Raw genomic sequence first — 71,336 nt, 5'->3', positions numbered from 1 at the left:
AGCTCTCCTTAGTCTTACTGCATCATGATCATACTTGCTCTGCATTTGATTTATATTTTTGCACTCTTAATGCTTACTGTATACTCACAAAAAATATTCTGGATTCTGGGAGATGGTTGTAGCCTCTTGCTCTTGGATTTGACTTCAAACATCAAAGTAGAAATTGCCATATCTTAATCAAAGCAAAATTAACTTTGTGGTTATTTTCTTTAAATTTATTCTTCTCAAATGAAAGGATCAACTTAAGAAAATATAAACTGGTACCAGAACAGAGGAAAAATAAAATTATAAGAGCATATCTTATTCTTATAGTAATCAAACACCTGTAGAGGAATAAATCTGAAAAGAAACACTCCAAGTACAAGGTATCAGTGTTGGCAAGAAAGTCTCCAGACATACAGGCAGTGGTTTCTACAAGCCAAGAAAAAAATGATGGTAGGACTGACCAGAGGCCCTGCTTTTTTCCTGTCTCAGCTCATCTAACATTAAGAGAATTGGAGGAGCTAATGTAATTTGTGCAAAGTAATAAACAAAGTTTTAATTTTCAGTTCAACATTAAGAAAACTGCAGAGCCAGTCCAGCCTCGAGCACTTCTGAAGTTTCCCAACATTTATGGCCCCAAACCAGAAGTAACTTCACCTGAAATTGTTAACTACACTCAGTACTCTCTGAAGACAACAGAAGAACCAGCTCCTGGAAAACATACTGCTTTGGATGAGAATAGGATAAAGATACAAGTCAATGAGGAGCTGTTTGTTCTCCCTCAAAACGGTAGGAGCTTTTGGTTTTCAAACTAACTATTGCTTTCATGGGTGTGGATCTGTAATACTTCTAAGCATAATGTGATTGTTGTCAGATAAATAAATGTGGAATTTACTGGATGCTTTTCACTTTCTTATCATGAGCACTCTTAGTTTTGCTTTCAACACATTTGTTTAGTAGAAGGTAGTCATGGAGCTCATAAGGACATTCTGATAACAAAGCTGTAGCTGTAACTTGTTGCAAATATTTTTTAATTTTTTTTTATTTTTTATTTTTTTACCTAAACATTTTTTGGTTTGAAGAATCTGTCTGCCTGGTAGCAGACATTTTGTAGAAAAGCACATTTAGTGTAGTTGTGCTGAGAGCAGTAGCCAGAGTATGTGTGAAATATCTGGCCAAAATTAGGCAGAGTATCTCCTCCAGGTCAAATGCTAGCTGTCCAACAACTGTCCTTGTCAGGGACAGTGGAGCTCAAAGCTTCTAATTTTCTCTCCTCCTTTCTTGCCATGGTTTGGTAAGATGTTCTTGGCTTATTGTAATGTGCAGTGAAAGTGAAGGCTGACATCTCAAAGGCTTTTGCCAAACACAATTCCTGTTTCCCAGCCAGCTCAAAGGGTGACACTCCAAATCCTGAAACATAAAATTTCTAGAGCCTGAGAGAAAATGCAATCTTAATTATATGTATCTGGCAACATGTCTGGGTTTCTTCCATACTGATTTTTAAATTCACAGCCATATTTTAACAGGATAATTTACTCTTATGGTTACCATTTTAATAAAACCTTCCTGAAAATTTGCCAGAGAGACAATGCCATCTGCCGCTATTTTTACTGAGTATTATTTTTAGTTATTTTTAATTGTTTGAGATTATATTTTTGCCCTTTTGGAAAGACTATTGCTACCTTCTCCCCTGCAACCTGAGGCTTGTGAGTACAGAAAAGTACCATGGGAAGCAGATGCATTGGAGGAAGAGACTGTCTGAGCCACATCCTTAGGTGTCAGGGAAAAGATTATGAGGGTGGAAAGGATGAAAGATGATGGCTGCATTTAGGCTAAAGCTTTATATAAGTGTTGGTGTAAGAGCCTCTGTGCACTGCTAATGGCACAAGCAAGTTTCCTTCCTGCTCTGCCTGGTTATATAGCTCAAGTGTTGCTAAAATTAAGCAAGAATTGTTGTGTTCTCCTTTTGATGCCACAATGAACTGTTCTGAACTGTGGCTGAGATTTTTAGGAGGAAGTGTGGTGGTCCCACTATTGTTTTCTGTGTGAATTGGAACTGACCTTTGCAGATAACAGATGACAAAAATCTCTGGCTTATCTTTTAGTCTTGCAGCTTGCTTTATTTCAGTATGAAATACATACTCAGCTACAAAATCATGCATGGAGAAACTGCCTTATGGATTCCAAAGTTCATTGCCTTCAACCTGGTCAGGTGCTATGGAAATGTGTTTTGCATGACAAAGACTTCATTGTTAAAAATAACAGAAAAACAAAACATTTAGAGAGATCTGACCTAATGCAGAGTTGTACAGCAGTTCAAGAGCAGACTCACATTCTCATTGCAGAGAACATAAGATTTAATGTAATAATGCCAGTTAACAGAATATAAAACAATATAACAAGTAATGAGTGCCGTTCAGACACCTCAGCCTAGTCCTAAGATAAAAGAGCAAGTGTGTGAACCATCATAGTGCACAAGGTGGTGGAGAGGTGAAGTGTTGTCCAAATGCTGCAGAAAGAGCTGAAAGTGCAAGAAAACAGAACAAAAAGGATGTATGATGATGGATAAAGAAGGAAAATAAATTATAGTCCTGCGTACAAAGTGCAGAAAGAGTGAGACATTTTGAAAAGTAAAGTCAAGACAAAGTGGATTTGTTGTCTTGGGAAGGGGAAGAGCTGCTTGCTAAAGGGGCTATTTCAGTTCCAGGTGTGGTCAAGGACGTGTGTGTCACGGAGCACCTGAAGCCCGAGCGGGCAGCCGGCGGGCAGCAGGCCCCCGAGCTGCACTACTCCCTGCTCTACGACCCGCAGCGGGCCCAGCTGAGTGTGACCCTCCTCCAAGGTAAGGGCACACGGCTCCCAGCCCGAGCGGGGCAACGCACATGCTGATTACACCTAGAGACAGTTCCCCTCCTGTCTTAAGGCCAACAGGTGCCCTCAGGACTACTGGAGGTTTCACTGGCGCTGGGCTTGCAGAACAGGAATACCTGTCAATGTCACTGCTCGAAGAGAGGGCATAGCTTGGAAACAGGTGTTTGCACAGCTTTGTCAGGATGGGCTCCTCTAGTCCAAGACATGGTACAAAGCAACCTCTTCTTTTTATTTTTTCCTTTGGGGGACAAGAGGAATGGGGTTACCATCTCCTTCCTCTCTATACTTTTCATTCTTCAACCTGATCCACTCCCTACTGCCCTTTCCTCAAGTCAAGTCAAAGCCTGAGCTGGAGATACCAGACTTATTTTAAGTCCCTCTTGCAGCTCCTGGCCAGGCAGCCAGGTTCTGTGTCACTCTCTGACAACTGCAACAGCTTCTCCACTCAGGGCTGGAGCATCATCAGTTCCTCTGGAAGAGTAAAATAAGCTGACTGAATAATTCATGCACAGTGTAGATCTCTGTGGAAACCTAATCAAATCACACCCTCTGAGGCGAGAATTGAAAGGGTGCTGAATGGCAGCCACTGCTGCAGGCCTCCTGCCAGCAGCAAGCCCACAGCTGCCCTTCAGGATGGACACCCACGCCGGCTGCTGCCAGGGGTTGGCTGCCACCCTGGCACTCCTGTGCACAGGACCTGGCTCTGCTTGCCAGTGCTGCTCCCCTGAGAAGCCAGGAGAGCCCTGTGACCCACAGGTCGTGGCTGCTCAGGAGCAGCTGTCCTTGTACTGTCTGCAGCAAGGACAACAGTTCTTCCCTCAAAGCCGTGCTATTCAATGACTCCTTGGAGGAGGGTGTGTTCCTCTTGCTGCCGGAGAAGGCAGCGCAGTTCTGTTGCTGCAGCTGAAGAGGAGTGTGAAATGCCATTCTCACTCTAGACTTTTCAACATAAAAGGGATATAAAATTAGGGATGAATTTCTCTTGATGCCGGTCTTTTGGGCTGTGGGGTGGTTTCTAATGGATTCATTTACCAGAGGTTGGACCAGCAGAATGCAATAACCCTTAGACATTGGCCTGGAGGGACGGATGTGTGCCAAGGGAAGCTCTACCCCATCTCTGATATCTGTCACTGACCTTCCTGCTTTTAAAGTCATTGTAAGCTTTTTTTGTGTGCAAAGGTAAAAGTAAATGAGAACTGCCAATCCCTGTTTCATGCTGCCACATTTCAGTGCTGTTCTGCATCTTTCAACAGAATGTGTTTCCTTGAACTCAGCTGTTGCTCTCCCAAACGCTGGCAGCATCCTTCTGCAGTGGCACAAGGACAGGGACATTGTGCAGCCTGAGGAAAACACCACAGCATGGGCTCACAGCTTAACCTGCCCCCACGCAGGCAGGAACAGGGGTCAATGTCTATGCAGCTGTTTTATTTTATGGCTGTCATGAAACAAGCAATTTAGCCACAGCTATTTCAGGGCTGTCTTTTGTCAGAGGTCCTTACTATCCATCTTTTCCAGCTATGCATGGCGGAATGAGTGGGGACCAAGACACTGGCTGCCATTGCTACATACTGGGCACATTGGAGAGCAAGTCTGGCATTGCTGAGGCCCAGACAGAACTGAAGAAGAAGGTACTTCACACCCTTTGGGAGGAGGTGCTGCAATTCCCACTAACAGAGGAGGAGATGCCAGGAGGAACACTGACTCTCACCCTGAGAAACTGTGACAAGTTCTCCAGGCACAGCATTGTGGGGGAACTGAAACTGAACCTTGCTGAAATGGAGGAATCCTTTGGGAAGGCCCAGTGGGAAAGGCTAAAGAGCCCAGAGAAGGTATGGACTCCGTCTGTGTCAGTGGTTCAGAAACCCTAATGATGACGAGTTTGGACAAGAGAAACCCTTTTCCTAGAGAGCTGCATGCGGGTGGGTGGCTTTATTTGTTTGGAGCAGGTTTAGAGGGGTGATGTGTGACTGCAGAGATCACTCAGCACAACTCTGTGCTGGTTTGGAGCTCGTCATATCAGAGGCCCTTCTGTGTAATGCTCACAGCTGTTAAGGTGTCACAACTCATTCAACTCCTCCCCAAGTACATGACAATCTGACATTGGCATCTGTAATTTAAATGCTATGTCTAGAAAAAAGTGTGTGAGCTTCTGAGAATTACTGATACAGGACCAGAGTGGCAAGAGCTGAAGTATCAGAGAGTGCCTGCAGAGCCCAATGGAGGGACTCTGCAAAGCTGGGTGTAGGGCACACGGTGGCACCCCAGGGAGCCTTAATCTAGGAGTGAAATACATTGTTGGGACTGGAGTGCTGGACTGAAGGACACACTTACTGGAATCAATCCAGTGCTATTTGTTCTGGGAGATAACAAAATATCATTCATTGCATTGTGTTGGTTTCCTTAAACATCAAAGCCTTCCTTTCTTTCCTTTGTCCACATTTTGCCAGTTGCACAGACAGGAAAAATGGAGGGAAGAATTCCAACAGTTCTTGAAGTGGGTACAGGGGATGCTTCATGTGCACTAATTTCTTGCACATTTCCTCAGGAGCCTTTTCCCTTCCGTGAGCTAGGTTGTTCTTCTAGCAGCAGCAATTCACTTAACATGGCAGCAGGATGCTGCCACTGCTGCTGCTCACTCATCACAACAAGTGGTACCTCTTGCAGTCTGCTGTGGTATGGCTGAGCAATGCAAAAACAACACCAGCACCATCACTAAGCACAGTGAATGAATCAAATTATTGCCTGTCACCATCAGGGGTGAGGGGTTTCCACTGAGCTGGCCACAGACACAGAGTTAGCATTTCTGATTTCCAATAGTGCTGATTTATCTGATAACCACTTGAATACTAACAGGACTGTCCACTCTAAAAAAACATCTGTCAGGGACAGAGGCAGCAGAAACAAATAGGTGGTCTGAATGAGTTTAATAAACTTCAATCATGAGACTCAGTATTTGTCTAATAGCTGTAACCCTCCCCTCTCCCCCCACACTGAAGCATATGCTTTTTTAGCAATATACAAGGAACAGTCTGTTCACAGCAATGATAAGTTGTTACTCCAGTGCACCTGACAGAGTCCTGATATACAGGGAATTCTGCCTTGGTCTAGCTTCAAAATCACACACAGAAACAGGACAGCATTCATTTCTTCTCCAGGCTGACAGCACAAGGTTAACACCAGCAGTACTGCTGAACAGTGCCCCAGTTTGAGCTGAGGATGTGCAGTGAAAGCTGAATTTGCGTCATCTGGGACCTGAGAGAGCCAACCATTGCACAGATAGCTTATGTATACAGATCCTGAATCATTCATTGAGAACCAGAGAGGGAGGGAGTGAGGAAGAGCTGATCAAAAAAGAGGAGCTATTTTTGACAGCATTCATCCAGGAACAAAGTTACTGAGCTTTGTCAAAAGTGTGACATTTCCTTGAAATGCCAGGAAGGGCAGAAATTTCGCTCTTACCTTCCCAGTAATTCTCCCACACACAAGGGAAGGAGCCCGGAGTGGAGCTTACAGCTAACCAGGTAATGCAATTAGCATTCAGGAATTCATTGAGTCCTGTGAGCAATGCAAAGCATAGATGCTATAGACTGATATCCTTATCTTGTCTTCCTTCCCTCCCACTGCTTTGCTAATGACAGTAATGATAGTGGGTAGATGGTAGTGTGGCCTTGCACAGCAGCTTCCCTTCTGTGATTCCATGGTGCCCTGCACGTAAATCATTGATGACCTCTTGATGCTTTTTATTCATTTTGCAGAGAAAGAAAGACTGAAGCTTGTTGTATGAATTTGCAGGATTTCAGCACAAAATGTAGATTATGGATTTCATAGGAAAAAAGAAACAAAGAAAACAAAGCCCAGAAGGGGAAGAAAAAGTACCTCTGGTTTGGTCTGTTTAAGCAAAACTCCAGCAGAGACCAGCCATTGCAGGTTTTGTTTTCATGTGGATACTGGCTGGCCAAAAACTTGATCAGCACACTAGGAGCTAGAAAGTCATAAGCGCAAGATGTGATCCGAGTACAATGTGTGTGTTTGTGCGTGTGTGCACGTCTACAGAGCCCCACCCCCTCCCAATCTCCACTGCATCTGGCTGTGCCTGCAGCTATAGGAACCAAATTCTAGCCAAGAGCTATAGAATGGGACCTGCTGAGATGTAGTAAGGGTAAATAAACAAAAGCAGCTTATGACATGCCTAAACTCTGAGTTTGCATTGAGGTGGTGTTTGGGTTTGTCCCTGAGTGTACAATTCTTTTGTAGTGGGCATACAGGCATTTGAAACTGCCTCTTTTTATGTGTGGGCTTTTCTAAGGTGCACTTCAATTTAAGGCAGGATTCATATAAGTGAAATGCATACAAGCCCTTCATTGCTACCTGAGTGCATGAAAAAAAGATTTACTTCGGCTGACTTGGGATTGAATTTCAGGCTTCCTTGCTAATGCCCTTCCACCTGATTTGTGCAGGACAAATTAGTCATTCGAACCAGACAGTGATGACAGCCATGTTTTCTGGAGAGTCACTCAGCTCATGGAGAGCATACAGGGGCCTGTCCTTGCCTGTTTTGAGAAACTGGTTGAAAACTTAATTTGAAATATTTATGGCTCACTTAGTAGCGACACTACAGAGCACAGAAATAGCCTGGAGAGAAGGGCTGTCTATCCTCGAGGATGTAGAACACACTAAGGAGCCCAGAATGAGTCTGTTGAATTGGTATTGGCTTTCTGGGACTCTTCTGGGTCATTAACCTCACACTAAACCAGATTTCTGTCACAAGCTCCCACTCACTGAGAGAATAACTACTCCCCTTTTGTTCCTTGCCATGAGCTGTCAGCTCTGTACACAGTGGTGTGGGATTTCTCTCCTTCCCTGCTGGCTCCCAAGAAGGAAATGGCATTACTCTCTTACAGGAGAGCAGTGGTGGTGTGACTGTGTTCCTAGGCTTTCCCCCCAAGGGCTGCTTGTCCAGGGCAAATGGAAGGAAGGGGAAGAGGAAGGGGAAGGGGAAAGGGAAAGGGAAAGGGAAAGGGAAAGGGAAAGGGAAAGGGAAAGGGAAAGGGAGTCTCCCACAGAGGAAGCAGGGAGAGCTGCTCACAGTCCTGATGGAAGGCAGGTGGGAAGGAAGAGTAATGTACTGTGCCCAGCTTGTGGAGGATTTCAGCTTGGCTGAGTTTTTTCTCATACCAAATAGGGTTCCAGGGAAGGTGTAGTCCAGCTCCAGCTAAGACCCAGCCCCAAGCACCACCACCCAGCCTTACACTCCTGCTGGGCAATGCAGGCTGGAGGCTGAGTCCAGTCAGAGCCTTCTGGGAAATGGAGCACCTGAAACCAAAAGAGAATTACAAAAAGCAGTAAAGGGGGCAGTGGACATAACTACAGGGCAGTTAAGTGGGCTTTCAAAATAGGAATTTCTGACTATTTGCATTATATGTCAGCCCCAAATCTTCTGACTAAATATTGCACTAAAAGTTGATGTCAGGAACTTTCCAGTGCCATAAGGATTCAGTAACTCACATTATGGGAGCCTTATGAGCCTCAGGCATCTTTGCCAGGTTTATTCTCATGCAGCATAACTGGAAAGATCTCCTGTGCAGGGAGACAACTTGTTTAGTCCATGACCTTCCACCCATCAGTCTTCTACTGTTGTTTTCCTAAAGTTCTGGCCAAGATTATGTAAAAAATCTTTCTGTGTTTCCATTTCCAGGAGCCATCCACAGGCCATGGGGAGGTTCTGCTCTCTATCAGTTACCTGCCAGCAGCTAATCGCCTGCTGGTGGTGATTATTAAGGCTAAAAACCTCCATTCCAAACAGCTGAAAGATCTACTTGGAAGTGGTGAGTGTTATAGCAAGGAAACAGATACTGTTGTTTCTGTTATTATGTAAATTTAGAAAGAAAGTGGGAAGGGTGAAGTCTGGCAGGAAAAAAAAAAAAGTCTGGCTTAGAAAGTCAAAGAGATCTGAATAATTTCTAAAAAGTGAAAACCAAATGCCCCCTGACCAATATTTCTACTGTGCTGTCTCAGTTGGATGTCACCCGTGTAAATTCTCTTGCATTTTTGGGTGCAGATTCAGGCACCACAATATAAAAAACCATTAAGATATTACAGAGCGTCCAAAGGAGGGCCATAAGGATGGTGAAGGGCCTGGAGTGAAAGCCTTATGAAGAGTGGCTGAGGTCACTTGCTCTGTTCAGCCTGGAGAAGAGGAAGGGGAGCCCCTCTTCATGGTCTTCAACATCCTCACAAGGGGAAGCAAAAGGGCAGGCACTGATCCCTTCTCTCTTGTGGACAGGGACAGGACCTGAGGACACAGTGTGAAGCTGAGTCAAGGGAGACTTAGGTTGGTCATAGCACCAGCCTGACCGAATTCAAAAAGCATTTGGACAACACTCTTGGGCACATGGCGTGATTTTTGGGGTGTCCTGTGCAGGGCCAGAAGTTGGACTCCATGACCCTGATGGGTCCCTTCCAACTCAGCCTATTCTAGTCTAGTCTAGTCTATTTGTTGCATACTCATTAACATGGTGTCTCTCTCCCCTCCTTATACAGACGTTTCTGTCAAGGTGACACTGAGGCATCAGTCACTGAAGCTGAAGAAGAAGCAGACCAAACGTGCAAAACACAAGATCAACCCTGTGTGGAATGAGATGATCATGTTCGAGGTGCCTCATGAGCTCCTGCGTGCCTCCAGCGTGGAGCTGGAAATGCTGAGCCAGGATGGAGCTGGCCAGAGCCATGTGCTTGGCAAGTGCAGTCTGGGCTTACATGTCACAGGCACAGAGAGGAACCACTGGGAAGAAATGCTGAGGAACCCCAGGAAACAGATAGCTATGTGGCACCAGCTCCACATGTAGGCTCATCGTGATTACTGATGACAAGATTCCCACCAGGCCTCAGAGCCTGGGGGAATAAGCTGGATTTCCTCTTCCACCTTCACCTCCATGAAATTGCTCAGCACAGCACTCTTACTACACCACCCTTCTCTGATCTTCCTGACCATTCTAGCCCAGGAAACTGTCTGGAAAATGTTTTTAAAGGACAGTCTCTCACCTAATCAAGTGGTTGTCTCAAACAAGGGGTTGGCTGCCTGGATGGTTTGAATTAATTTTATTTACGTGCCCACTGTCTCTTCTGAGAGATCACTGTTTCTGTAGAGGAGCAGAGGGGAGGAAAGAAGAGCAAAGTTATCATGGAAATGTAAGCCCTTCATTGGCATCTGTGCTGTCACCCAAGTCCCTTGATGAGTGTAGGCTCCATAATCACAAATATGCAACTATTTTATCAATCACTGCTTTTCATAATGCTCAGCAAGACTGAGAAATGAAGATCAGAGAACTGACCATCGTGGCAGGCACAAAAAATCAGTATGAAAAAGAGAGTGAAGCCAAAGTGCAGTAAACGGATACCTAGAAAAATACACAGAATGAAGGGAGAGAACAGAGGAAGAAGAAAGGCTGAGACAGTCAACACCCTCTCCCTATGTAGGCTGTGAAGCAAACACTGCCGAGCAAGAAGTCAAATACCTTCCTTTACTTTTTTTTCCTGGAGAGTTTGATACCTTGTATATAAGATTCATGAAAACTGCTGAAAATATTAATGTTTCAGGACCCTTTAGCAGAATACCTGTACCATTTATCTTTCTATGGTGTCATCCAGGAAGATCCTAAATATGGACAAAAAGTTATTGTTGATGTTACCTCCTAAAACTTGGACCAAATCTTTCTGTTTACTGCCATATTTTCTGTTTGGATTTATCCCAAGTTTCAAATATGCTATTTATATTCCAGGCAAATCTAAAATTAGGCAAAAGAAGTGGGATCATTCCATACCTTAGCAGCTGGTATGGTTTTGGTTTGACAGGTAACGATTGCACTCAAATCCTCATACCAGCATTACTCAAAGACAACCCTTATTAACTGCCATGTATTTCATCACTTCCAGACAGAAGGAATTCACCAACCAGACAGACTCTCCAGGGCTTGTTTTTTGTGTGCACTTTTAATATTTGATGTGGCTTAAATGTTATTTTTGACTGTCCTTTTTTTTTGTGTTTCTAGATGGACTGAAAGTCTGGCATTGGCAGCGATAATGTCATGACCCTATAAGCACACTGCTTGTCTTACTACTTTTTTTCGAGTAGTAGACACAACTTTAAGGGACTTCCATGGGGACAAGGCATCCAAAAATCTGGAAACAGAACCATATAATTTGTAGCCCTGAAAATCTCAGAGAGCTTCATATTTGCAGGGTCAGATTGCTCCTTGTTTAAATCAAAATATTAAGCTAAGCTTTAACTAGTATCCATCCTATTCTGATGGTGCAGTCCAACAAGTCTAGCAGCTTGTCAAGGGAAGGCTGCCATCCTGTTGGCAAAGAGAAAACAACAGAACCAGGGTCTGAAAACTGGCTGAAGCCCAGGCACAATGGGTTATGAACTGGGAAATGAAGTTCAGCTGGAAGTCAGTAACTAGTGGTGACTGGGGCTGGTCGTGACACTGACATTTAGCACCTTCATACATGACCTAGACAATGGTGCAGAGCATGGCCTCAGCAGGTTTGTAGATGAAGCAAAACTTGGAGTAGTGATTGATACACAAGGCAGTTGTGCTGACATTCAGAGGGATGCTGAGAGAAATGCTGGAGAAATGCTGGGCTAACAGGAACCTCCTGAAATTCAACAAGGAGAAGTGGCACCTGAGGAAGAACAACCTTGCAGTGCAGGGGTGAAGGCTGACAATCTGTAAAGGAGCTTTCCAGAAAAGGTCCTGGTGGACGCCAAGTTGAACATGAGCCAGCAGCATGGTCTTGCAGCAGAGAAGGACAACAGTGCCTTGTGCTACATAAAGCAATGCCAGCAGGTCAAAGGAGGGTGATCCTGCCTTTGAACTCAGCACCAGTGAGGGCCCTTCTGGAATGCTGTGTCTGTTGCAGGACTCCCCAGGGCAAGAAAGATATGGAGATTCTGGAAAGAGTGCAGCAAATGGCCATGAAGACGTTTAAGGGACTGGAGCATCGTCTGTAAGAGTCTGAGAGAGCTGGAACTGTTTAGATCAATGTGTACAGATACTTGACCTGGGAGAGGACAAAAAAAGACAGAGAGAGACTCTTTTTTCACTGGTGTCCAGTGACAGGACAAGAGTCAAGGTCACAAGTTGCAATGTAGGTAATTCCATTTGAACACATGAAAAATACCAAGAATAAACCTGCTTTTTTACTGTGAGTATAATCAAATACATGGGGGTCCCCATGCTTGGAGACAGTGAAAATTTGATGAGATACAGTGTGAACAACCTGCTCTAGTTTATCCCACTTTGAGTAGGGGTGAGTTTGGACAATATGATCTCCAGAGGCCCTTTATATCATCAGCAATGCTATGATTCTGTGAAGAAACTGACAAGGTAGATGCACACTGAGAACTGTTATCTTTACACCACTATTTCTTTTGTGGGTGGTGTAGCCAGGAGTTACAGGATCATTTGGAAGAGAGCAATAAAATCATCTTTGAGCAATCAGACAGACAGAAAAGCTAAGTATGCCCATGAATCTTACACCCAATATTTTAATCTCTGATATTGATCTGTTGGCTACAGGGCATGCAAACAAAAAGAAAATTGGTTTCTTGTTTTGCTCTTCTCATATAGGGTTTTGTTTACTAACACAAAGCTGAAGGATACTGTGAGTAATCTGGACACAGGGGTCTAGTTGATAGTCAATTCTTAGTGCTTACTGTGATCCTGATTTGCCTGTAGATGTACCTACAGGTATGGAGTAATCACTTCCATATAAGTGCAGAAATTACTGGTGTGTTGGCCTAATCCACGTATAGGTTTCAGGCAGCACTGTGATTTTTTGAGGGCTAATGATAAGAAGGATAACTTCACATAATGATGCCATTTGGCTGGCAATGGAAAGCCTGAAGGGCCAAATATTTGCCTTGCTGCCAACTCCTCTAGTTCTGCATCCTGCTTGTTTCAATGAGCCTTTTATAACATCTTGATGACTGATTGTAAACAGCATTATCTGCCCGTGCCCTGGTGATTCTGGCACACCCTGTAATAGATATCAATCAGTCCCATGGCATTTAAAAGCATAGATCCTCAGAATCTGACTTAGCTGTGGCAAAACAATGTCCTCTTTTACAGTGGACAAATACGTGTATACACACTACTTAACCACGAATCTGTCTTAGGAGCAAAGTGGTGCCATCAGTGTTAATGAACGGCATTGTTTCCTCCTTTGCTGCAGTGGGATTTAATGGGAAAGAGAGAAAGAGTGCAAATGCATACATCTTCCCCGGATGGATCATTCTTGCTGTCTGGCATTTTAGCCTGCAAAGAATGCTCCTCGCCATCAGCACAGCCCGAACAAAGGCTGCCAGGAGTCGCCGGGAGGAGGCGGCCGCTGGCCGGGGCTGACAGCGGGCACGTAACGGGGACGAGGAATGCTGCGTACGTGTGGTACCCGAGGGCAGCGCGCCCAGCCCGGCCTTTCGAGCTCTGCTACCAGGAGCTGTGTGTCATCCATCGCATTCCAGCGTCTGCCCAGGCCCTGCCCTCATCCCTCCGAACAGCCTGTGCAGCAGTGCCTGGGTGTCCCTGAGCCTCAGCACCCCAAGGGCCGAGGTGCTAAACTGTCCCAGCAGACAGACGGCTGGGAATGGTTGTGGTAGGTGATAAAAAGATAAATCCGAATTATTTGGAAATGCCATTGTAGCAAGCAGCTTCAGCAACTTAAGCTGTCAAAGTATCGCTGAAGTGCAATAAGGACAGAGCCAGACATTCCCTCGGTTTGCAGCTCCTGAAGCTGAAAATGCAGGAGCATCAGCAAGCACCACTGTGTATTAAATTAAAGGATGCTGCTTATAAATTGCATCGTGAGAGAAGAAGCAAAAAAACCCAGTTATGGCAATTAATGTTCCTAAGACATATGTGGGACCAAAAGCAGCCACAAGAGTCCCCAGTGGCTAGTTAGTGGCTGGACTGATCATTTTGCCTGTTATAAGCATTAACACGAGGAAGCTGGAAGCCAAGAGACTGAAAGGAATAAGGAAGGAGAAAAAAAAAAAAGATGGTGTGAGGCAGTCTACCTGGTCAGAATGAATGATCCTTTTCACTAAAGGCGAGAATTGTGAGTTTAAGGATAGGGATTCACAGTCCCTCATCCAGCAACAAAGCACAAACAACCAGATTACTGTAAAGAAGCCTGAGAAATGCAGCTCCCAGTATATTACCCAGCTTTGCCTGGGAAAGGTGGCCTCCTGAGGTGGCCTCTGCTCAGAGGAGGGGGCTGAGAGGCCAGAGGAAATGACTTGTGACTACATTGAGCTCCTTTGTTAAAATATAGACTGTAGCCATCTGTTGTTTTGCCTCAACCTGCCCTCAGAGCTAGATCTTCCTCCCCAAAAATGATCTAGTTTGATTTCAAGCAAATTGTCCTACTGTGGAAGGATTAATAAGCACAAATCATCGATACTCACTAAAATATCTGGGATGTTTTAGACTCATTACTACCCTCAGCATCCTTCCCCAGTTGTAAGGGGAGTGGTTACAGTTGGTGCCCTGTAAGGGTAATATTTTTTCAGTGCAGGGTTTTCTCCTCAATTGTTGTCCCAAATATCCTTGCATGCTAATAAGAAACATGTTTGCTTTGCAAAGAGGCAATACATCAGAAAGTAATGGAAAATTCCCTTCAGCAGGACTGGGAAAATTTTCAAGCTCAACTATTTTCCCAGGTACCGATGGGCTTTCAATACCTTGAATGGCTGTACCTTGTATTTTGCTAGCATCTGTCTTCAGTATTATCTGGCGGTAGCATTCAAAACCACTCTTTTTTTTTTTCCCCTCAAAATGAAATAGGTTGTCATTTGGGCCCTAGAATTACAGCCCAAGATTTCCCCAAATTTTCCTAATGTCTAAGATGAGTTGACTACAGTGAGATTTAATAAGAACTGGAAGTTAAAGTGGCTTGGACCATGCTTCTTGCACTCTTTTGAAGGACAGTTTGAAGTCTGATTGAAGGACAGAGCTTTGACAGCATTTCTATGTGTTTCAGAATTCAACTAGGTATTAAAATGTATTTGATTAATTTGTTGAAAGATAAGCATGATGAGTAAATAGTAACACTCAATACTTAATATTATTTCTTCTGTTTTCAATATGCACAAGAAAAGTAGCAAAGTGAAATAGTGATTTGTGGCCTTTCAGCATGAGGGGGCTTTTCTGCTTACTTGGTCCTTTGGTGTCCCAGTGTGTTTATTGTACAAGGCCAGATATTGTTTGTCAAGACTCTATATTGTTCTCACAATCCAACACACAAAAACAGAGCATGATGCTCAGCCATTGTGTCTAATATTACAGCACAACATGTAAAACACTGCAAGTAAATAATTCCAAGCTGTACCAGTGCTGTGTCTGCATTGTTTTCTCTACAGTAAGTCCTCTCTGCTTGCAGCTCATGGCAGGGGCCCAGAGTGCTGGCATGAGTCAACAGAAGATGCTCTGAAGGGTGTCGTCAAAGGATGGGTTTACGATGAGAAGAGGAGGAGTCAGCAATAGAGTCCTGTCCTGAGCAAGCACAAGAAATCTATTGGCCTTTTCAGCAAGGTGTCAGCTAAACAAAGCTCTAAAGGAGCTACAAGGAGATTAGAGAATGAGATCTGGGAACCAGTTTCTTCCCAGATGCTGGCTCCATCTCTGAAACAAAACTAAGACGTGAATTTAGAGGGGTTTTTTAATTATTATTTTGGTTTTTGCCAGTCTCAGTACTTTCAAGTTGGTGTTGATAACACTCTGTAAACCACACATTCTTAAGGAGGAAAACATGCTTGGCTGACCTAATACCATCACCAGAATTAGATGGCTCCTAACAAGACACACAGATCAAAACCTGCACATAAAAGTAAAAGAAAAGAGATTTTTGGAGCAGGAGCGGGAAGTATTTACTTCACTGACAGTTTGGGGGCACTCTCACCCATCACAGTCAGCGTTAAAGCACAAGGAGAGAAAACAAAGCCAGTCTGCAGAGCCCCAGGCTGTCGCTAGCTTTGCAAAGAGGGGTGCCTGTCAACTGCACAGCGAGGCAGATGGCACTGAAGAATTTACTGTAGAGACAAAGGAAAAAGCTGTATTTTTGCTGCACAGTGAGCTGAACACGGGTGGTGCATCTGCCAGGGACAACCCTTCCCACCTGGGGGATTTGCACAGCGTTATTCAGTAATTCCCAGCTCAGCATATTGAAAAGCAGCAATAACTGCCACAGAACCATTGTTCTCTTAACCCTGCTGTTCATTGACACTTCAGATTTATTAGAAGCTTTTTTCCCCCCCACGGTATTTAAAAATTACAGGACCGGGATTCTCCCGTAACCCTCTGTCTGCCAAGAGAGAGTAGCAGTTATATCACAGTAATCCAGCAGTTATATCACAGTATTGCCAGTGCTAGCCCTGAAGGTCTGCAGCAGGTTCCTCCACTTCCCTGAACCCTTGGTGATCACTGAATGTGGAATGAACCCAGCGAGGACAGGGCTCCAAGATGCCCCTGAGAAAACAGGTCACACCTAAAACAAACACACAACCCAGCTCTCCAGACAGCACTCCTGGACACCAACAAAGTGCGGTGGTGGCCTGGAGTGCAGCTCTGCCACTCCTGACCTTCGGCTGCACATGGCTCCCCATCCCAGCCCTGGCACCTCTGCGAGGCTCTCCCACCCTGTGTGCCTCCAGAGGTACCACCAGTGTCCCCAGACACATAACAGCGTGTCTGGCAGCCATACAGACAGCACACTTGTTTTTCTCCTTGATCAAAACAACTTCAAATAGAGGACTTCAGAGAGTCAAAAAGTCTAGCTAGCACATATGCTGTGCTGTGGGAGCCTTTGATTATCCAGCAGATATTTTTAGAGCCCTTTGTAAATGAGCTGTGGCTCCATTTATGGGGTGTATGGTGACAGCCCTGCCAGAAACAGCCTCTGGTCTCCTGTGCCACTGCAGAGCTGGACCTGGCACTGCCCAGGTATCTGCCTCTGCCCTCTGATTTAAACACCTTGGAGGCCACCTGTTTAAACCCACCCATGTCCTTGGATGCCTGTGTTTTCCTTCTGCCTCAGGAGAGTAAGATAGGGAAGACGGGCCCCAGGAAGTGCTGCAAACCTGCTCTTGGCATCATAGGCTCCACACCTCCTGCTTCCAGGAAGAAACGCACAGTTTTTTGCTAAATGAAGTTTCTAGCACCAGCTGCTAACCACAGTCAACTCCATGGAGCATATCCAGGACAACAGCAGATCTGGGGAAGTGCATGGCAGGCTCTAATGCTATGACAGCCATCGCTGAGGAATTTTTCAATTTCCTTTTCACTCATATTGGCATGAGAATCAGTAGTCCTAAAAGTGAAGGGCACCTTTAGCCGTAGATCAGATGAATTTTGTGCAAGTTTCCATTGCTGATAAAAACTCAGCTAGTGCACTTTGCTTGAAGGGATCCTGCTTTTAAGTCCTTGGTTTGAAGTTACTAGCAAGGAGGCCGATCACTGCCAAGGGTGACTAACTAGAGTCCGCAGCACAAAATTGCCTGTAGGAAATGAATTACAGTGAAGCAATGCATTTCACAAGCAGTTCTGACTCTTTACACATGGCTGAGCTGCTGAAAGTGAAGTATTGTCCTGCCTTCATGCTGTCAATTGACTTAGCAAAGGCAAAAGCCCCAGAGATGAGGTTTCCACTGCTGACTGACAGGTGGCCAGGAAACCCAACTGAAGCTAAGCCCCAACAACCACCAGGATTTTGCTGGGCTTGCTTACTGCTCAAAAATAAGCAATTTTAAATCACTACAGTGAAAGCTGCCAGAAAATGACAAACTGTGTGTAATATGAGGTCTGCTCAATGAAGTGGACTTTGAGGAAGTCACTAAAACAACCTTTCCTATTAGACCTATTGGATGACTAATTTCGGGCTGTTTTCACTTCTCAGCTGAGAAACTGCCACTCACTTCCAGCCCCAGCGGCTACTCTCCATTAAAATTTGGAGGCATTCACTCTGAACCCAAAATTTCTGCGCAGCCCTTCACCTGTGAGGATTGATGAGTCTACATGCACGCTCCCCCTGGGCCAATTGGAAAACCAGGATGCCTTCAGACAGGATTAAAGAGCCTGTCGGGAGTTCAGTTCTACTGATGCTTCCATCCCTACACACTGAAGCTCAGGAATATCAACACTCACAGTAAGCAGTGCCACACCCACGATCCCCATCCTCAGTTGCACAGCTTGCTCCTTGTTTTCTGCTTCCCTCCACTGCCACATGGACACATTTACAGCTGAGTGAGCAATTCTTTGTGCTGGAAGGGCTTTGTTTTCTGCCTACGTTTCTCTTTAGCTATAGTAGCTATAGCTGTCACCCAGGGATGGACTAAACCTTTGCAAGGTTGTCCCTGCTTGCACTGCCATGCAAACCTGAACCACAGTCCCTGCAGTGCCTTTGCTGCCAGGTGTATCCACAGCAGCAGCCAGACTCAGCCCATGGAGGCAATGTTTTCAGCTGTCTGGGCAACAGACACCACCCACAGCCCAGGGCTAATCCATGGACCCATGCACTTATTTCAGACATTGGCTCTCCTGCCCACAATGATTTAGCAGATATAAGACCTTCCATGTACAAAAATACTCTTAATACATTGAACTGTTTTAAAAGTTGCACCTTTAGTTAATCAACTGCGAGCCCAGTGTCAAAAAAAAAAAAAAAAGAATCCTAAGTTAAGTTAACCCTCTCTTTTAAGGATAGAAAAAGCCCAGCTTCCCCTGGACTTAGAGTATTTAGAGCCCAAGAAAAGTCTCCCCATCCTTCAAACCAAACCAGGCACATATGTACAGCTTTGCCAATCCACATAACAACCCAGCCCACCACAGCAAAGCTAACGGGTAACACCACTGTACCTGACTAGAAAGGGTGTGCAGAGCCTCAAAGGCACCCACTCTGCATCCTTACCCAAAAATAGCATGTGCTGATGGAGCTGCCAGTGCTGACCCAGAGCAGCCCTGGGCTGCTGGGAGGTGCCACCTCCTGATGTCCCTGCTGCATCCTTGGCACAGCACTGGGATAACCCAGCCCATGGGGAAACAAGGCAGCTCCATCACAGGACATGCTGGACCTGCTCGCCAAGGTGAGGACTTCAAGGGGCCGCAGTGGCATTCAGCAAGTCAGGAGCCAGTCACTCAGGAGGGGGAACTACCAGCACCTCAGGGGGCTGCAACTGACCCTTCTGGATTAATCAGCACTGCATTTGCTCTTTATAGTCCTGGGCTGAGGGAAACGGGAGTGCATCAGCTTAGATGCCCTTCATCTGGCAAAATGACATAAACCTCCAAGAACAATTTAAAGAATTAGCAACCCAACTTGATAAATTTAAATGATTTTTTTTATTAACAATCATTTTACATTACAAGGATAATATGACAAAAGGAAAGTTCTTGTGTACATACTATGATATATCAACATAGCTCTATTCGTATCCAGTGTCCTAGGTCCTTTCACACAGGTACTATAAAGCATAGTCTGTAAAGTAATAACATTTTAATGTCTCCAAAAGAGTGATATTAACATATTAATACATATATAGTAATAGATGTCTAGATATTTTTCTCTCATTTCATATGTGTGTGGAAGGTGAGTGGGTGGGTGAGAGATCGCTTGAAACAGTTCAGCAGGGCTGTGCTTGGATGCAGATACGGAGAGGTTTGAGACAAAACCTCATTTTCTGGAAGTAGAAATGCATTTTTGCTAACTGTCAGGTGAGTGAGTCTATGAGGATGCCATGACTGGCAGAAAACTCCGTAGCCCTCCTGTAGCATTTGGGACATTACAGCATATGAGACGTGGTTCCCCGCGTAGCCCAGCGAGCTTATTCGACATGAGGTGCAGTGCATGGGAGCTCCTCGCCGAGCGGCAGCACCACCAGCAGGGCGGGTGGGAGGCGAGGCCGCGGGCTGAGCTGACGCGGGTGTCAGTGGCTTCGGAAGGAGGGGGCTGGAGTGAGAAAACTGTCTCTGAGGTTTGTGAGGAACAGGTGCTGAGAGCTCCCCGCCGGTGCTGCGCGGCTGAGGGGCTGCGGCAGAGCGGGGAGCCGCCGCCGGGCAGGGGCGGCTGAGGTGGATTACCAGTTGTGTGGAGGAGAGAGGCCTGGGAGAGGGCACTGAGGTGTGTGACAGGGCTTGGGGACAGCTTGCACAGCGTCTGCTCATGCAAAACCAGTGTAATGATCCATTCGGACGTCGGAATTACAACGCACCCTCCTCCCGACCAAAGCCAACAAATAAAACAAACGGCAAGGAGTGCAGTGGTTGCAGGCCCGGTGCGGAGCTGCAAAGGCAAACCTCCATGCTTTCCCTCCCAACCCTTGTGGGGAAGCAGCTCGCTGACTGACCCCCTGCTGCTGGACTGGCCAGAGGCACCTCTCAGGTGTCAGCCAAAGGCTTCAGCAGGCCCAGTGTTCTATGACTGGCTGTGTGAAGGGAGGGATGGAGGGATGAGACAGCTGCCCATCCCACAGGCATCAGCAGATATTCAGGGAGGGCTGATCCACCCCCATCCCAGCACGGAAATGCTGGTCATGGGAAAGCAGGCGTCTCTTTGCACAGGGAGGGTAAGAGGGCTGCACCCTTTGGTGCTTCAGCCTGTGTGCTGGGGCCCAAAGGCACACATGTGACACTGACCATGTCTTCCATACAATCACATCATTCCCTTTCCTCCAGAAAGCCTCCCTGGGCGCCTGGCCAGGCAGGCTGCTCACAGGCTGAGGAACGGCTGTGAGACCTGAGGGAGTGGAGTGGCTCCTGCAGCAGAACAGCAGCCAGCCTGACCCAACAGAGCTGAGTGTGCCTTCCCAACTGGGACTGCGCACTCTCATCCCTATTGCTCCGACTTCATGGCTCCTTCTCGTTTGCACTGTTCCAGCTCCATACACTATCCCTGCCAGCTCCACCTGTGTGGCCATAATCCTTCCTCCGCTCAAAACCGCCTTGGCTCTCCTGCTGCCTTTATCCCAGCGCCATGGCTGTGTTGCTGACTGATGCCCACAAGCGCACCCACACTCTCGCTGATGCCACGTGAGCGCTGGCCAGCACAGGGTCTCCCTAGGAGTGTGCCGGCAACTGCTGAGGAACACCAGGTGGAACTGCAAAAAGCCACGTTTCCACAGCACCAGTGCCCGCAGTTGCCAACCGCATCCATGCAGAGAGACAAAAGTGCATATGAGGGTGGATATGTGTCTGTCCAAGTGTGAACACACAGGCTCTCAGCAAGAGGCTTTCTTGGGAGAAGGACACTCAAGCATTTTCCCCTACCAAGACATTCCATTCTTAAACAATCCTTATTTATCACTTGGTTAACATGCTGGCAAGGAAACTCCTTGCCCTAAACACAGCCAAGCCCCTCTCCATAGAGTGCTATACATGTAAATGTAGGCCTCAGTGTATGGCTAAAACCATCCCAAAGTCCAAAGTCTTCAGTGTTACATGCCTTGTGCTCGAACACAGGGCCAGCCTTACACAAGGGTGGTTGAGTCTATCTCTATATTATATCTTTATATCTACTGAAAACATAGAAATATATAAATATATAGGATTTCATTTATAGATATATAAGCATGTGATTTTAATCTTTTGTACTGTGTGTATATGTACTGGGATGTGCGTATATACAATATATAGACCATATGCATATGTACTGTATACATACACTAGCTTACATGCACACACATCATACGTGTCTCCAAGGGAGACAGGAATTGCATAGGCATTACTGCATTGGATACAATGGCTGGGGGATTAACGTACCATTTTTCTGCTTTTAAGACCTCTTTTAACAGGGGTGAAAGGGGAATCTGCAAAAGCAGAGGCTGTTGCTGCTTATTTGCAAGCCAGCTGTTTAGGCACTGGTCAAACAAACAGCAATCCTCATGAGATAAGAAAGGAGGGGGACTCCAAAGACCCCAAGGGCCATCTGGTTGAGTTTGTGCTGTGAGAAAGAGATGGACTGAGCCTGAATCATGTCTGAACAGTCATACCAGCAAAAGCATCACCAGTTCGGGCAGACAAGGCAGACACTACATGAGGACCCTGCCCACTGTGTCCCCTCGCAGCCCCTGTACCTGCCGTGTGCTTTTGCTTGTATGGGAAGAGCTTTGGTTTCTTGTGAGGATTATCCCTGCTGAGGTCGGTCTCGTGGCTGGAGGGCCCGGACCCCTGTGGACACGGGGGAGCCCTGCAGAAGGACATGTCTAAATGTGCTTCACAGATTTCTGCTTCACAGCAGGGTAAAAGAGGCAAGGAGCCTGAGCAAAAAGCGGGGAAGGGAAATTGGCAACCAAAAATCCCACGGGCTAGAAATACAAACCCAAGGGTTTGGAGAAGTGTGCATTATTCACAGTCAGATGCCATAGCTAAGATGCAGGGGAAGGAGACAATAAAGAGCTCATTCAAGAAAAACTGAGTCCTCTGTCTTTGTAGCCTAACCAGTTCAAGACGCCGTGAGCAACACACCCGAAACAGCTCCTCTCGCACTCTCAGCACAGCAGGAAAGGCATTGATTAAACCCAATGCATGGCAAACTTGGAGCCATGGAGGCCTCTCTCAGCACCCTGATAAGCCCTCCCCATGCTTGCTGCTGCCTCCTGGCCTCACTGCCACCAGGCTGAGCCCACACAAACAGGGCACAGAGCTGCACCTGCTTCTGGGCTTGGGAGCCCTGGGAAGCCAGGGTGCTTTGCATTGATAATCCTCCCTCCTCCCTATCTTGTCTATGCTGGTAGTCATGTTTCCATCCACAGACTATCCATGAAAGTAAGAGCTTCAGACCTGAGATAGGCAGCTTAACCTGGAGACAAAGCTTGTAAAGCACCTGCATTATCCTACGAAAAGGGCCAGCTTTATTTTCTGATGTGCGGGTAACAGGGAGTTGTGTTGGAGGAGCTGGGATGGGCTGGGATGGGCTGGGCTGGGCTGGGCTGGGCCAGCTGCTCTACCAAGCTCTCGTCTATCCTCACCACCAATGTAAGGGGTCTCTGACCTTTCCTATCATGGGTATCCACAACATCCAGTGGCAGGGAATCACTGTTTGCAAGCAAAGTTATTTGCTAAAGGAACAAGTGCTCTGCCTGTGTCAGCTGGCTGCCAGAGAATATCACCACATGCTGCACATTTCACTGCACCACTGGAAATAAAAGCTGCCGGTGAAAGGTGTCACTGATGAAAGCAGGATTTGCAAGTGAACCAAAGGGAAGGAATGACAAATTGGAAGAATAATTTCTGAACAGGCCACTGGCAACTCTCACCTTGCCATTTCCTCCCCGGTAGCAAAAGTTAGGAGGCTTGGATCAAGAGTTGTAAACAAGGCCTGGGAGAGCATTACTCTCTCCAAAGGTGTCTGGAGACTGTCCCCAAATGTTCCTTCCCTCCATGTGGGCCAGGCACTTTGATGGGCCTCTGTGCCAAGGAGCTTTTGCTGCTGCAAACAGAAAGGCAGGTGATTTTTCCTCTCCACCCACAAAGAGCTATGGAGTTTTATGGATTCTATGATCTACGTTCACCTTGCCCATCTCCAGTCAGAAACTAATGGAGCAGCAGTTCTTCTATCTTTTTTATCTTTTTACATCTCCTCAAGCTTTAAAAAGGAAGAGAGCCTGCCACCTCCCTGGCAGGCAGCAGCTCCAGAGCTTTGTGGCAGCACCCTGAGCAGAGCCAATTCAAACCATGCCTGGAGAGCTACGAGCACCTTGTGTGGAGAGGTCCCTAATTTATGGTCAGGCAAACAATCACCCAAGGCTGTACAGTTAGCAGGGGGTTTCCAGTTTAATTTTCACTCCTCTGGATGAATGGATCAACTTGATCATATAATTTGTAAGAAAATACAGGAAAACATGAAAACAAAGCCATTTTTCACGCTTCCTAGGTGTGTCATATCAATGCCCCTGTGTTGCAACTGTGTGGTGCCCTGACATAGCTTGTGACATTTCCATGAGGACCACAAGGAAGAGCACCCAGCACCTGCACCCCTGGCGGCAGTTTGGCAGCAGGTGGGTGGCCCTGGCACAGGTGCCCTCTCTTGCCCGAGCCAGCCTCAGGCTGCATGTGCTGTCAGAGGTAAGGCAAGGGGTAAGTGCTACAGAGGGTGCTGACCAGCCCTTGCTGGCTGGCCTGACCAGCCCTCACTGCTACATTCACAGGGTCCACTCTGCTCCACTCGGACCATCTGAATGAAAGGCCCTGTTTTACAGTGAAGGGGCAGCGTCAGGACACAAGGACAGGCCACCACTCGTGCTTTGGGTGGCCTCAGTCCCTCCTCAGTCCCACAGGGACAGAGGCAAACACTTCCAAAAGCCTGACCAACAACCAGCCTAGCTGTTCCTGTGTGGTCTGAAACTTGAACCAGTCCATAGCGGCTTGGCTGCACACCTCTGCCAGTGCTGGCTGTGAAGTTCTGCTGAAGGCAAAGGGGTTAGCAGGAGGTGAGTGAGACCTAGGTAGAAGTGTGTTTTCCTGGGGAAGACAGTGCGTGAACCCTGGCAGTGAAAGTGACTCAGAGAGAGATCAGTTCCAAACATGCTACATCTCCATTGAAAACAAACAAAAAAGTTTAAAAAATAAAATAATATTATATATATATATATATATATATATTTATATAAATGAAAAGCTATTAACTAGCAGCAACGGTTCTAGAGATATCTTAGCACCAAGACCAAGGGCAGGGGGGGTAACAGGAAAAAGGAAAGGTTCAGTGTTGCTGATACCACCATCATGTTTCCAAACAACACAGCTTGGCACAAAGCTCATTCCTCTGGGAAGTGAGAACATGTTGGCTTGGACACCTTTTGGACAATATGTCTCACTCCCACGATGGTCTGGTCAGGTTGGTGCTGTCCATGCCACATCAGCAGGGCAAGGCACTAGCATCTGTGGAGTTTTTGCACCTTTTTTGTTTGTGTGGTTATTTTTGGTTGGTTGGGGTTTTTTTGTGTTTTTTTTTTTTTTTCTTTTCTAACCTGAAGTGATATTGTGTGAATGGAGCTTGTTTACTTTAAAAGAATAAAACAAAGAAGAGCCCCAAGCCCACAAAACAATCTCTTTGTGATGGAAGGTGCAAGTCCACCATTCACATTTCAGCTGGACTCTGCATTCCTTCAAGAGAGGAAGAAATATTTCACAGGAAGAAGCAGAGCATCCCTTCTCCCTGCTGTCATCAGTCTGCTGTGCTGTGGAACATGTTACCTTGGTCACAAGAGAGTAAGTGAACCTTTGTAGGACATCACACATGAATATAATCCAAGATAATCTTGCATTGATAGCTCCTGCCACCAAACTGCAGCAGGTTTTTCTTTCAGTCATTCCAAACAAAACAAAACAAAACAAAACAAAACCCCCACAACAATCTAGGATTATAAAGACATGATATAAATAATGTAAATTAGAATATAATTTTTAAGCCTTTGAATCTCCGCCCAGAGGTGGCTCTCGACTCATTGGCTGTCTAGCTTCCACAGCAGCCCTGGTTTTGAATGAATAGTTGTATATATATATATATATTTATCTTATACAATATAAAAATATAAATGCAAAAATTTCCCCCTGCCTTCTCTATTTTGCTATTTTATAGTCTGCACATGACATCATGTTATAACATATGTATGATAGACTGATACTACGGTTATCATAAAAGGAGCTGAAAGCCAAGTATTACTCTACAGCCCAAAGGTAGGGAGAACTGAGAAAGGGGCATCACAGTTTAGTGGAGGCATTTGTTTCTAAATCAGAATAAAAACCAAAAATAATGCCCCCAGCCCTCCTCTCCTGTCAGTAATTTTTTGAGTGAAGAAAGCTTCCACTCAACTGAAGAGAACTGGATGGAGCTGGGGGCAACAAAACTCACGGGTTGCTCTGTCAGAAATCAGAAATCAGAAATCTGATGGTTGTCAACAAAAGACTCAAATGGCTCAATAACTGGGCTGAACAATGGAAAGAGAGGCAGAGATTGAAACCGAGGGGAAAACAAACAAACAAACAAACAAACAAAAACAATCAACCCCAAAATGAAACAAAACAAAACAAAACAAAAAAACAACCCAGCAAACTGACAACACACATACAAAGGAAACCGCTGGGAGGATGAGGCTGACAAAGACCCGTTGTCTAGCTTATAGGTTGTTAAGTTTGAACATGTAGAGTATGGCCCCAGCACATGCTTCTAAAGAATGAAATGTTGCCACCTACATTGCAGCTGCCATGGTTGGAGACACCAGTAAATGTCTAAACATTGTCTCAATCTTTAAAATTCTGCTTAGCTTCTATCAGACGCACATCGTCTTAAATTTTCAGTGTGGATTTTTCCTTAATATAGATAATATATATATTTTATATAATATATCAAAGTTTAGAGTATAGATTAAAAAAATTATCTGATCTGAGGCATTCCTTCCTAAATATCAGGGTAAAACTCAGAGCCATGGTCCATGCTCTGCAACATCGGCTTCTGGTCAAGAGATGACATCCTGCTCAGCATTTCGGCCGAGAGCGCGTAACTATTGCCTGACTTCTCCTCGAACCAGCTATCGAGTGCCCTTTTGCAATCAAAGTTGGCAATGGGCGGCCCGTTAACAGCAATCGTCAACAGGTCACTGAGCTGCTCCAGCGTGAGCCGAGAGCGGTTGTTCTTGCGCACTCTCTGCAGGGCAGTGCGCCCCTTCTCACAGCAGGCTGAAGAGGTGGGAAGGACTTTGAGGATCTGAACTATTTTATTTAGGAGGGGAAATCTCTGTTTGTATTTACAAATGTGACTGAGCAAGTCTTTAAAACCATTTTTGGTATAATAATCCACCTTGAGTTCCCGCCACTCCATCAGCAGACTCCCTCGGGTGTCCATCCCCTCTCGGCAAACCTCTCTGGAAAATGATGGAACTGTCTCCAGGTGTTCAAATATTTGTACCATATCCTCCTTCCCATAGCTCATGAGCTCATCAGTGCTTCTGGGCCAAGCTGCAAGGTCAAATACCTGACAGGCCTTCACAAATGTCCGGCTGCGGGAATCGAACCTTTGGGCTAGGATCACCTGGGTCTTCTGGCAGATCTTTTCTCTGATCGACTGGAATTTGGCTTCAGCCACCCGTAGATTTTTCACAGCAATGCCATTAAAGCTTTCACGGAAGTTTTCCTCAAACTCCTGTAAGTACTCCCCAGGGGAGTCTGCTAGCCGGCTGATCTCCTGGATGGCCTCTTCTATTTTATCATCCACCTGTGACACAAGAAGGTACTCCCCTTGGAAGACGTAGGCAAGGCGTGAAAGCACAGCGATCACATCCAGCAGGAAGTAGATGAGTTTAATTGACTGGTAGTCCATCAGGAACTGCAGGAGGGCCAAGGCAATGGCAGAAGCATCTGCCCTTTGGGTCTGGCCACTGACATCTTTGAGATGGGCCACAACCTCAAGGTAATCCTTGATGAGAGCGTTGAGCACATTCTGCTCCCCAATGATCCACTTCACTGCTCGAATGTCCCCCAGGAACTCGGTCTCCTCGCACAGAGTGGCAGCAGTGACCCTTAACTCGCACATGAGTCGGGGAGAATAACGATAGAAACTGAGCAATTGCTTCAAATTGTTTTCTAGCTCCTCGAGACATGGTAGTTCCTTCCCACTAATGGCATCCAAAATTTCCAAGTGGGGCCTATGCACCATAAAGGGAAGGCAGAGGAGCCAGGGCAAGGTCTTTCTGATTGTCATGAACAAGTTGGCTCTCAGGCTGGCGGTAATGTTAGCACCATCAACTCCCAAGCCGATAGTTGGCTTCTCATCCTGCAGTCGTATTCCCAGGCTGGAAAAAGCCCGATCTAATGCTTGAAGGTAACTGTCTGTTGTAGAAAAGCCAAGCTCCTGAAGCGACAGGAACTCAGTTGCTGGAGGCCCATCGCTGCTGGTGTACTGCACATAGACCGCAACTGTATCTGCAAGCAAGTCGTCGCTCTGCCCATCCAGAATGATGCTGAGGAAGGGAGACTGTCGGATGCGCTCAACCAGGTCCTCTCGGAGAGCGCGGGCAATATGGTGAATCAAGATCTGGCAGTCTCCTTCATTCATGTACTGATCCACCACCTTGAGTTCACACTTTCTCAGTAGTTCTGCCAGAGGCCGAAAGTCGTAGTAGGGCCTGCCCTCCAGGGCCAGGTGGTAGGCTGTATTGAAGAGCAGGGTCATATTTCGGCACATCTCTTCTGTCTTCTCTGGGTGCATCCTGAGCTTGTAAAGCTGCAGGCACTTCTTGTGGAGGTTGCTCTGGCTGTGAAGCTTTATTGTGTGTATCTTGAACTGCTTAGAGCCAATGATGAAGGCTGAAGTCCGAGAAGATTGCACTGTGTACTGCCTACAGACATGGCACCACATCTCATTCAGTGTCGGGGAGTACCGCAGAAACCAAAACTTTTTAAGCCACTCTTGCTTGAACCGCCGTATCCTCCGGCCCGTTGCAGAAGACATCTTAGAAGGCTCATCTGTAGCAGCAATCATGTCATTGGAAACTGATTCATCAGCAGAATCCACCTCTTGGTCATCATCCTCCATGATGGTGGGTACTGAGATGATGCTTTCTGAAGCTGTAACAAAAAAAGGAAAAAAAGGGAAAAAAATATGGTATTTGCAAAGTTGCTGAGCTAGAGAAGCATCCTACTGGTGACAGTAAGAGCACTGCCCAAAGAGCTGGCCACAACCTCTCTTCTCCTGCCCTCAATACATTATAGATAGAATTTGAATCATGACTTTGAAAGGAAAAGAAATCAGTATTTCTGCATAAGAACTTTGTCTCCAACATGCCACAATGAACAGCAAAAAAAGGACACTACATCCTGGCCACTTGAACAATACACTGTGTGACCCAAATATTCATTTTACTGAAGGCTCCTGGCTGCTTGACAGAATGTTCCTGGAGGAAATGAAATGTATCTTCAGAAAGGCACACGTGGTTGTGTTAAGGCAGTGGAGGAAACAAAGAGAGATTTCCAACAAGGGACACAGCAGGACATAATTTCATACACAAAGAGAGCACATTTCAGCATTACCACAGAGTCATTCATACTTTCTTGGTGGCATGTGAGGCATTGTGGAAAGTCTTCCGCTGAAAGAGAATGCATCAAAAATACAGCAAACAAACTGTCTGCAATGGAATGTCTTTTTTATTGGCAGTGCATTATCAATTACAATGGCAACAAATAGAGCAAATTTTCATACAGAGTCTTTCCCAAACGGTGTTTTCCACTGTACCCACAGCATCAGCTCCTGGCCCACCCAGTCACAAAACCTGACAAAGAACCTTCCATTGAACCACAGGTTCCCCTGAATACTCGGAGCAAAATGCTTTAGATGGGTACACAGCACACAGGCATCTCACTACTCTCCTTAGGCAGGGTTTGGAGAATGCTCTAACTCGGCAAGGCTTACCTGTGGGGTCTGAGAACTCTTGGAGCTCGGGTACCTGGGGCGGTAACACGGGTGCCTCGGATAACTTCCCAGATCTCAGCATGTCTAGCTCAGCCTGCAGCTCCCGGATTTTCTTCTTCAGCCGTATGCAGTTGGGGCAGAAGGATGTGGTGGGGATTTCATGGGAGTTGCCTTGTGCAGAGGCCAGTGACAGCTCAGTTGGGCTGTCTGCTTTAAGTGACAGGGGCTCTTCTTCCTCGTCTTCAAGGATGCTCATCTCCTTGGCTGAGATGAAAGAGGAACTGTGAGGGACCCTCCATTCACTCTCCCTCTGGTTTCTGCTGAGGTTCAGGGAGCCATGCTGCGTGGCACTGCCACACTGCTCAAAGATGTCTTCAGCCTGGTATTTAGATGCTCTTCTGAGGGGAAGTGGTGTACTTGTTGCTAACTGGTTCTCTTCAAACTTGGCAGACTCCAAAGAAGCCTCCAGGACATCTTTGAAGATGAGGTCAATTTTTTTTTTCTTTGTTTGGGGGTGGGATTCCCCCTCGTCACAGCTGCGCTTGTAGGGGCTCTTCCCCTGCTTTAAGGTAGTGAACTGGAGTGCTCCTCTTGCATCCTCTTGATTTTCTACATTCTTTTCTGTGTTTTCGTTCTGTAACATTTTGTCTCCTAGAATGGAAAATGAGGGGTGGGGATTATCACTGGGAACGGAGCAACATCCCTCAATCTAAAACTCAAACAAAAAAGAACAAAAAGGCAGACTGAATCCCTGCAGGTCTGCATATTATGTTACAAGCCAGGGAACTGACACAATTCAGTGGAAACTGAGGCTTGCAAGAGGAGAAGCCCCGCTAATGGGCATGTCTGCAAAAACAGAGACAGTCCTGGGTAACCACAGCAGAGTAGAACCCACACACTTCAAAGAGAAGAGAAACTACAGGCAGCTTGTTTAACCTAAAGGTATAACCAACCTGCATTGGAAGAGGACTATTAGGTGAATGACTGATCATGGTGGAAACTATACCCAGAGCCTAAGTGCTATTTTGGCTGGCTGAAAGTCCTGTGCCTGTTTTGACTTGGTAAAAGGTATCAAGCATACAGCAGTGCAGCAAGAGATTTACATCATTTCATGACAATCCCAGTGTCTGTGCATGCCATGGCACAAAGTCTGCAAGCCCCTTTACTCTTGTTCAGTTTGGGGGCTGCTCCAGAAATGCAAAGGTAAAGGAGTAAAAACAACTTGCACACTTAAAACCTAAGGTATACATTGTCAACTGAGCAACAACAGGTGAATGCCCTCCAAGGATGGGACATCTAGCTTGTCCTGGAGAAGTCTGAGAGCATGACCATTCAGTAATTGAAAAAAAAATATTAAAAGCAACCTCACATAAATTATTAATTGCTTAAAATAAAGGGAATAGCCAGATTTCCTTACCTGGAAATTCAAAAGACGATAGGTTTGGCTCAATTTCCATCACTCTTCTATCTTGTAAATAACTTCAAGCATTGATGGCTTCCCAAACAAGACGCTGCTTTATGCTGATTTTTTGTTTTGTTTGCTTAAAGTGTATTCATGCTTTCATAAGAGTTATGGAGCGAAAGCTACCATTCCCTCTCTAAGGAGAGCAATGCTAAGAATGCAGAAAAGATGCAAGACTCGAAACAGTTAGAGTAAGGCACTGCAAAAAGGGCTGGCCTGAATGGATGGGATTTTGCACTGGGTTTGGATGCTGGCTGGAAAACCAGCCACTTCTTTAGTGAATCCATAACAACAGATCTCATTTTCAACACATTGATGAGAATTTCTATGGACAAAGCTTTCACTCTCTCTCTTAGTATTTCCCCTGTTATGGACCACAGCAACTACTGTGAGAGGCAGTGATTTAGAAAACCGGTTCTTCTTTGTCGGTGATTTTTCCCCCAACCAGCTGAGTGCTTCAGCCCTATGGAAAAGCTAGAAATCACAAGATGATCCCTCATATTATTGTCTCAACTCCAATGATGAGTCGTCTCAGAAACCATCAGCAGAAACAGAACCCAGGAATCATGTAATTTTTCTGTGAGTTCGGAAAGTGTGCCACTTCCTTTGACAGACTCATCAGCAGGGATTTGAAATCTTTTAAATAGAAAGTGACTCAGCAGATTTCTGTGCTGCTTCCTGACCACTTTCCAGTGCCCTCCCAGTTGAGGCTTCGATGTCTCTTGCAAGTCTAGCAATGGCCCAGGTGATGCTCCGTTTTAACATCTCTGTGCCCCTTTTGTGAATGCAGGCTGAGCCCAGCTTGCAGCAGGATGAGCTCACCAAGATGTCAGGGGGTTTCTGGAATGGTCTCCGTAGCCACGTGAGTTTCTACCTGAAGGTGCATTAGGCTGTGGCAGGTTCTGGAGAGTCCTGAGGCAGATCTTCACCATACTCATAGCACAGAGCAGGCTGTGAGTTACTGTTTCAGCTCCCACAAACCATGACACCATGACAATCCAGGACTAAAGGCGTGTCTGCATGGCAGGGCAATAGCTCGTAGCCTTGGAGCCCCTGTAGAGCAGCTGCTCCAAGGGCACAAACTGTCTCTTGCTGTACTTTCAGAAAGCACTAAGCCATCTGGGTGACTAATGTGTGCATGTTATTGCAGCAAAATCACTGCAGCCTGTACCTAATCACTCACTGGTGTTCATTAACATAAAAAAAGCAAATTCATACCAATGTTAATTCAGAAGTGGGAATTGCCCAAGTACAGCCACCAAGATGTAACACTGCAAGTGCATAAAAAGCCTAAGGTGATAGAGATAACCAGCTTTTTCAGGACATCTTATCCACCCCATGACTGAAGAGGAGACACCTTTTACCAAGTCAAGGCAGCAACAGCAAGTGTGTAATAATGTACTCAGGAATCATAATTACAAATTATATTTAGTGTGGCTGCCCCTCTCAGGCCCTGCCATTCTGCATCTAGCCTGGAAAAGAATGTTCCTAATTAAATTCAGGTATCAGCATTGTACAGATGAACAGATGCATTAAGAATTTTTGCTTTCCTCTAAAGCTTCCTATATTGCTGACAATACGTGGGCCCAAAGGACTGCTGGGTTTGTTTCAACATTGCTACTCTTTAGACAAGATAACAATTTTTATCCAAGGAAGAATCAGTCTGACAAGTACAAAGCCTCCTGTACGTTGTATACACATTCTAAGGTTGTGAGACTAAGGAGCTGATGTCGCGCTGATCCCAAATTATCTTTCTGAAGAAAGAGGAGATAAATTAAACGAGGAAAATGGACATACAAACACACCAAGGAAACCTCATTCATATGGACACAAAACCAGCCAGAGCTCCCTCAAACAGGCTGCTCACAGGAGTCAGAGAGAGCAGCATGTTCAGAGGAAAAACTTGATACTGTCTTGTAGGATCATCAGCTTGGCAATCTTCGGGCCAGAAAGTCTTGTGACAGGAGCGCTCTGTGATCCCTGGGCATTTCATCAGGCCCTTGCAGCACGCAGACACACACAGCATGGCACAACACAACACATGACGTGACACATCACAGCACAAATCTTTCTTTCATCATCTCCATGACTGTGGGTATCTTATTCTTCTTGTACACCCTTCCATCTATGCCAGGCAGAGCTGGGGGCTCTCACCCAGAGGTGCTCTGCTTCTAGAAATACAACTCTCCTCACACAGCCTGTGCAAAACCTATTTGACCCACCACACTTGGCCCAGCTGTGGGGCAGCCTGAGGGTATCAAGAGAGAGGATGGAAAGAGAAGGGACTCACCACTTGTGAAATTTCTGTTCATGGTTTCCTGGGACATACTGTGCAACCGCTTCATGTAATCCTCACTGTACCAGACCCGCAGCTTCTCCCCAGGGTGGATGTCACGGCAGGCACGGAAGTAAATCCTCTCGCTGTGCTGAAAGGCCATCAAGTTCTGCTCCCTCTCCTCCCGGGAGATGAGGACATATCTGAGGGCAAGGGGACAAGGCAGGTGTGAAGCACAAACTTCTCTCCTGTGCCCCCCCTTGCATCAGAATGACAACCATGAAGAAGCCAGAATGACCTTTGGAGAGAGACATCAACACAGCCAGGCTGGAAAGCATGGAGTTATAAGCAATGGTGTGCAAACGAGCATGGACACCCAAGGAACACTAAGCCAGTGGGGCCGGTTTTTGCTGGGGAAGGGTTGACACAAATGCACATCCAGTCTGAAGGGATGTCTGCCAGCAAGGGTGACAGACTCTCCCAGTCAGAAAAATCTTTGCCTAGTAATGGAAACAAGGACTTCTGGACCCCCTCCATCACTTCACGTCCCAGGGCTCCCTCCCTTGTTCTCAGGAATACCTGGAATACAACAGGGTTCCTCTGCCTGCCTATTTCCCAAAAGCACTGCCTTCCTTTTTTAGCTGGTAACAGATTTGCTTGCTTCTGTCCTCTCAGGCAAGCAGAACTGAGATTCTAAGGACAGAAACATGGATACCTAATGGGCATGGGAGTATGTGCTGGTTGTCCAAGGACATGCCAGTATTGGAAGGTTTTCCACTTCGGAGTTCAGCAGAGTGTGACATAAAAAACCAATTCAGCTCCGCAAGTGGAAACCCCAACACCACGTTGTGGGGATCTCCTGGCAGTGCTGACAAAAAGATCACTTTCAGGGCATGGGATTTATTTTCCTGATTTAAAACAGCTTCATTTCAACTCAGCAGAAATGTATTTATTCCTACTCCCAGCAATTGGCCCTCTGTGCAACTTGCTAAGATAGAGATCTATCACTAGGGTCATATTACTTGCTCTCACACTCCTCATATTCCTGCTAGAGGACATGAAAAAGGCTTGGTAATACTGGCTCCAGTTGCCAGCAGCATGAGCCCACAACAGCTACCCAGGAAGGAGGCCCCATCACAGCATGTGTAGACCCCAAATCAGACGTGAACAGCTCATAGCTAAAACTTATTTTTCTCTTATGCCATTTGCCTCTGCTGCTCAGCACACCCTGCTGCAGCAACCTCAGCAAAGGCAAGGAGGCAGGGGAGCATATGGCTCCTCTGACATCTGTGGCTATTAGTCTTTGCCTAAGTTCCCTAATGTATATACAGGTATTTCTTTGGCTTAAAAAATCTGTCAAATGTTTTGAATATTCTACCTTCTCTAGCCATGTGAATGCGCAGATAAAGACACAAGTCCATCTGCACGTGATCCCACTAACCCACACATATAAGGTCACAAACTTGGTGAAACTTCCCACAAAACACAGAAAACAAGTCTGCAGTGGCAGTGTCTCAGACTCCCTGAGGCTCTGGTTTTAATGTTAAGCAACTGTGCATGTGCCTGCAAGCAGTTGTATTTTTCCTAATGTGTGCCACCCAGGATTCTCTGCCATCTTCAGTAATTATTTAAACAGCAGACTGGTACTGCCAACACTGGCTTTTCTTAACCTTTATTTACTTCTGATCACAAAACAAAGGAACTTTTGAAGTACCAGTTTGTGTATTTGAGAAGGAAGAGAGACCTGGACCAGTGGGGTGGGAAGGAGATCCTGCAACAGCACACAGCTGCCAGGCTGTTGCTTTTACATGTTAGCTATCACTCCTCAAAAGGTGTATCAGGCCTTCAGCCAGCTATGAGATACACAACCCTTGAGACAGACCAATGTGCTGATGCCTTGAAGCACAGGAGATCCTAGAGGATGCTCTCTCCAGTCCAAACAAAATGTCAGGATGCTTCCTAGCACCAGCTAAGGAGAGACCCTGCTCTGCATCCCACCATCCGCAACAGATCAGGCTGCCCCTGTGAATGTTTACTAACCTAAAGTCACTCAGAGATCCTTAATATAACATACATGACCTGTAAATCCACAGCCAGTGGCACTAAGGAATTCATACAGCACTGGCAGGATGGCCTAGTGCATTTTCAGCAAACTGTATTTGATAGTGAGATGTAGAAAATACAGCTTTGAATGGGAAGTTAACTAGTCCCACCAGGGCTCATTTTTATTATGAAGTATTTTGTTAAACATGAGCTTTTTCTGTTCACTGCTCTCTTTCTGTCTCTTCAGCCCTCCACGTTTCTGCCCGAGTATCCTTCAGTTCTGCTGCCTGAAGCAGAACTGCAGTTCTGCAGCCTCCAGCTGTGGCTCTGGCCACCTGCTGGAGCAGCAGGGAGCTGGGAGGAGAGTGCAGGCTGGAGGGCATGAGCTGCAGCACTGCTGCAACACTGCAGCAAATGCTGCCTGGCTGCTCATCTAGCCTCCTGCAGCCGCTGGCAGAGCCACTCTCATCAGAAGCCCCCAATAGAGAGTTCTGGGATAACCCAGTCACAAACAAGTTTCTTCACAGCTGCACACAACTAGCACGTGATTCACACTCCTAGTGAGGAAGCTTTCCATCTGTGATACTTCCCTGAGGTAAGGTAAATGGGATGAGATCATCCACACAAAAGAAACAGTTTTCAATCAATGCTGCCCAGCCCCAGGCTCCAGTTTCCCCGGAGGCACAAAAGACACAGGTTACAAAGGACTGCAGAAACCCCAGATTCCAACTGTTGGTCTAAGAGACTTAGTGCCACTGCACATGACAGCTGAGAGGCAGATACTTTCCAAGGATGGAAAAAATCATTCCACAAAAGTGCAGCCAGCTTGGTGAACCAGGGGCACAAACCACCTGCTGAGGAGAGACTGCACGATCAGCCTTCACTGACATACATCCCAAGGCCAAAGTGCTGACATCCTGAACAACCCAACCCTTCCTGCGAAGGCTGCATAGTGTCCAGTCCCCTTCCCAATGCCAAATACTCCATTTGGATTGAAGCAAGGAGGTTTGGACACCCAGGACAGGCATGGTTAGGCTGACCCAAGCACTGCACACTGATGGGCAAGGCCCCTCTTGCAGAGCAAGTTTCCCAAGGGAGGATCCTGTGATCCTCAGAGGAGGAGCAGTCATACAGCTCCTTCAGCAGACCCAGACACCCTCAGCTGCACCTGGTCCAGCAGAGAGGCATTGCCACCAGTCACAAATCCATCATTTCTTGTCATGTCTAGTCCTTGGGACAGGCTAGCCTCCAGAACACCACAGTTCCTGACCAGGCTACTCAGGACCAAACATAGCACCAATGGAGACCACTTCTGACCCATCTGCAGCTATTGGGGCTGGGATCAACCCCACAGCTGTCAGAGGCACAGCTCCTTGCTCTGCAGGAACACCTTTCCCACAGACTCTCTAGATAGCAGCAAATAAAAATCATTGTTTCCTTTTTACTAAGGCCCAGCCCACTCAGGACACCAAATTCCCAGGTAAAATGTCAATTTATTTTTCTGCAGCTGGGATCATTCCTCCCCAGGAGGGAACAGAGTCTCTGGTGAGGATTCGAAGAGACAGTGAGGAGGGAGGCTGGAGGGAGGGAGCTGGAGGGAGGCACAGGCTTCTCCCCTTTTCCTCTCCACTATTGCCCTGGACTTGCCTCATGGCTTCCCGCTGCTCACTCCATAGCCACTGGCCTTTCCCAAACTGACTTCGGGCACAGAGCCAGGCAGGAGATCCCATGCAAGACAGCAGCCACCAGCCCAGACTGATGCCATGGGATGTCATACCAGCAAACCCTTCCTCTGTGCTCTGATGCCAAGCATCTCCAGGAGACCCACATCTGTAACAGGCTAGTTACCAGCTCAGGCAAAAATTGTAGAGAAAAACAAACGACTCAACAGCAGCTGTGTTAAAAGTGTTATGTATTTATTGCATTCTTAACAAAAATACTTTTAAAGAGAGAATTTTTTCAGCATGTACAAGACATGGAGATACTGGGGTTGAGCACAGCAGTTTGCTTTGACACACTTACTTCAACAGCCAGTTAACATGATAGGTGCAGGAAGAAGTATCCTTTGCGAGCCAGTACAGAAAAGCCACTCCACCGAGGGGTCTACACAGGGCAGGAGATATGTCCCCAGATCTGGGCCAATCTGTAATAGTCCACAGAGGAAACTAGGGGAGACATCAGGCAGTTGATAGTAAAAGGTCCTTTCTCCTGACCAGTACTCAGCCTTTGGGGATTTGCATTAAGGGCTGTGCATCCTGCACCAGGATGCTCTCTGTAAATACATCTGTGAGGTCAAACTGATGGCAGCAATAATCTTAACTGCCTCCAGCACCCAGCACCTGCAGGAGTTTCCTCCTTTGCAGAACTGAGGGTTCCCAGAAGGGATCCCCCTGGACAACATCAAAGGAGCTAATCTTACCGTTATGCCCATGGGTCTCTGTATCAGTAGAGACCAAACATTATAAAAACATAAAATACTAATATTAATATATAGCAGCAGCACTGTATTGACTCAGAAAGCCTTTAAAACATATCACCCTTTTCTCAGCTCTCTCTGATTCATAAATTAGATCCACTTCTGTCAGATTTCCTAATCTCCCACTCATCTGAAGAGAGGCTGTGACTTTTGCAGAATACAAATGTTTCAAAAGAAGTAAAAGGACATCCTCAGTGGAAGGTGAGCAAATTCTGCCCTGGTCTGGCACCAGCACTAAAGGGAATGTCCTCTGCATGAAACCAGTTGAGTCATTCCTCAGGAATGAGGCTTTTTTCTTTGCCAGACCACTACTTCCTTGAGCAATCTTTTATTGCACCACTAAAAATAAATTACTTAGAATTACAGAACATCTTAAAAAAAAAAAAAAAAAAAAAAAAAAAAAAAGGAAAAGCATGTCATGAATGCCTGACACAGCAGATATACAATTATACAATGGACTTTTCAGGAAAGAAGCTAATGCACTAAACTTTCAAAGGAGAGGCCAGACAGGTTAAAGATGACTCTTGAAGACCACACAAAACAAGCCATCCTTCTGCTACACCGTGCTGCCTATGTTCAATTCCACAGAAGTTTTTGTAACTTTTTTTGCCGAGTCTGTAGCCCAGCCATGGTATGATAATGCAGACTCAACTGGAATAGTGTCCTGCAACCAACCTCCAAATACAACAGAAGAGCCTGGAGAGCACGGTGTGCTGTGTGGTTAACACCTTGACCCTTTTCCTGCTGAGGCCTATCGGGATAATGGTCTGGGTTTTTCCAGAGATGGGGGCAGCATGCTAGATGCAGAGGTGAAAATTAAGGAGAAAACAGACATATTATAAAAGAGCTACCACATACATGATCACCACCCGAAGTGACACTATTAAAGCCTAGTTCCAGAAACAGTGTTGTACATGGGAACCACACACAGCTCTAGAGCAATTCAAATGCTGTAACACAGTTCTTTCTTGCATCTATATGGGGAAAGAAAGCAATATAAAACCAACATATTTAAGATTTTAACCTATGTAGCTGTGAATCTAGACTGTGAACTCTTCATGTCAGGAAAACACAGTACAGATCCCACCCTAAATAAAACTAAGTGCAAAGTAACTGTACTGAAGCTGACAGAATTACAGTAACACTGGCTTGATGTAAGTAACAGGCCCTACGTCTTTTCTGGTTTCTGTTCAGTCTTCCACATTTTGAAGGGGTGAGGTGGTTCAAAACTGAAGGTTTGACAACATTGATACAATTATCTTTAAATGTTGTCATATGATTAAATAATTGTATTTTAACTGCAATTGTGAAAGGTAGGGGTTTCAGACTGGAGTAAACAAAAGTTGACCTCTTTAACACAAGTGCATGTGGCACTGCAGGATCCTTGCAAAGGCCTATGCCTTTGCAACCTTTTCAGCAGTCTAAAACACCATGGTGCTCAGACCTGTCCTCAGAGTCGTGCCTTCTTCCCTTCCTTGCACAAGCTCTGCTTTTTCACTCCTCTCCCCAAAGCTGTGTGTAAGTCACAGTAGGCCCCATGCAGCCCACTACTGCTGAATGAAAGATAAAAGCAAAGATCAATAAGAGTGTTTATCGTCATAAATTTCTGCACATACTGCATATACTAATATTCAGGAAGATGATGGGAATGCAGTAGTAGGATAAATTTGTGAGTTGATTGCAAAGGGATCTCTGTAGCATGGTGTTTCAGTATATAATATCTCACAGGCATGGGAAGAGATCCAGATAATGATTTCTACTGCATTTCTTAGTTTATATAGCATTTAAAGCATGGGGAAGCCAGTAAAAACTCTTAATCTCTATCAACCCAAAGACATCCTACATTCCAAGCTCTACAGTATTTGAGATTCCTCTCTGCCATTGCAGAGTGCCAGTCCGACAATTAGCTGCTATATTCATACTGCTCTGTTAGCCAGCAGGGGGATGGATGGGTTGGGTCAGCTGTTGACCTTCCCCATAGAATACTGATACACATGGGAAGCCATGTGAACATGCAGCAGCTCATGAAAGGGCATCCTTCTTTACTTTATATGAAACAGACTAAAAATGATGTTTTCTTTTTCGAGACCTGGTGGCCCGTGCAGGAGTCATCCGTTTTAGAGGGTTTTGGTTAGACTCTGCACTAGGCTCAAGGGGCTGTTCAGAGCAAGCTGCTTGCAGACAGGGCCCTGGCATGACACTAGGATCTTGTATCCTATGGAAAGCCCGAACCCCATCACGTATTTCTGTCAGTGTCTGACACATCTGGCCGACCTGGCTGGTGAGGTCGGCCACGCTCTGGCTGATGGCATGCATGCTATCTGCCATGTCCCTGTGAATGGCCACCAGCTCCTGGCAGAACTGCCTGAACAGGTCTGTTTGCTGTGCATGGCAATGGAGAAGCTGGCGGTCGAAGCTGGAGAGGGGTGGGCTCCGTGTGCGGGGGTGCGGGGGTCTGCAGGCCGAGGTGGCGTGTGGGGATGGACAGCGCAGGTCCTGCCTTTGGCTGGCAGCTTCCGAGGGCTCTGATGAGGAAGAAGTGCGAAGGAAGGAGGGCCTGGAGAATGGACTGACACCTGCACCAGCCCTCGGCAGTGAAGCGAAGTGGTGTTCCTGAGAAGTGCTTGGCATCTCTTCATCTTCATCAGCTTAAACAGAAGAGGAAGTATGAATTATTAATGTGAAATCCCTCTCAACATTGGCTTCTGTTTCAGGACATCTCAAAGAACATGGAAAAAGGGTTTTCCCCTCCCCCCAGCCTGCCAGTTCAGACAAGCCTGTAGCTTCTGATGCATAACTCATCATGCAAGTGCTGCAATGTTAGCATCTGTGTGACAAGCTTAGCCATGAGAAACCTGAGAGTGGGTGAACCCAAGCTATTGTGGTACTTTGTACAGAGCACTGTTCATTACTAGAATGTGAATCCATTTCAGACAGTAGCAATGACTTCTCTTTCCCAAAACCATAGGTAGCTAGCACAAATACTCTGGAGGGACACACACTTCCCAAGTAAAAATCCTGCTCCCACATAATTTCTTACACCCTCTGCACTAAGAAGAGTGTAGATGTTGTATTTGCTGCTCTCAAAGTGTGTTCTGCAAAGCCACTACGTGGCTTGGCATCACTAAGACAAGAAGACAATCAGACAAAGTAGCAAAAGGCCCCATGTTAATCAGGAAAATACACTTGATGCAAAATCAAAACTAAAGCAAAATGCCGCAGGAAAACTATCATTAATCTGATAAATATCTGGTTATGTGCCAGTTCACAGGTACAGGCATGTGATGAGTAAGAAGAGACAAGGTTTCACCTGGTGCAGCTGCCCACTATTTCCTTGTATAACCTGTATTCTTTTTACCTCTGAAATAGTGCAACTGGCTTCCAAGATACATGCAAAGAACGACCAAATCCCACCTTGTCAGTTCTGGAAGATTTTGTTCTTGCTTTCCCACTAACAACTTCAGATATGAGATCAGACCTAGTGTGGTAGGAGAGCGCCACCCATGAGATGTTAGTTGACTCACTTCCCAAGAAGCTATCACCTCCCTCTCTCCTTTGTATCCCTAAAAGCTCACAAACAAGAAGCCGCATCTCCACAAAAGAAAACTGTGTACAAAACTATGGAAAGAACCTGCACAAAGCAGCTTATGGTTTAGCACTGAAAGGTGTCTGAGAATTGTGGTGTAAGAAGATTAACTTCAAAAGGAGGGCCAGCAGTTTCTTTAAAACCAGTAAAAAAGGAGTCATTATAGTCTACCTTTTTCACAGTGTTCATGCTGATCCTTCAGACCACTACTGAGAAATCATTAGTGGCCCAACCTCAGCAATGAACACCAGTGATCACTGAGACCCCCAAAGCTCTCTTGGAAGTGATCCATCGGCAACAGGCAGATGCTTCTCAGTTTGGTAGTACTGCTGTTTTATCAGGGTGAAGATATCCTAATCCTTTACAAGCACTTTTTCCACAGACTGGAAGCAGTCATACTTCAACTACAGATGCTCCCTCACTTGTAGGATTAATTCATCCTTATAATCTATTATCTACTCTCAGATGACAGTATGGAAAAGAACTAGACAAACACATAAAGATGACCTTAACTCGGAAACAATCCATCTCGACACTCCACAACCAGCAGAGCAGAAACCAACCACAGCAGAAGGACAGGAAACCCAGCCATCTCACACAACACACAATGCCCTTCTGGTGTCAAACTGAGATATGCAAGCATGAGACAAAGAGGTGTTAAGGCAGTGATACTTACAGCTAGTTGTCAGGCTGTCAACCACGTCCAGATCAGCTCTCTGGTGGCAGCCGTGCCTCTGGTGGGACGAATGCAGCGCCGACTCGATGGCTCTCTCGTGGGCGGTCAGGACGATGGCTGAGGGCTGCCCCGTGCTGCCGGGGCTGGAGAGGGACCTCTGCATGAGTGCCAGTTTGTCCTTGGTCCTTCTCTTCATGTCGTCCCATCTGTGTTTAATGTCTTTTACAGACCTGGGGACCTGGCTGACTGATGTGATCTGCCTGGCTATGCCTTCCCAGATCTTGTCCCTGTCAGCATGGGATAGACGCATTGTGTCCTTCCTAAACAGCATGGCTTCATTTCGGGTCACCTCAGTGACCAGAATGTCCAGCTCTTCCTTGGAAAACTTGGGCTTCCTCTTTCGTTCAGCCATGTTCCTTGGGTTGAACATCCCGCAAAGCATAATTGGGTAAAAGGAAATCAGTGCAAAACAATCCCCTGCATCCAACCACTTGGCCAGTGCAGTACTGGGGCAGAGGAGTTTGGTGGGATCCAGCTCCCCTGACCCACAACAACCTCTCACCAGGAAAAGGCAGTTGTTTTGTTTTTAGAAGGCAGTTTTCAAGCTTAAAAAAAAAAAACAAACCAAGCAACACTAGTGTGAAGGAGCCTTCTCAGCTTTAAAGTTAAAATCAAATTTTACACATCGTCTGATGCCATGACTTATGTATAAGATTTTCAGTTCAGCCTCACATCACTTGCCAGTTTGTACACAGAAAAAAAACCGTGACAACTCACAATCAGAGTGGTGAATTAGCTTCTAATGTGACACTGCTTGAAACTTAGAGGAAATTTAGCAGCCTGAAACATATTATTGTTCTACCTGGCATAACATGCAGCAGAAACTTCTACACCACCCTCTCTGTTACAACTTGCAGGATGTCATGAAAAGGCTACATCAAATTGGATTTTTTTAGGGTAGGTAGGTTTTGACTAGACTGGTGGGCAATTTCTGCAACTTGCTTTCTCTAAGGAAAAATCTCTTTTTTTAGCATTGGGGTACTCTACATCCAGCATTTGTCTGATTCACAGCAAGCTCTTGTTTCACCCAAAAATGGCTGCCATTTCCCATTGTTCTCAAAAGGAATGAGGCCACCCACTCTATTTTCCTGGCTAGGCTTTCTGTCACTGCCACCAACATGAGCCTGCACCCAGTTTCTGGTGCTTCAAATGAACAACTTGCAGCCTCAGCCCACTGAAAAAGAGGCAGCTATCCTGAGAACAAGCAGTTTTGTCCAAAGGGGGTTTGTTTTAATTTCTCCAGCCACAGTTAAAGAAAACTATAAAAATAAACAAAACATTAATCCTAACTACATTTTGTTATTGGGAAAAAAAAAAAAAAAGAAGGCAGTAAATCTATTCAATAAGGAAAGAGAAAACAGACTGACTGAACCTACAGAAAGGTGCTGACCATGGCATTCTAGTTCCTTCCTAGTGTCGTTAACACTGTTGTTTAATCAATCTCACTGACACTGCAGCCTGCCATCAGGGCAAGTGTCAGTTTGGTTAACGCTGGAAAACCAGTAGGAGAAGCTGTTCAAATCCAGGCCACATCAGGGAGAGCTGGGACCTAAGTGCACAGATGCATTTCACAGGAACAAACATAAATGAATGCTTGAGATATTCTCTTGGTGAAGTTTCGTTTGTATAGAGAAAGAAGGAGCGTTTAGAGAAGATGGTAATGAAATGATGGAGAGCCAGCAAAGCACCTGTTACCCTGAATCTCAAAAAACTCCAACAAAAAAACTCATCAAACTTGAAAGGAAAAAGGAGTTCTCCCAGCTGAACACAAGAAGAAGGGAAAAGGCTACATGAAACATTGAGCAAAATATTTACAGTTTGACTTTTATCGCATTCAGCAAAACTGGGCTTGGTGTATGTCCTCATCAGGTACACATGACTGCACAGTATCATCAGTGCCTCCGTGAGGTGGCAACAAGCCTCCACTGACAAGCTGCTCTAGTGAAAAAGAGTAACAATATTCTCTGTAGTGCTCTGGGTAGGGGTGAGCTTGCAGAACAGAACAGCGCTCTCTGGAGACACAGGAACACAAAATCTGGTGCCCCCTCTTCTCTGCCAAACTCACAGCTGCTGTCACCAGCAAAGCGGCCCCGATGGGGAATTAGAGCCCTTTTTGCTCTCCCCAGACAGGATATCCCATCAAGTGCACTTAGGACAGCTTATGGTAGGTCTGGATATTCAGATTTTAGTGTTTCCACTCATACGCTCTGGCACGACTTGGGTCAAAACAATCTAACTTTCATATTCCAGCAGCAAACTTGCCACACATCGAGTAATGAGTTCTGGCCAGTTTTAATCACAAATTCAATTAACCTTAGGTTCCTAAGAGGCACATCAACCTCCTCCTAATAAAAATGCAGACAGAGTTACTGTGAGAGGGATCCTTTTCTCCTCCAGCATGCTGGTATGCTGGTGACTACCTAGAGGTAGTCACTGATACCTGCAAGTGCCTCTCTGGTGATGCCATGAGGGTTTTGGCAAGCTCCAGAGCAGCCCCAGCTGTGAGGTTGAGAATTCACACCTCAGCTCAGGTTTATCTGAAAGTGCAAGACACACTGAACAGTAGGTACTTAATGATTACCCCACAAATATACCAATCAACTCCGCTTTTCTTGGCCTCTAAGAAACAAGCACATAATTTTTCACAGGGCTTTGTGAGAATCACAGCCCCACAGTAATTTGGGATCCCTTCGCTCTGCATAAATTTGACTCTGTAATAGATAAGAACATTTGCTCCACTTGCTGCAAGGTGGCAGAAATCAGTTTATGATGTTCAACAAAATGACATTCACATGTTGGTGGCTTTTACTCACGCTGAACACAAGGGCAGTAACAGCAACCCTGCCTGTTTTTAAATGCTTATTTTTAAAAGGTCCTGTAAAGTTGAAACAGCAGCTACGTACTTAAAAGATCTACTAGTCAAAGTTGGTCTTGCTTTAAGCAGGCAACTGAAACACTTGACCAGAGCTCCCTTCCAAGCTCTACTATTGTATGAAAATCAAATCAGAGATGCTCCATTATAAGGAGATACAGGAATATTTACAGGACAGTCTGGCTCCCCATGATCTCTGTTACTATGTTTGGAGAGGAAAGGAGGCAGAAAGGAAGGCAAAGAAGAAAGCAGTGAAAAAGTCTTGCTTCAGCCTTTTCACATTGGCTAAGGCAAAGGATGAATTTATACTGTGTCAAAACCAAAGACTTCAGGAACTCACATATAAGAAGGGTTACAGACTATAAATGCTCAAAATATCCTGGAAACCCCAAACATGAGGTACTACATTTCAACAGTTCAGTTAGGTACCAGCAGTTTCTATCCTACATCTGGGTCTGGGCCAAGTGATACATACACAGAAAGATGGACTTTCCTGGACTTTCTGAATTACTTCTGGTGTTTTGTCAGATCCATTATTTTTAGAGGACACCAACAACTGAGTAAGAGAATTTCCTCAGAAGCTACCAGGAAAATGGATGGTCCTCTGCAACCCTTCAGAAGCCCCAATAACTGCCATCAGCAGCAATTTACTATTTGTGTCCAAGAAAGCATTAATTTTGCTTGCTGCAATCTGTGGTAAACAGCCACCAGAAAAATAAAAACAGAGGAAGATGTTTGCACATGTTGAAGTCATGGAGTTTCATGAAGTATTGCAAACAGCAGGGCTTTACTCTGGACAGAGATGAAGGATGCAATAGCCATGTGCCAGCAGCCAGCTTAGGAGAACATGCTGCCAGCATCAGGAGTTTGTCTTGACTAACTAACTGATGAGGGAAAGGGCAAGAGGATGTTAACATTGCCATGCCATCTGCTGCACTTGTTACTCCTTCCTCCCTGTCATCCACTGCCTTGGGTAAACAGGCACTTGAAATTAAACCAGCAAGTGCTGCAATGTATATACTGTCCTCAGGCAACACAAAAATGGACTCAGGTGTGGTATTCAAACAACAGAAACAATAGCCAGATCTACAAGAAGAGAGAGGAGTCAGCCCAAGCTGCCCTCCCCATGCCATACCCACCTACCCAGAAGGTGAGTAGATCTGCTTTGCAAAGCACTCCATCTGTGAGTGATAGCAAAGAGCACCATCTGAAAAACAAAAAGAGCGCTGTCTACAGCGTCCTGGAAGTCAAGCGTGGTTTCTGTGCGTGATCTCAGTGTCAGGTGATGTTCCAGCACAGAATATTGAGCACACTTTAGTCTAGAAGGTGCTAACAAACAAAATCAAGGCTTTTAGAGGACTCCTACTGCCACTTGAAGTGTCAGACTCTACATAATACTACTGGTTATAAGCACTTTTCAAGAGTAAAATCAGAAAGGTCAGTAAGATTGCTATAGCCTGCAGAGACCTTTTGGTACACCCTTCCCATGAGGGGTCACAAACATCCCCTTTCCACAAAGCCGTAACTTCCATGCCTTTCAAGGCTGTACACAATGGCCCAGACCACACTCATACTGAGACTGAACCACGGCAAATACAAGTTTAGGCAAGAATATTCTGCTCTTTGGTGTTAGCACCGCAAGTAGTGCCCATTTAAATCCAGACATCAAGCTTATGTTCACAGCAGTAGGAAGAAGAGCTCATCATAGCTCATCATTTGCTTTCCAAGACTGTGTTTTGCCCCAGCTTCACTGTCATGCAGATCACAAAGACCCAGATCTATATAGATTTTTGAACTTTGCATTCTTTATTTCTACATATATGTCTGCCTACCCATCTTTTCACTGTATCACTGCTTCTCTTTGAAGTGATGACTCCAGCCTCAGCCCTGGTCTAGTACTTTACCTCATCCAGCAGTGAAACAACTGTAATAGCTGGAATTCTTACAGATAAATGAAATCCTTTGCTGAATTTTATGAACATAAATGTCAGAACAGCTGCTATCCACATGAAGACTGAAACGACCAAAAGTGGTGCAAACCAGATACGATCAGACAGGTCAATCTTGCATTTACCTGTACTTCATGTTTTTTATTCCCATAATGAGGGACAACTGAAAATCCTAGACACCCAGGCCAACAAACCAGGTAATCCCACGCTGCCTTAATCTTGTAGGAAATGTCTTCCTGAGAATAACCACTTCCAAAGTTCCCCACAGAAGCAGCACTGGTCTGACGGGCCTCACCGTGCAGCAGTGCCCCGTTCCGGTGACTCGCCGCGCATACGAGGCCTCAGTGACCTACGTCTTGCAGATATATGCCAACACTTGAAACACTGCCCCATGCCACACACGGTCCCTCCCTGCTGCAGCTGAGGAGCAGAGCCAGCCGCGCTGCCGGCTGCTCTGCCGAGGCGCGGGGCCAGCAGAGGGAGCGCAAGCACACGCGTCAGCTCTGCCTCCAGCCGCCCAGCTCGCCCTTCTCCTGGCACAGGACAGCTGGCACTGCCAACCCACAGCCAGCACGGACAGCTGCTTCAAATGAAGCCCAGAAAGAAAGCAAAAAAAAGCACCTCTTTTAGTATCTGTCAAATGAGTAGGGACCAAAAAAACAAAACAAACAGACTCAAATGTTACCTCGGGGGCAATGCAAAGCATTTTGCAAATATTTGAACATAACAGAAAAAAAAGAGTAAAAAAATGGAGTGAGACCTGTCAGTGCTAGTAAGAGTGGATAAATAGGATCATCTTTAACACTTATTCTCATTCCAGAAAATAGCGATCCTCCATATACACATTCTTGTCTTTTTTTAGACCCTTTCTTTGAATCTCATGTCAAAGATACTAATTACAATAAATACTGAAAGAGTACAAGCATACCATTTGCAAAATGGTGGTGACATTTTGGTTTGGTTTTCCAACACACAAAACAGTAAGGAGTATTTGATGGCCTCTCTCTGGAAGACAGAGTCCCAAAAGGGAAGGCAGAAGAGAACCGGACTCACCTCATCCAGTTTGCTTTGGTTTCATCTGTCCCATCAATGGATTTGTAGCGGTTGTTCTTATCAACAATCTGTGGAACAAGAGAATGAATGCAGCACGTCAACCAGCTGGTCCAAGCAGGAGGAGGTCTATGAATCTCAAATCACTGCTTCAGTTCTAGCCTTGAATCATGCTGCGAATCTCCACTCTCCCAGTACTACAGGCTGCTGACCTGAAGTGCATAGAGGTTACTCCAAACTGACTGAGAGCCATTTTAATATGTACAAATATCTATAATTGTGGATGCAGCTGACAAAATCATTAACAATCCTGGGATAAAAAAATGTTAACTTCCCTTTTGGACACGGCTGAGACACACATTTATTTTACAGACAGAAAAGTGTGAGGAGCATTTCACATCAGCAGCTCTTAATTTTTCCCCAATAATAACTCAAATCATACATTGCAAGTCTCATAATTAACATGAGTTGATCCAGTGATATCTATCTCATATGCTAACCAAGTTGTGTAGTATGAGGGGAAAAGAGTTTTGGGGCTTGAATCTGCATGTAGATCAGTTTCTGATGGACTGGATCTTTTTTCTGGCTTCTTGGACACCTCCTCTACTCAGGCAGGCTGGGAGGGAGTGCTAGGTGCCCATGAGAGAATTCTGCAATCTCTAGATCATCTATCTTAAGCTCCTAATATTTATGGCAGGCCGATGCCGATGTAGTGCCCATGTGGCCAGAGAAAGACCTTCAGAGAAGGGGGAAGAGGGCTAAGGTTTGGCTCCACAAGCCCGTGACTCCCCTAGCTCTGAACTGCATAGCTCAAGTGTCACTTAGTTGGGGAAACTTGTCACTCACCAGCCATGAGAAGAATCCTGCAGACCTGTCCTGGCTAGAGATCTGCCCCTCATATGGCCCAAAGATGTGACCTTTGGGGATCACCTCGTTCATACAGCGCACGTCGTTCTCCCCACTGGGCTCTCTAACCACCTCCATTCCAGGCGGGATGGTCAGTGCTGCCCGGTCCGGAATGCCAACAGGCACTGGGGTGTCAGACACGAACACTGGGGGGCCATGGTTTGGACACTCGTCCACAAAGTACTCCTGGCAGGACTCACAGACTGCAGATGTGAAGGAAACAGGGGTTAGGTAGGGCAGACGTGAGGCACAGGCTCACACAGCGCACCGGATGCACAGCACTCAGGACAGCTCCCTGTCCTCTCCCTGGCCAGCTGAGCCCCCTCCCCAGACTGCAGCCTACACACACACACACAGATGTTTCACTGCCTGCTCTCTTGTTCTGCCACGCCTCTCAACATGGGCTCTGCCCCAACCCACATCTTCCCTACCAACACCTGCACCTGCCTGAGCCCTGGTGCCCCACATTGTACTTGCCACTGATGGCTGAACACACATGGAAAGGCCCATCACCGCCCGCAGAGACAGAGGCTGAGAGCTCCCTGCACATCCCTGGTTAGCAGCAAGTCCTCCAGCCAAAAGGTTTGATTCCCCACACATCAGAGGGGAGCTAAAACAAGCATCCCTGAAAACAAACACCCTCATCATATAGCCTTCATTCTGTGCTTGGGAGTGAGACAGCATCCCAGGCACCTGTCCTGTCTCCAGACAGAGACGCAGGTCTACCAGTTGATAATTCATAGATATGTTAACATAAATGGCATCAGTTTTCTTTCCAGAATGAGGGAAAGAGCTGTTGTCTGCCCAATGCTCCCTCTGTAGTTTTTGAATTCAACTACTTGAGTTTTCCAGACTCTCAGCATTTCCCAATGTGCATTTTCATGTTTCCAGCTTGCTTTCCCTCCTACCTCCCTACTTCTGCCTAGCTCCTTCATGGACAAGCTGCTTTTGTGCAAGAATTTAATTACCAACCATGCCAGTGTTTTCAGGTGAGAATGCAAATTTGTGCCTGGCTTTTTTTTCCCCCCTGTATCCTGCCCCTAACTTACAGGAAAGACCAAAGTCTACATAAGCAGCAGTGGTGCTTTTCCCTCACTCACAAGACACTTACACCAGAAATCCACTTGCTGAAAGCTCTTGGTCATGATTACATCCCGTTTCCCTTTTAGTTTCTTGGGTTCCATCTCCATGGACTGTGGGTCAGGCCTTCCAGAGCTGAGGACAGAATGACAGACAGATGATGTTAACCTAGCAAGATGCTGGGACTGCACACAGAGAGAAGCTGAACCAATGGGGCCTGACCAACTCCTTCAGTCCCACAACTATAGCAGAGAAATAACTAAACTTGCCACCCAACCTGCCAAAACCTGGTATATCAGATCGTCAAGGATAAAGCCCACAGCAGAAAATGACTTCAGCTACAGTAGGCGCACATGAGAAGGCAACCACTCCTGTCAAACACCCCAAGGCACACCTCAAAAGGAAGGGCATTAATAACTTCAAGCAGCTCAAGTATATTCCTCAAAATCACCTTTAAGCTGGGAAGTAGGTGGAGAGAAGGGGTTAGAGTACGTCAGACCAAAGCTCAGCCACATACCAAGGCTGTCCATACTCCTGGTCCCGGTGTGGAGAGCAGGCCTCTGTTTTTATCGTCACCATCTCCCCTAAGGAAGCCTGGGTCTGGATCAAACAGTCCTTCAAGTTCTCACTCATGTTCTGAAAAAGAATGAAGGAAGGGAGTAGAAATATGAGTAGCTGAGAAATGACAACCTTGCTCCCCCAGGAACCACAGCCTTCTCCCCCAGGCCGGGATGCAGCCAGCAGATCAGGCTCCCTCCCAACACCAAGAATTGCCATCACACACCAGAGCACCCACGCATGCACGTGGAAACCTCTTCCTGCACTGGGGAGGGAAGACCAGGTTCCCTGACCCTGCAGGTCAGGTGAAGAGTATGAGACACCACAGAGCAACCTGAGGCATGGAGAACCTTTAGTAGGCTTCACAGAGCCCATTAAAAACACACATGGGATTTCCAACTGCACATGGAATTTAAGAGTGATGGGTGTGATATGTTATGGGAACATGGACCACCACTACCTCAGAGCAAGTCTTCGGGGGCAGAAGGACAAGAAAGAGAAATGCAGATTGAGGCATTAAACCAGGATCTGCCTACATATGGCAGAATCTTACATATGCCCATCTCCATCTAGGAACAGAATACAGTGTACTAAACATCTGCAGACAGAACTTTCCACGTGCTCTGGACACCTCTGACGAACAGGTAAGTGTCTACAGCACCCTTTGGAACTCCACCAAGGTTACACAAATCATGCTTGCTATGTTCCTTTGCAGCAGCCGGAGCTGGGCCACCACCACCCTTCTGGCACACAAGGCTGCTGTAGTGAAAATGCCTCTCCCTCTGCTCAACACAAGAGCCAGGAGACACTTCACAGAATCATCAACCGCTTAAAGATGTTTAAGGACAGCAAGCACCAAAACAATAACACTTCCCTCCCCCTCTCATCATGGGGTGGTGCTGAAGAGAAAATATAGATATGTCAAGTGATAATAATTTGGAATGGATTTAATTTAGATTTTTGGAAGGTCCACTAAGCATAAGAGCATCTCAGCTTGAGAAAAGGAATAAATCAGCGTGCTGTTCATCCCTTCATTTGCATTTATCTTAAGAGTTCCTCTAAGGCACACAAACTGCTCTCAGGTACCACACCAGATCAGACAGATTTCACAGCTGCTCCCCAAAAATCCCCTGTGATGGCTCCTTCCCTGTCTTCTGCCGGATGACATGCTCTTATGCTGCATACTTGCAGTGCTGACAGAGGGGCCTCCACAGCTCATCAGACCACATCTGTCAGGGAAACTGGTGGAAGACCCCATCCTCATCATGACTTGGCTCAGGGCATTTCTAAATTCATGTTCACAAACCCCTGAAGACAGGGATTTTCTTATTCCACACATGCTTGTATGGGCCTGAACACCATGGAAGTCTGGTCTGCATTTCTGCCCTATTTACCACAGGAAGGAATGCCATTCCCAACCTCTCTGGCTCCGCTTTGTGCCAGGGGACAAATGATTTGTTTTCCCAATCAAACTTCTCATATGCCAATGTGCAGCCTGAAAGATGTTTATCAAGGAGTGTTACTTAATACTCATACAGCGGTCTGAAAGCAAAGCCCCAGCGTTATAACTAGACACATGCAAACACATGCACTTTTAAGCCTTTACAGGATGTCCAAAACAAGACACATTTCCTTTCAGAATTGCCACAGCCATTCAGAAGAAAAGCGATAGTAACGCCAAAGAAGGGCTCATTATTTTAGCAGGCTAAGTCCCTTGTCTGCGCTCTCTGGAGCAAGAGGAAAGCTCTGCAGGCCTGTACCCATTCACCAGCCAGTGCCAAAATCAGGGTCTACCTGGCCTTCTCAGAGAAGAGAAAGTCTGCAGTAAAGCAGCTGAAGAGGGAGAAAGCTTGGGGAACGGGAAAAGACAAGAAGATACAAGTGCTGCCCCAGAGCTGGTTAGCTGTGGGGCCTGCACTGTCACTGGAAAGGTGGATGCTGGCAGTGGGGCAGATGCTCTCAGTCAGAACAACCACCTGTGTTGGAAGCCTGGCAGACAGGACACCTGGAGTTAAAACACCCTTATCCCCCAATCATTCAGTAGGAAGAGATGCATGTATTTGTTTCTGAAGATAAAATGACTTTTTGTTTCCCACACTTGCCCCATGGAGTCTTACAGAGGGAGAGAAACCCTGTGATAACACAGTCTGACCTCCTGCCAAGGAAGGTCACTGTGCTTCCTTCAGCTCTGGTTAAACTACTGCATAGCTCCAAATAAAGGGGAAAAAAGAAGAAGAAAGAAACACTGTGTTTACTTCACACATGAAGCTCTGTGTTTTACTGTATAGCACATTATGCAGCCCGCCCCTCTCCTGGTCCTCCCTGAACTCCCTCCTACTTATCAGCAACATTCCTGTGCAGCACACTGGCAGGAGCAGCACCTTGCACCGAGATAACACCCTCCCTGCCCCTGCTCAGGATTGCCATGTTTGTGTCCAAGTGCTGCATTTACTTTCTGGTCACCGTGCCTAGCTGGGGTTCTGTTTTCAGCTGGGGCTCTGTTTTCAGTGAACCACCGTGCTGCTGTAAGAGCCCTTGCTCCTGCAGGAGCTCCCAAGGCCACCATGCATCCTGCCAGCCCTCCCACCTGCTCTGAGAGCAGATGACTGCTTTAAGAGCGTCACACAACTCCTTGTTGTCCCACCCAGCACACACGCCACCCCAAGTTCACCACTAACTCACCTCTTTTCATTACTTGTAACTTGCCCAGATTTTATGTTGCCCACAAACACAATCCAAATTAACTTCGTGCTTTTTTTCCCCAGGACACCAGCAATCTTAGAATCAAGAGAATCATTTAGGCTGCAAATGACCTTTAAGATCATTGTATCCAATGTAAATCTAGCTCTGCCAAGTCCACCACTAAATCATAGAATCATTTAGGCTGGAAATGACCTTTAAAATCATACAGTCCAACCATAAACACAGCATTGCCAAGTTCACCACTAAACCATATCCCAAAGCGCCACAGCTCCATGTCTTTTAAATAACTCACAGAATTGGGAACTCAACTACTTCCCTGGGCAATTTGTTTTAATGCTTGATAACTCTTTTGTAATTTCCAATCTAAACTTATCCTGGTGCAACCTGAAGGCATTTCCTCTCATCTTATCACTTAGTAAGAGGGAGAAGAGACTGATTTCTGCCTCTTGATTAGCATTGAGCCAAAAAACCAAAAATTCCCAGCTGAGACTACTACACTACTAGCAACGGGGTTCCTTTTGTTGTCACACTGTGACCCTTACTTTAGTAAGGTTTCCTTTTATGCATTGAATCACAGAATTGCTTGGGTTGAAAGGGACCTTAAAGATCATGTAGTTCCAATCCCACTGAAGAAACAGCTTCCACTAGACCAAGGTGCTCAAAGTACCATCCTATTTGGCCTTGAACATTTCCAGGGATGGGCCAGCCACAGCTTCTCAGTGTTCCAGTCCCACACCACCCTCACAGTAAAGAAACTTTTTCTAATACCTAATCTAAATCTACCCTCTTTCAGTTTAAAGCCATTCTCCCTTGTCCTACTGCCACAGGGCCAGCTGAAAAGTCTGTCCCTAGCTTTCTTAAAAGCTCCCTTCAAGTACTGAAATGCAGCAATCAGGTCTCCCTGGAGCCTTCTCTTCTCCAGGCTGAACAATCCCAAGTTTCTCAGCCTGTCTTCGCAGGAGAGGTGCTCTAGCCCTCTGATCATCTTCACGGCCCTCCCTCCTCTGGACTCACTCCAGCAGTGTGTGTGTGACACAATGAATCATCCCACCTATTTATTCCCATGACTTGTTGCACAATTTCAGTGCATTAAACATGCTAGACTTACCAACAGCTTTACCTTTAGTAAAATTATAGCAACACCAGAAAATCATATTACGTTAGAAAAGAACGATTGAAAAAAAACCTGTACAGACTGACTATTACAATTAATACCCTTTAAGTCATGACCAATCTGATCCATAGCAGCTGTTACGTTATTTTACTGGAAGGAGCATCAGACTGCGGGTAGCCTAGCTTAATTTGCCCAGTTCAACTTAACATTGGCCTACTCGCTTATGAGTAACAGACAACATTTTTTTGAAGTCTAACTCATTATACATACTTTTTTTAAAAAAATTATTTTTTAATTAGCATTTATGGCTCAGAGAGCACTGCTCAGCCAGGCCTTTTAAAAACCCTGGATGCAAGTAAGCCAGAATAGCAAACTTTAAAATGTACTGCTGTAGTAGCTGCTATTTGCTAATAATTTCCCAAGCTACTGCTACAACAGAGAACATTACACTGCTGCTGTAACTGGTACCACCTTCTAGCTTTTCTTCCAGGAAAAAAAACATATGACATTTCTCCAGTTCCAGACCTCAGCAGACAACCATGCTTTTAGGACTCTCAGCTTCTGATGTATTCAAAGGGGTGTTTAATTTTTTGTAATTTCACTGCTCATTAGTTTCTCTTTCTTGCCATTTCTCCAGCCCCTTCAGCTTTCTACAGCTGTAAGAGTCTAGTTCACATTCTGCAGTTTTCACTCCCTCCACTTCATTATTTTGGGGTTTTCTTGGCATTTTTTTAACTGTGTTTGTTCTAGCACCTAAATATGAAGAGCCTCTGAAGATTTCAGATGATGTGGAGAAGCATCACGTAAGCATAAGAACAGCAGGCTCCTTGGTTACTGCTGAGGTATTCCCAGGACATACTCAGCCTCACCTGTGCATGTCCCTGTGCCTACCAGGACATTTAGCCCTCCCAATGTTCAGCGGGCACACAGCCTACTGCAACATCCTAGCAGCATGTCCAGCAAGGCCAATCCTTGGTGAGAGAGATGCTGTGATGACCCAGGTGCTGTCTGCACACAACATCAAGTGCTTTGGACAGCAAAGGCAGTTGTGCACAGTGGTCCTTGGCAAACCCAAGACACCAGCATGACTGCTACAAATCCAAAGAGGCATCCCTGGATCATCCATGCGTTCACAGGCAGCGCCACATAACCCCTCCTGTTTTCTTTAGAAAGCAGGCAAGGACCTGTCACATGTTCTGCATGACACACATTAAGATCTCCAGTGGCTCTGCCATATTGCTCAAAATCAGGGAAGTAGAAAACACAAGAACATCTGAGCTATTAATCTCCAATGCAGGAAAAAATCTCCAAATGGGGTTAAGCATGAACGAACCTGTGAATTCCTGTCCTCAAGTATGCTGCCTTTATCACTGCCACTCTCGTAGTTATTAGTTAACAGTCACAGGCTCTTATCTGCATGGATCAGTCTCCAAAACAGAGCTTTAATTTTACATTTTACTGGCAGGTTTCCCAGACTGGGACATTCTTTCATGTGAAACAGCCATATAGGAATCCATCCCCTCCTCAGCACACAGCTCCTTCACTCAGCTTCTCACTGCTGACCTTCTGGAGGTCATCCCCTCTTCTTTTAAGGCAGATCTTGCATGGCTTGTACCACATTTTAAAGCGCAGGCCCATGGTGAAAGATGGACATGAGTTCATACACTTTTTCTCCAGTAGCATATTATTACCAGAAATAGTAATCCAGAACAGTCAGCTAGTGACAAGCTGAGAACAGGGAACAAAGCACAGTATTCAAGGCTCTGAGCTGCCCCCCATACAGCCATGGAAGACCCAGGCTGACCATTGTCCCTGAGGTGAATGCCCTTACCAAGGTCCTCGGCCATGCCAACCACTTCAGGTCACTTTATGAAGTACCAGCTGGCTATATAGCTCATGCTTACAGCCAGCACAAACTCCGAAAGATCAAAGATCCCACAAAGTAAGAGGGAGAACCAGCTTGCTCAGAGGATGACCACTGTCCACAGACAGATATAAGCCAATGCTCCACTGGGAAAACTGGTTTTGCCTAGCCGGTTGCCACAGCACTTTCCCCACAAAAGTACATTTTTGTGGGTGAGGCTGTCCTCCACCCAGGGGTGCAGCAAAGCAGTGTCCCGGCACAGCAAAGGCTGGTGGCAGCAGGGCAAGACCCCATGACCTGCCTCCCAGCCTGCTGCAAGGCCAGGGCTCTTCTCTGATGGCCACAGAGCAAGGCTGAATGCAGCCAGCACACCTGGCAACAAGCTGAAGCAGTCACAAATTCAAACTTCATTAGTGAAAATTATAGGTCACGCATGATGTAGGATTTGAGCAGCCATGGGCTGTGACCAGGAGTTGTTTAAGTCATTGTCCTGCTCATTACCTCACTACACTCAGGAGCCATAAATTCACCAGAAGTATGAAATATTTTGTTTGAATTTCAAATTCGGAAAACACTTGAAGAAGGTCAGGACTACAAGAAAGATACCTGGAAACACCACCAGTTTTTCTGCAGCTTTCTGAAGAAGCCTGGATAGTAAGCTTCGAAACAATGAAACTTACACCAGTTTTACAGCAGGGAGGGCTGAGATTTTCCAGTGGTTTTAACTTGCCCAAGACCAGCAACTGACATGACAAACAGGATGGGGTGCCACAACACCAAATTCCCACTGCCATCCTCACTGCAGATAAGTTGGGAAGAGGGAAATTCCGATTTACCAACCTGGAACTCCTCCTGTAGTCTCAAATGGGTGTGAGATGAGTTCACACAGTCACTCTTACATGGTTCACTGGCAAAACATGTTATCAAAACCCTCCATGATCTGCTTCATGCCAGACATGTGTCAGAGGGGGAAGAAGATAGAAAACCTCTGAAATAACCCCTGAACCAATCTTAAGTTTGTTTTATGATGGCTTCTAGTGAAGATGGAACATACTGATAACTCTACAAGATTTGTCACAAAATTCTGTGTTGTGGTCTCAGAGCATTTGCCCTTTGTTGATCTCAGGGAGAGTAGGAAAAGGATCCTTGTGCTGGCCCATGCACTGTCGTGGATCAGCACAGCCTATGCAAAGCAGGTATTATTCGATGCAACTTCTCCATGTTAAGTGTTGAGTAAGGACTCAAACAAGCAGCATGCTGACAATGTAAAGCCTCCACGCAGCCTAAAAGTCTCTGAAACAGTGCAACATGCCACAGAACCAAGGCAGGTACTTACTGCGGCTGATAGAATACATAAGTGACTTGCATTTTTAAAATACATGGAAAATTGTTACTTTTCCTGTACTCAGCTCCCTGCATTGATCTCACAGAGTCACAGTCTTAAGGTAGAAATGAGAATTAGGACAACCTGACTGACACCCCTTATGTCCCACTCCTTTCCTTTTAGCCTACAAAAAGGACAAAATCTCCATCTGAGAATAACAAGAGGAAGAGAAGCCAACATCTCACAAGTTTATCTCAGTTGTTAATCCCCATCACAGACAAGTCATATGTGATTCTTTTTAGTTCTGGGCACTGGGCAACAGTTCTTCCAAAGGGCCCTGGAACCCGATGGGAAAGGGTGAAATACCCAGCATGCTGGGACACTGCCTTGAGCCACTGGAAAGAATTGCTTCCCAGGTTGATGGCTGTAATAAACCTCACCATCTTTGGTCAGAACCACTAGTTGCACTTCTTTGCCTCTGGCTTCAACATAAATATATACCTACATTTATAAAGTTAAAACAAACAGACACAAAGCCCCAGCACTAAAAGTAGATGTTATTTTACCATTTTTCTCCCTAAGGACAGAATAAGAGTACAACCAAGTGGCAGCTGTAAGCCTTCTTCCTTAAGGCACTACTGAAAGGTGTTTGGATAGCAATAGTGATAAGGACTGAATAAAACCACATACATAGCAGACCCCTGGATATGTAGCCATGCAGGATCTTCTTAGCTTTCCAACAATTTGTAACATTCCTCAGTGCAACTTTTCCAATTTTCTCTGTATTACTTCAAGATACTGGCACTAGAAAGCCACGCTGATGTAAGACTGATTCTGAAGTAAATATAAAGTTCACAGATGTTAAACTGCCTCCTCGCCCTGATTCATTACCACCTTGCTTGTATCCAAAATCACGGCTGTCTTTTCCCACTAGGACCTGGCACAGAAAGCTCCCCAGGGCTGCCTGCCCATTCTGAGCCCCATGTTCTCACATGGGACTGCTCAGGACACAGCCTCTCCTCACAGATCACGTTCAGGACATGCCTTTCCAGGTTCATAAATCTCCACTTGTCTGCGTGAAAATGATTCGGTTTCAATAATCTCATTAACCAAACAAACTGCATTACACTGTCCTGCCCCTATCAACAGCTACAATTCACCAAACATGTTTCATCTAACCAGTTTGCCAGTGATGAGTCATGTCTTCTGCATCACTGAGTAAGTGTCAGGCAGAGCTGGCTTCTCCCTTCCCCTTATCTGAAGAGAAGGGTCATCAAGTCTACTTCTTTGAAAACACAGTCACCACATATCATGTTGCAGAGACTCTTCTGTAAAATGATCAAGCTCTAGCTTAAAATAGCTGGATTATTTGCTCCCCTCTTCTAAGGTGGCAATGCCAGAACCGTGATCTTTTGATGTTGAGAAGTTCATCTTAAAGTCAATTCTCAAACAGTTGATTTATTAGTGTGCTAGTACTGTCCTTTAGCTTAGAGTATCCTTCATCCTCCTTACTTACAGTGTTTATACTGCCACTTCAGCTTATTTATTGGATTCTGGTTCTCTATCAATCACTACCTGCACTTCCTAAGCCACATATATTTTACTGATATTCTCTGACATTTGATATTAATTGGGTTCTCACACACTGAGTTAGCTGCCTTTTATATGTAATTATATATCACATCTAGAGATGTCTCTTTAAACCAACAGTAAACTTCTCCAAGAACAAAATCAAACCTTTTTAAGAAGTACAAAACACTTTCCATGACACCAATTTTCAGGCATGAATAACTTTATATTTACCCAGGATTGGTGTCATGCTAGCCAGCTTTTATCTTCCCAGGCCAACCACTTGGCAATTTTCAAAACTGTCCCAACACAATCACTCATCCAGTCTCCTGCATTTGCTGTGATCCACCAAGACTGATTAGACATGAACACGAGCAAGCTAGAGACCTCCTCTCACTCATTTAGTGCTCACTATATTTCAAGGGAATGCACTCTTTTCCTTAGCACAGCTGCCAGCAAAACTGCTCACCGACAGGACCCCATGCTAAGCAACTCCCATGTGGGTCCCTGGATCCTGACTTGTAGCACTCAACTTCTGAATAATGAACTTCTCCTTCCCTTGCTGCTGGCCCAGCTGTCACTCAAGGGCACATAGTTCAACAAAGGGAAGCAGAGATGTGAATTTACTGCCCAAATGACTTTTTACTCTCATTCATGGACAGACAAAAAAGCTGGAGAGAGGAAGTGTTTGGTAGGCACATAACAGGCTGGGCCACTGTCACACTCCTGCTCTTCTGCTGTGTTGGGAGAGGGAAAAGACACTGGAGCGTCTTTAATGTTTTATAAAGCACATGTAGGAAATTCAAAATGCCCTGTCCTGCCAGCATCACTGTGCACCGGGGACCCTGCCACATAGCACTGAGCATCTGCCTGCCACCCCACTGCCCACAGGGAGGTCACATGCACTCAGAAGACCCCTGCACCTGTGCAGGCTGGTCAGCCTAAAAATTTTTGTAGATGAGCAACACTAGTGATTCATGTATTTCAACAATGATGGAGGCAAAAAGGGCAAGGGAAGGGAAGGGAAGACGTGGGGGTGGGCAGGAAACAAACCCCAGACATTAGTTTCTAAATAGCAGATGTGGTTATTCTGGCTAGCAAACTTCCACTTTAATTTCTAACCCACAGAGATGGGAAATGATTCATGAAAAATCAACAGGATAAAATTAGCTGGAAGGCAGAGGGATAATTCATGCAATCCAACCGTCATGGGCTAAAGTGCCAGGACTACCTGGCATTTCAGCCTCCGGTGCCCTTCAGTCACTGGCACCTGGCCAGCAATCAGCTCTACATATATTTCCTTAGTGTCAAAATTAGCCCCTCTGAAAGCACATCCATCTTCTAACAAGATGGCCTTTCACTCAACCCTTTTCCAGAAGTTCCAGCTCTTCCTTTCTTTTAAAAAGAAAGATTACCTGCAGTATGCTGTCTTTTTCTTCCACTGGTGAATGTTTAGTGGTGTCAGGAGACCAAATGGAAGGACAGGCTTGCACACACGTCTGTGAGCCATGGCCAAGCTATCCACTAAAATCAAACTGCCCCAACAACTGAGAAAATTCAACGCATTTTGCCAGAGCTCCTTTTTCCTGCACAAAATTGACAACCCACTCAACAGCAACAACCAAGTGCTGGTCTGCCTTTACATACACCAGTGATTTTTCATAAGACTGCTGCTAAATTCTGTCAGGAATCACAAAACACGATTTCACTCTTGACACAGTCACATGACAGAAAGTTTATTGAGCATACTATTACTTACACATCACAACCCAAAGCTCTTTATCCCAAAGGTTGATGAGAAACTTCCACTCCTACAAGAGACCTCTGGACTTCCAGGAGGCACCTGGTTATTGAACAATGCTCCCTTTTACCACCCAACTCAAAAGCTTCAGGAATCAAATGTTAAATTGTAAAGCCTCTGGAGCACCAATACCTCCAGGCAGGCAGTTTCAGGTGCAGGGGAATCCCCATTCAATTGGGATCTATGAGTACAGATGTAAAATAAAGCTGGAATCCTACTTTGGCACCATTTATCTAGTTGGTGCCTGTTTCTGTGGAAGGATGTTACAGGACGGTTCCTCTATGCTTGTTACAGTGGTTTCACTCTATTTGGACTTCAAGACACGACAGGCAGCTCCTTTCTTTTAACTTGTTCAGCAAATAGGGAAGGAGTATGTGGGAGAAAATTAGAAGATAGGAGCAGATCTTACTTTCACTTGTTCCCAAAATTCTGACCAACTAGCTCAGTCCTTTAAAAGCACTAAGAAACACAGCAGGCAAAATGAGAACACATCAACGGTTCCACAAAATGCAGAGGAAGCAAAAGCAAGAGCAGTATTTATTTCTCCTCATCTGTACCCTCTTGCAGGCCATTAGGAAGATAAGATCTCACAGCACAACAGACATTATTCAGAGCTGGTAAATCTGTCTACAGGTTAGGGACTCATGTTACATGGCTTGGATGAGTAGTGGTTGAGCATGGGTCACACCGACCCCCTTTTCCTTGGGGCAGGCAGCAGTCCAGATACTCCCAGTGTCAGATCTGCCAAGAAACCAGATATCCGTGTGCTGAATTCACCACCACCACAATTTGATCTGCACATTCCCTTCCATACAGAGAGAGGGGTGTTCAGACCCTGTATATCCTAACATAGCTAACTAGAAAAACATTTCCAGCAGGGGCAAAGCACTTCTGGTCTATACGTGCAACCTTAAGTGCATCTTCTACATAAAGGTACCGGGTTGCACAGAAATACCTGGTCCTTTACACCATGGACAGTTTTAAAACACCGATTAGCAGAAGCACGGAAAGAGCCCAAGAACTCATTCAATTCCAGTTCAAAAAGCAGAGAGAGCATGTCAGAATGACTTCACGTGTGCAAGTCGCTAAGGGACTACAAACATTCACCAACTATCCTAGAAGAATTCAAAAGCAACATCTCAACATCTGACTAGTAATGAGACCTGGTTAAAAAAAACACCCTGCCAATCACCAGTTAACTCCATTATAGCTAGAGAGGACACATTTGCATCTGTCTCAGCACATCCAGGAGATGCAATAAGTGGATCTGCTGTTCTGGAGCTACAACCTTTGCAACACCAATGCAGCATTAGCTGCTGGGACTTTGCACTGAGGGTCAGGCACCTCTACACCCACACAACGGCTGGCCCCAGTGGTGACCTGAAGTAGAATTTTCAAGGAAAAAAGCAACGTACAAACATACCATACATAATAATGTCTTTACAATCACAAAGGGAAGAGAAAATTAGTCATTTAAAAGCTTCTAGTCTTCAAAAGCTGATTCAGCTAATTTGGTCTCGGAAAAGACAATCAGGAAGCCTAGGTGTGAAACATGACAGCTATAGAATATATTTTATTGCTCATAAAAGCATGCTTCTGTATCATCAGTATGGATTTTTTCCTCAGTCAGTTTCCAAGTGTTTTCAATAATTTCCCCTGAATTGATAAGAGGACTGTACTCCGCAAACTGTGGTGTATTTAGCATTCTCATTAGCATTTCCAAGCAAGGAGTCTCCAAGTCAAAGAAAGAGCAAACCACATGAAGTATTCCAGCAGCATCAGAAGAAATTAAAAAACCCAAACAACAGCAAATCCCCTTGATATACATAGACATGAGGAAATCAAGGTTTATCCAAATGAAAGGTGTAAAGAGGAACATACTGGGTCAAACTCAGGATGTCTTTCAAGGAAGATGCTGTGAACACCTAGTTTTGAGTCTGCAGCTGAAGGTCCACATTTAACTCCATCCAGAATATTATGATGCAGTTTATATGAAACATTTTCAAAATAAAGCTTCATTGTACTAAGAGAGGAAAGCACTGGAAAATATTTCATATTGATTATCAGTCTGCAAATGACTGATGGCCCTGACCACTACCAGCTCCAATTAGCAGCCTTCAACACTCTGAAACACTGTTAGTGAAGGACCACTGGAGTTGTGGGTCCTAGACGCCCTGATCCATAGTCAGGAGCCTGGAACCACTGCCCTGCAGCCCACAGAGATGAGCTGGCTGGGGGACCAGCACAGGATGCTCAGTGCCTCAGCTGCCACTGTGCAAAGCAGGAGCAACTGCTGGCTCTCAGGGAAGCTAATTACAGCAACCCTAGAGCTGCTCTGCGAGTTAATCCCCCACATCACCTCCCATGAACTTCTACCAATCTGTCCCTATACATCTCCCCCACCACCTACAGGCAGGTTTCCACGGGCAGAAACCAGCCCCAGCTGACAGCAGCACAGGCAGCAAGGCAAGCGCTGGGAGCAGCAGCCCCAGTAGGGCTTGATGCCAAGGCTTTAGAACAGCAGCCCCTCCTGTGGGACAAGTCACTACAGGCGAAGGAAAACTTGCCTTGCTGAAAAGCCAAAGCCTGAGGAAGGGAGAAGAAAGGGGGCAGAAAAAGGAAGCCATTTATCAGAGCATGCTCAAATTGGACAACTTGGCTTACGACAGACCCTTACTGACGGCTGTCCATGAGCGAGAGAGTGCACTGAAACAGTTCTGCAGTACACATTACTGACTGACTGCTGGAGGCTGCCAGTTTCTGCAGCTTAAACCTTAAATTATATCTATAATGCTTTTACCTTCAGACTGCAGAAGAACTGTTCTGAGCCTGAGTACTGCCTCCCAGCCTTGCAGAGAGAAGTGCCCTTTCAGCAACAGCTCTGAAGGATACAATTATCCTGCCCCCACAAATGCAGCCATGACCAAGAAACACAACAGCAAAGCTTTAAGTGTCAATATTTTGAATTGTTTGACTGTCTCTGCAAAAACATATGTTCTTGCACTTTAGTGAAGAGCTCGGGATAGAAGTTGGAAAAATGCCTGTGCCAGTACCACCTTCAATTCTAGCTGAACTTCAAAGCCTAGGTACAGAGGATAGTGACCAGACATCTAAAAAAACATATGGAAAATGTTATTCTAGTTGCCAAGTCAAAATTTCCCCCTTCATCTCTGCTTTTTCACTCTCAATTCTCCCAGTCTTCTCCATCAGTGTTGTCCCACATGTGGTGGGCATTAAATAGAAAAACTTCTCCAGCATGGGATACTGTGTTGCTCTCCTCACCAGGCTTCTTCTCCATCCACCTTGGCTGCCTCTACCTTTCAAATATACCACAGGATAGCTGTTTTCCATTGCTCTTTGGGCTCCTGTACCTGCAAAATTCTTCCCTTTCTAAAGCACTTTTCCCTCATGTTCTTTCCAAAGATGCCACACAGGACTGCATGAACCTTTCACCTTGTCCTCTGTTCTTCCCAGGGTGGTTGGACTTGCTATTGGAATCCACTTGCACAGACAAGTTTAACTAGCAGGAATTCCTGAAAAGCCACATTTTACTATGTAGCTTTAGAAGGAACATTTCTCTAGAGACTTTATTTAAAAACACCTTTGGTAGCAGAGAAGAAGTCACGTGGAGAACAGAAAACCCTGTGAAATTAAAGCCTTCTTTACTCCACTACTGCAGAGGCATCAGTGCAGGAGGAGGCACTAAACTGTCTGCAGCTGCACAAGAGCTCTGGTCCAAGAAAATTCACCCGCCACGAGCGAGCCTCAGGCAGGAGCGCTGTACAGTCGCACTGACAATGAGAAATGCCACAAGCAGGACAAGGGGTGAAACGTGAAGCAGCAAAGCCAGCACCCCACAGCAGGGCAGCCCAGTTGCAGGCCAGCAGGAATTCCGCCACTTGCTCAATGCCAGCGGATGTTGCACGTGCTGACTGCCCTTCACTGGCTATGCCAGTGCCTCAAGCAGCTCCCAGCCCCGCGGTCTGAAGGGTCTGTGCTCAGGTGAGAGAACAGATCAGACAACTCAGCACTGATGCAAGAAGATCTACACAAGCAAACCCTGATGCATATCCAGCTGACTCCAGCTTTCTTAAAATGCCAGAAAGCTGCAGTGCAAACTAAAGAATAAAAGTGATATTTGCTTGTTTTTGCTTTACTTAGGAAATCACGGATCTCAGGTACACATATTCCCAGTGCAGAGATGGCATCAGAAGTTCCCACCGGCACTCACTCCAGTGGAAACAACAGTCACTACTTCTCACTGGTCCAGTCTTCACATCAAGTTTAGCAGCTTATTTCTATGTTCTGAAGGTCTCCAAGCTAACCTATAGCATGACTATTTGGTTATCAAACAAAAAACCAAACCAAAACCATTTTGTCTTTGGGACTACATGTAGTTTCTCAGTGCAAATTTTCACATCCATGTAACACCACCAGATTGGCAGTAATGATTTTAAACATGCTACCCCAAAATGTCACAAATATTACGCAGCATTTTAAGAGCTTTGGGAATGGTTTAGTAGCACCAAGCTGATGTTAGGCCCTGCTAACATCAACTTTAAGAACAGAGAGTTAGGTAAAAGCATATACTTCTCTTGCATAAATGGACATGGGGAAAAAACCACTTAAAACCCCACAACTCCACTTGGGAATTAACCAGCATGAGAAAGAAGTTACGAAAAGAAAAAAGAACATTAAACAAAAACCACAGAAGGATAAAGTGTACGTGGCACTCTGTATAAAAAGACCAAAGACCTCTCTTGCCTAGGCTTGTTGTATTTCTCATTGATATACACACTTTGATTCCTGACTCAGAGTGGCAACTTCCACTCCCCACAATGCCTGTATCCCCCTGATGGCAAAGCCAGCCTGCTGCAGTGCAGGAGCCCTCCTGCTTCAGGCTCCTCATGCAGTGTTCACAACCTTTACACTGCTCCTACCAATTTCAAGCAGTTCCGTCACTTTCCTGCAAGGAATACGAGCAACAAGCTGCCCCCAGCCCATGCCAGTAAGATGGACCTGGCATCAGTTCATAAAACACCAGGTTTTAAAGAAGTCCTTGCTTTTGCCCTCATTATTTAAAATCAGGTACTATCCTCACAATACTCCTCCCCTTCACTTGTTAAAAAGTGCAAGTAATTGCTATCAGCAAGCAATAAGGCTCACAATAAGAATCCTCCACAAACTGCACCAGAAAGCACCATGCTTCATGCATGGTCCACAAAGATGCTAGAGAAACAACAGGCCAGTATCCCAAAACCAGAGAGCTCCGCACCAAAGCCAGCACAGAGTCAGGAGCCTCAGGACCTCCTTCATGCTCCACAAACAGCTGGAAGGAGCAGCAGCCTTTGGCATGACTCCTGGGCAGGAGAGAAAACCAACTTGCCCTGGTCCTGCTACTCCATGCCGCAGTGAGATCAGCCAATTCAGCATTTAGCCAAGAGCCAAACTTTGGGCATCTCCCATGGCTACCTCAAATACTCCCTGGTGAATGGTTCCAGCAGCCAACCCCTCCTTTGCTAACACAGTCCTTGGCCATGACAACATTTGAGCTCTTTGCAGGCTGCATGTATTTCAAGAGCTCCACACCACTCAGCCCTGTGCTAAACTCTTCCTTCTAGAGCAGGAGCACCTTTGGTCCAAAAGCACCCCTTACAAGAAGCAAACACCCACCATCTCAGTGCTTTTGTTTCTGACTGCAGCTTGCACTTGAAAAGCAAAAGCGGTTTATACACAATTAATTAGAATGTCAGGAGACTCATTTCCCTTTCCACTTTCACTGCTTATAATCTCAGTCATTAGAAAAACGGAAATTTAGGGGGTTTGAAGCCTGACCCAGGCAGTGAGCTTGTGCTCCGCCAGTCTCACAGGGAGTTAAACCTTGCTGGCAGGACCGGATCCAAGGGGCTGCTGGATATTTCGGGCTGGGGCTCCTTTGCTGCCCAACAAACCGCTGCACACACCTGCAGTGCTGGAAAACAATCCTATCTTACAGTTAGGCTGGTGTTTTTTTAAGCTGGTTCTGCCAGCTCTCCTCCCACTAATGAGAGGCATTAATCACAGGAAAAAGAGGAAGCAACAGTGAGCCAACAGTTTTGCCTACAGGCCAGCTTTTTTTTTTTTTTTTTTTTTTTTTTAGGGATCTAAAAAGGGGACTCTGGAGGCATCTTCAATTTCCCTCTGAAATAGCAGCGATATAGCACCATTTCATACGAAACTGGAGAAATTCTGTAACTTAAAAAAAACCAAAACAAACCCACAGAGGGAAGAAGGCCCAAGAAGGTGCATCTGGAGTTTTTCTGCGCGAGTTAAGAGAGCATCCCGGCTGAGCGGCGCAAGGGCAGCTCTGCCCGGGCTCTGTGCACGGGGCGCGAGCGATGCCGCAGGCGGGGTGCCCGTGTCCCGCGGGGGGGGCGTGTCCGTGTCCCGCGGGGAGGGGATGCCCGGGTCCTGCACGGGGGGGATGCCCGTGTCCCGCACGGGGGGCCGTGTCCGTGTCCCGCAGGGGGGGGGATGCCCGGGTCCTGCACGGGGGGGATGCCCGTGTCCCGCACGGGGGGCCGTGTCCGTGTCCCGCAGGGGGGGGATGCCCGGGTCCCGCGGCGGGGGAGGCGTGTCCGTGTCCCGCAGGGGGGGATGCCCGGGTCCCGCGGCGGGGGAGGCGTGTCCGTGTCCCGCAGGGGGGGGGATGCCCGGGTCCCGCATGCCCGGGTCCCGCAGGGGGGGGGATGCCCGGGTCCCGCGGCCGCCGCCGCCCAGGAGCGCCCCGCCCCCGCGTTCCAATGTGGCGCGCGCCCGCCCGCCCCCGCCGCCCATTGGCCGCCGGCCGCGTCAGTCGCCGGCCCCGCTAGCGGCCGCGGGCGGGGCGGGGGGGCCGGGCGGGCGCAGCCGCGGCGCGGGCGGGAGCGGCGCGGCGGGAGCGGCGGGGACGGGCCGGGCCCCGCGCAGCCCGCCCCGAGGGGGAAAAGCGGGGCGGGCGGGGAAGGGGGGGCGATACCTGTGCCCGCGGGTCTTCGCCGCCGCCCCACCCGCTGCGGGCAGCCTTCGGCCGGACCTCCCCCCCGGGCTGGGACGGGTTTCCCCCCCGCGCTCCGCAGCCATTTTCGTGGCCACCTTGGCTACCAGCGAGGCTGACTCACCTCGGCACTGCGGGCGCGGGGAGCCCGCCTCGGCGTCGGGGGGCCCGCTCCGCCCGGGAGGGGCGGGGGGAGCCCGGCTGGCTGCGCCCTCCCACCCCGCCGGCCCCGCTGGCTAGTCCCAGGCGAGGACGGGTCCCGGGGCCGGGCCGGGCTCGGCGGAGGCGGCAGCGGCGGCTCCCTCCCTCCCGGCCGTGACCACCATCTTATTAGCACAGGAAATGACATGGAGAACGGAAGAGAGGGGCGTTCGGGGGCCGAGCCCGGGGACCCCCCGAACCGGGGGGAGGCGCCGCCGGCCCGCCCGGCCCGGCCCGGCCCGCCGAGGCTCTCCCGGGGCCGCGGCATTCCCGCTTTCCTTCCAAATACCCGCGGTGGGAAAAGAGGAGGGGGAAAAAATAATAAAAACCAAACCCCAAAAGCCGCATAGAGCTGGCGGGGGGAGGGGGGGGAACACCAAAAAACAAACGCAGAAGAAGCCGAGCAAGCCCAAACCGCCCGCGGTTCCCACCTCCTGCTCCGGAGCCTGCGAGTTCCGCGCGGAGCCGCCGGCGATCAGCGCCCGCGGCCGGCCGGGGCCCCGGGGGGGCTCTGGAGGACAAAACCCGCCCGGACGGCCCGCGGGCACCGCGCGGGGGGAGTCGCCGACCGAGGGGGCCCGTCCCGGCGGAGCCGCCGGGCTACCCCCGGGCGCTGCCGCGGCCACCACCTGCCGCCGCCCGGCAGCCGCCGCGGCGCCCCGCGGAGCGGGACCCGGCCGCCCGCCCGCGCCCTCGGGGCCGCCCGCCTCCGGGGCACGGCGGTCAGACGTGACCCCCGCCCGCGGCCGTGCCCCGCGGCTCCCCCGCCGGCCAGGGCCGGAGGCGGAGTTGCCCCGGGGCGGGCGCCCGTTCCCCCGGCAGCACCCCGAGCCCCTGCCCGCCCGTCGGGAGCCTCATGCTCTTCCGCGGGAACAAGTGAATGAGAAGACGCGCTGTTTCCCCGGCGCTCGGAGCTCGATCGTATTTCAGATTACCCCCTCAGAAAGTAACCCACCCAACAGCAACAGTAACAACAAACCCTACCCTCGAGCTCTGCGCAGAAATTGCGGGCAACATGACGGATGACAAAAAGTAGGCACAATTTAATAAACAGAGGAAGCATGTCTCACCAATAAAACAAATTCTAAATAAAAACCATCTGCAAGCATTAAATTTGAAACAATGCAAACTCTTCAGCTGCTTTGCCAAAAGAGGCACAACGGGGGGTAAAGAGAGGAATGGATAAATAGCCATAATTTTCTAGTTCCTTCGGTTGACAATGGGCCTGTATGCAAACAGGGCTGTGGTGACAATGTGCCGGATTGGATTCTTGGAACTACTTCCCATTTTCTGTAGCCCCGAGAAACACCCGTTTTCTGCAGTCCTGAGAAATAAATTCTCTCTTGATACTCTCCACTCTGAAGTGCCTACTATACAAAGTTGGTGTAAAGAAGAGAAAAAATTGAGTGAGGACAAAAAGTAAAAAAGTATATAGCCTAAGCAAAATAGAGGCCTGCTTCTGCCATCCTTGAGCTGCTTCCACTGATCTCACTGAGCATTGTGGGGTGGCAGAATTTCAGGGTTAGGTTTTGATGTATCACTTAATTTAAATTGCCTGGCAAAACAACAAGGAAGGTAATCAACTCGGCTTCAAAATAAGCTCTCTTTGCAAAAGCAGCCAGTGTGGCTCAGATGATTATTCGGAAGTTCAAATGAGTATCAGTCCTCAGATCTCCAACTGTAGTTTGCTTTTTGTTCCCCATTTCTAACCTCTGGGGAGAGGATTTGTTCTCAGAGGAAAAGCGTGCGGTGTCATTTTACCTCTTCCAGTAATTGCAGATAGATGGACTTTGAGGCACTTGCACTTGCCTTGGAAAGACCATAAGCTGTCAGCACCTTCAGACTCCTCAGAAATATTAGAGATCCTAATAGAGCTGCCCTAGTTTGCAGTTTCTGTCTGTGTGCTGAAACGTGTGAGAACACTCAACTGGCAGTAAGTACAACAATGGGTTTGTAAATATGATTGATGAATGAACCAAGAGGAAAAATAATAACTAGAAAAACAATAAAAATCATGCGAGTAATACAAATGCACACTGAATGCCAGGCTAATTTGGAGTAATAGTTCAGTTGTAGCTATTGTAGTCAAAGGCTGCAAGGGGAGGCTGAAAGGGAGGCATGAAGCTTTTATTTGTAAAGAAAATTAAATATGTAAATGCAATATAAATAACAGCTATTATGTCTTCCTGTTAACACAGCCGTGCTAATTTATTGAGAGGGAGTTGCCTTGTTTTAATGCATGCCAGTCGCCTTTATATGTTTAATAGTCAGGTGTGTTGGGTTTGTGTGGCAAGGTTTGGGTAGTGGGGAGGCTACAGGGGCGTCTTCTGTGAGAGGCTGTCAGAAACTTCCCCTATGCCTGACAGAGCTGACTCCAGCCAGATCCAAGCTGGACTCACTGCTGGCCAAGGCCGAGCCCATCAGTGACTGTGGAAGCACCACTGTGATAACATATTTGAAAAGGGAAGGAAAAACCACAACAGCAATTGCAGCCAGAGAGATTATATGAGAGAAACAGCTCTCCTGACACCATGGTCAGTTGAAGAAGGAGGGGAGGAGGTGCTCCAGGTGCCAGAGCAGAGATTCCCTGGCAGCCTGTGGAGAACACCATGGTGAGGCAAAGGTGTGTCCTTTGAGCCCATGGTGGTCCATGGTGTAGCAGATATCTACTTTTGCCCTTTGAAGGACCCCACACCAGAGCGAGTGGATGCTCAAATCAGGCTGTGACCCTTTGGGAAACCCATGCTGGAAACAGGCTCCTGGCAAGAGCTGTGGACTGTGGAGAGAAGAATCCACACTGGAGCAGGTATGCTGGCAGGGCTTGAGACCCTGCAGGAGACCTGTGCAAGAGCAGTTTGTGAAGAACTGGAGACTGTGGGAGGGACCCCACACAGGAGCACGGGAAGAATGTGGGGAGTACTCCCCCTAAGAAGGAGGAGCAGAAGAGAAAATGTGTGATGAACTGACTGTAGCCCCCATTCCCTGTCCCCCTGCACTGCTGGAGGGGAGGAGTTAGAGAACTCAGGAGTAAAATTCAGCCCAGAAGAAGGGAGGGGTGGGGGAAGGTGTTTTAATATTTAGTTTTTATTTCCTATTATCCTTCTCTGATTTGATTGGTAATATGCTCATTTTCCCAAGTCGGGTCGGTTTTGCCCATGATGGTAATTGGTGAGTCATCTTTCCTTGTCTTATTTCAACCCATGAGCTTTTAGTTGTTGTATTTTCTCACCACTGTGTGGTTGAGGAGGGGAGTGATAGGATGGCTCTGGTGGGCACCTGGTGTCCAGCCAAGCTCAGTGAAGAAGATTGTGTATCTTTTCTGTATAGCAACAAATTATGGAAGGAAGACAGTGCAAATTTGTACTCTCTCTGCAAAAATGTTACCTTTGGGGCTTGAAAAGGCTTCCCATCTTCAACAAGCTGCCTCCTCACTTATTAAGAAGATATA

General features: G+C 46.5%; 2 protein-coding genes across 8 annotated transcripts in view; one reads left to right on the top strand and one right to left on the bottom strand.

Annotated features, from left to right (window-relative positions):
- SYT13 (synaptotagmin 13) overlaps nucleotides 1–15,247 on the top strand; it is a 20,295-nt gene extending 5,048 nt beyond the window's left edge. The window contains exons 2-6 of one of the 2 annotated variants that reach the window (XM_038139183.1): nucleotides 549–771; nucleotides 2,690–2,824; nucleotides 4,369–4,682; nucleotides 8,549–8,678; nucleotides 9,394–15,247. In XM_038139183.1, coding sequence (XP_037995111.1) covers nucleotides 549–771; nucleotides 2,690–2,824; nucleotides 4,369–4,682; nucleotides 8,549–8,678; nucleotides 9,394–9,698 — 1,107 coding nt within the window. In that variant the 3' untranslated portion in view covers nucleotides 9,699–15,247. Of the gene's footprint in view, nucleotides 1–548; nucleotides 772–2,683; nucleotides 2,825–4,368; nucleotides 4,683–8,548; nucleotides 8,679–9,393 lie in introns of both variants that reach the window. The other variant, XM_038139182.1, reaches the window with a different exon arrangement.
- Nucleotides 15,248–19,228: 3,981 nt separating this feature from the next.
- Nucleotides 19,229–68,982, bottom strand: PRDM11 (PR/SET domain 11). Of its 6 annotated transcripts, none has more exons than XM_038137912.1 (10): nucleotides 68,320–68,982; nucleotides 50,257–50,375; nucleotides 49,771–49,874; nucleotides 48,600–48,862; nucleotides 47,757–47,824; nucleotides 45,894–45,961; nucleotides 37,107–37,227; nucleotides 33,057–33,244; nucleotides 29,305–29,955; nucleotides 19,229–28,463 (listed from the first exon to the last, which is right to left on the bottom strand). In XM_038137912.1, the coding sequence occupies exons 2-10, from the start codon at nucleotides 50,370–50,372 to the stop codon at nucleotides 26,299–26,301; spliced, it is 3,744 nt and encodes a 1,247-aa protein (XP_037993840.1). In that variant the 5' UTR covers nucleotides 50,373–50,375; nucleotides 68,320–68,982; the 3' UTR covers nucleotides 19,229–26,298. The 6 variants fall into 6 exon arrangements, with proteins under 6 accessions (XP_037993840.1, XP_037993838.1, XP_037993841.1 ...); XM_038137910.1 differs by lacking the exon at nucleotides 68,320–68,982 and adding an exon at nucleotides 67,812–68,267; XM_038137913.1 differs by lacking the exons at nucleotides 29,305–29,955; nucleotides 68,320–68,982 and adding an exon at nucleotides 67,812–68,266.
- Nucleotides 68,983–71,336: the final 2,354 nt, after the last annotated feature.

This window comes from Motacilla alba, chromosome 5 (assembly GCF_015832195.1).
Source record: "Motacilla alba alba isolate MOTALB_02 chromosome 5, Motacilla_alba_V1.0_pri, whole genome shotgun sequence".
In the NCBI taxonomy this organism is placed as follows: Eukaryota; Metazoa; Chordata; class Aves; order Passeriformes; family Motacillidae; genus Motacilla; species Motacilla alba.
The sequence above is the reverse complement of the archived record's forward strand: the minus strand, read 5'-3'. Positions and strand labels throughout refer to the sequence as shown.

Coding starts and splice junctions, on each gene's coding strand:
- PRDM11 (XM_038137910.1), bottom strand. CDS start 68,156: ATGCCGCGGCCCCGGGAGAGCCTCGGCGGGCCGGGCCGGGCCGGGCGG. Junction 49,875..50,256: donor CAGGAGTATGGACAGCCTTG/GTATGTGGCTGA, acceptor TTCTGTCCTCAG/CTCTGGAAGGCCTGACCCAC. Junction 47,825..48,599: donor CAGGATTCTTCTCATGGCTG/GTGAGTGACAAG, acceptor CTTGTTCCACAG/ATTGTTGATAAGAACAACCG.